The 72,089-nt window shown below is 45.1% G+C and overlaps 1 protein-coding gene across 2 annotated transcripts; it reads right to left on the bottom strand.

Moving 5' to 3' along the window:
* Positions 1–15,157: 15,157 nt before the first annotated feature.
* TLR5 (toll like receptor 5) lies at positions 15,158–47,086 on the bottom strand. Of its 2 annotated transcripts, none has more exons than XM_025400254.1 (4): positions 47,048–47,086; positions 38,585–38,775; positions 36,442–36,607; positions 15,158–17,886 (listed from the first exon to the last, which is right to left on the bottom strand). In XM_025400254.1, the coding sequence occupies exon 4, from the start codon at positions 17,880–17,882 to the stop codon at positions 15,306–15,308; it is 2,577 nt and encodes an 858-aa protein (XP_025256039.1). In that variant the 5' UTR covers positions 17,883–17,886; positions 36,442–36,607; positions 38,585–38,775; positions 47,048–47,086; the 3' UTR covers positions 15,158–15,305. The 2 variants fall into 2 exon arrangements, with proteins under 2 accessions (XP_025256039.1, XP_025256029.1); XM_025400244.1 differs by lacking the exon at positions 47,048–47,086 and adding an exon at positions 38,277–38,370 and having other exon boundaries at positions 38,585–38,659.
* Positions 47,087–72,089: the final 25,003 nt, after the last annotated feature.

The raw sequence follows: 72,089 nt of genomic DNA, 5'->3' as shown, positions 1-72,089 counted from the left end.
GTAGGCCCCAGTGTGTGCTGTTCCCCTCTATGTGTCCATGTGTTCTCATAATTTACCTTCCACTTATAAGTGAGAACATGTGGTATTTGGTTTTCTGTTCCTGCATTAGTTTGCTAAGGATGATGGCCTCTATCTCCATTCATGTTTCTGCAAAGGACATAATCTCCTTTTTTATAGCTGTGAAGTATTCCATAGTGTATACGTACCACATTTCCTTCATCCAATCTGCCCTTGATGAATTTCCCATTTTTTAAGGACACCAGTCATATTGGATTAACCCCTTCCTACTATAGTATAACCTTGTCTTATCTGATTCCACCTGCAGTGATCCTGTGTTAGTCTGTTCTTGCACTGCTATAAAGAAATATCTGAGGGTGGGTAACTTATCAAGGAAAGAAGTTTAATTGGCTCATGGTTCTCTGGGCTGTACAGGAAGCATGGCTATGGCATCTACTCAGCTTCTGGGGAGGCCTCAGGGAGCTTTTACTCAGGGCAGAAGGCAAGCAGAGCAGGCAGGTTTCATGGTCAAAGCAGGAGCAAGAGAGGGAGAAGGAGGGGCCACACACTTTCAGCCCACCTGATCTCATGAGAACTCACTCACTGTCATGAGGACAGCACCATGAGGATGGGGCTGAACCAGTCATGAGAAATCCTCCTCCACGAGCCAGTCACCTCCCACCAGGCCCCACCTTCCACACTGGGGACTACATTTCAACATGAGATTTGGGGGGACAAATATCTAAACTCTATCAGACCCTATCTCCAAATAAAGGAACATTCTGAGACACCAGGGGTAGGACTTCAACAAATAAATTTTGGGGGTCCACAACTCAGCCCACAGCACTCCATAATTCACAAAGCCTTTTCTTTCCTGCAATTGTTTTGCTTGAGTCAATTGGCTGTTGTACCTGTAAGTCCCCTCATGTCTCACACTCACAAAGCAGCTCACGATCTTCCCTGGCTGTGCGGGGAGCACAGGTTTCCACCACCCGTGTGAGATTGAGTGTATTCCCTCCCAGGTCGCAGACTCCCTGATCACAGGGCACAGCTCTCTGCAGAGCACACAGGCTCCCATCAGGGGCCGTGGGAGCGGGCCCAGGCCAGCACGGGTCCTCGAGCTGTCATGTTCTCAGAAGTGCTGAGTATTCTCTCCTTAAGAGCCTGGTTCCCAAGCCATCCATCCTGTCCTGACCTGGTCTCCATGTCACAGCGCTTACTTCTCTCACTTCGGCCTTTGCTGTGCCCTTCAGATGAGCTGCCCTCCATTGTCTTGTTGACTAAGGCGTTGGCTCTTGCTCATGGTTGCCTTGGCCACCTTGGGGAATGTCTCTAAGGTTTGGGCTGACCCTGAATCATCCTGCCCCTGCCACTCTCCTGGGGGGACACTCCCACTCCAAGCCCCAGCTTCCTGGGAGAGGCTGAAAATGCTATTCACAGGGTGCTGACTCCCCTCAAGGGGCTGGAGCCATCCTCAGAGAGAGTGCTGGATTGTCCCAGGTAAACTTGGCATTACCACCAACCCCTGGCCCTCCCTCAGAGCCAAAGTCCCTTCTGCAGAGAGAAGCAAAGCCAGGAATACTTCCCTGAACTCTGTCCCTGTCTGGTTCCTGGTTCGAGTTTGCAAATGAGAAGCACCCTTGAGATTAGGACAGAGGCAGGGGAAAGGTCTTTGTTCTTCAGGGGTAGTTACAGCCAGATCTGTAAGTGAAACTAGGCCTCACAAAACCTAAAAAGTTAGCACCAGGTGGCCCTAGATAGGGTCCCACCCTGCCTCGATAGGGTCCCACCCTGATAGGGTCCCACCCTGCCAATTCCGGGAAACAACCTCATGAGGTCCCACCCTGCCAATTCCAGGGGTCTCACCCTGCCTCAAAGTTCCCGGAATCAACAACTCCAGGAAAGAACCTCATAAGGTCCTGCTCTAACCAATTAAACCAAGACCCCTTGCTCAGGCTATAGCTAGACCCAATCATTTTACGCCTTAAGCTTTGTTTGAATTTCGCGCCATAAGCTGTGTTTGAACTTGTGTTTGCCTATATAAACAGCCTGTAACAAGCAGTCGGGGTCCCAGGGCCAACTTAGAGCTTGGGACCCTAGCGCGCTAGCAATAAATAACTCTCTGCTGTGAACCTCGTGTCGGTGATCCTTCGCGGCGACCCCTGCCCAGGAGGGAATCGAGAGTTCGGTTCCAACATAAGGAGTTGAGATTTGGGAACAAACATGCTTGCTGCTGCCAACAATCGTGGGACGTGTACATCTCTTTGAGTGTTTTGGGATGAGGTCTTTAGTGTCAACTTTCCTGACCTCCCCTTCCCCAGGTCTTGCAATATTTCAGTATACCCTTACTTCTCTAAATTAAAACTTTGAACACCTGGAGTATATACAGTGGCTTCTGTTTTCTTGATTGAATCCTGTCTGAGACAGGGAGAAGGAGCAAACCTCCAATGAGAGGCAATGTCTTATGGATCCTGTGGTGTTTTGTTAGGACGCAGTGACAGTGCTTCAGCAGTGAGGAGAGAACAAGGTAAATTCCAGCAAACAGAGCAGCCTCTCCGGGAGAGCCACCCTGAGGAGAAGAAAAGGGGCATTTCAGGGGTGGAGGAAGGTTAAGCAAAGAATCAGCAAAACTCAGATTGGAATCACTAGCTAGGCAAGTTGCTTCATCTTTCAAGTCGGAGTCTCAGTTTCCTGATCTGTGAAATGGGGAGGTGACCACTCTTTACATTATCTAATTATGTGAATTCAGTGAGATGATTTAGGTAAATTCTCTAGAATGGAGCCTGGAAGCAGAAGGTGCCCAATTAATGCTTCTTTTTTTCTTTCTTCTTGGCAGAGACAATCCATTTGCTTAACAAAGATGCTGCCGTCAGCTACCACAGAGGGCTAGGGTACTCCTTTGCTTTCAGCTGGAGAGAACAGCTTCTTACTCTTTCTTCCCATTAAGGAAGAAGAGGGATGAGGGAGGGTGGAGAACAATATTTTCAGTGCTGTGAGTTCCCTTCTGCTGGTGTATAGTCTAAGGCTGGAACAGCTCCTTAAGGCCATACATTTAGTTTCCCTCAATTTAAACATAAAGAGCTAAAACTAGAAATCCTCTAGAAGAAAACATTTTTATGATCTTGGTGTAGGCAAATGTTCCCTAGGCAGGATACAAGAACACAAACCATAAAATAAATAGATAAATTGGACTTCATCAAAATTTAAAAGCTTTACTGATTGTTAATAAAATGAAAAGGCAAACCACAGAGTGTGAGAAAATAATAGTGATACATATATCTGATAAAGACTTGTATCTGAATACATAAAGCCTGCCTACAAATAAATACTAAAAGACAAGCAACTCAGTTAAAATGAGCACAAATCTTGACCAGGCACTCCATAAAAGAAGATACAAGAATGGCTAGTAAGCATGTGAACAGGTACTCAGCATGTTAGTCATTAGGGAAATGCAAATGAAACTACTATGAGCTACTACTTCACACCCAATAGGATGGCTAAAATGCAAAACACTGACCATATCAAGTGTTGACAAGGATATGGAGCAACTGGAACCCCATACATAGCTGGGAGAAGTATAAAACGTTACCATTATTTTAGAAAACAGCTTGGTGGTTTCTTTTACAGGTGATATGGTTTGGCTGTGTCCCCATCTAAATCTCATCTTGAATTCCCATGTGTTGTGGGAGGCACCCAGTGAAAGGTAATTGAATCATGGGGGCGGTTCTTTCCCATGCTGTTCTCACAATGGCAAATGAGTCTCATGAGATCTGATGGTATTATAAAGGGGAGTTTCCCTGAAAAGCTCTTTTCTCTTGTCTGCCACCATCTAAGATGTGGCTTTCACCTTCTGCCATGATTGTGAGGCCTCCCCAGCCATGTGGAACTGTGAGTCCAATAAACCTTTCTTTTGTAAATTGCCCAGTCTGGGTATGTCTTTATCAGCAGTGTGAAAATGGACTAATACAGTAAATTAATATCAGTAAACTGGGGTGCTACTGAACAGATACCCAAAAATGTGGAAGCAACTTTGGAACTGGGTAACAGGCAGGCGTTGGAAGAGTTTGGAGGGCTCAGAAGAAGACAGGAAAATGTACAAAAGTTTGGAACTTCCTAGAGACTTGTTGAATGGCTTTGCCCAAAATGCTAATAGCGATATGGACAATTAAGTCCAGGCTGAAGTGGTCCCAGATGGAAATGAGAAACTTGTTGGGAACTGGAGCAAAGGTGACTCTTTTTATGTTTTAGCAAAGAGACTGGTGGCATTTTGTCCCTTCCCTAGAGATATGTGGAACTTTGAACTTGAGAAAGATGATTTAGGGTATCTGGCAGAAGAAATTTCTAACCAGCAAAGCATTCAAGAGGTGATTTGGGTGCTGTTAAAGGCATTCAGTTTTATAAGGGAAGCAGAGCATACAAGTTCAGAAAATTTGCAGCTTGATAATGAGATAGGAAAGAAAATCCCATTTTCTGAGGAGAAATTCAAGCTGGCTGCAGAAATTTACATAAGTAATGAGAAACCAAATGTTAATCCCCAAGACAATGGGAAAAATGCCTCCAGGACATGTCAGAGGGCTTCACAGCAGCCCCTCCCATCACAGACTTAGAGGCCTAGAAGGAAAAAGTGGTTTCAAGGGGCAGGCCCAGGTTCCCCATGCTGTGTGCAGCCTAGGGACTTGGTCCCAGCTGCTCCAGCTGTAGCTGAAAGGGGCCAACGTAGAGCTCAGGCTGTGGTTTCAGAAGGTGCAAGCCTCAAGCCTTGGCAGCTTCCACATGGTGTTGAGCCTGCGAGTGCACTGAAGTCAAGAATTGAGGTTTTGGGAACCTCTGCCTAGATTTCAGAGGATGTGTGGAAACACCTGGACGTCCAGGCAGAAGTTTGCTGCAGGGGCAGGGCTCTCAGGGGGAACCTCTGCTAGGGCAGTGCAGAAGGGAAATGTGGGGTCAGAGTCCCCACAGAGAGTCCCTACTGAGGTACTACCTAGTGAAGCTGTGAGAAGAGGGCCACTGTCTTCCAGACCCCAGAATGGTAGATCCGCTGACAGCTTGCACTGTGTGTCTGGAAAAGCTGCAGACACTCAATGCCAGCCCATGCAAGCAGCTGGGAGAGAGGCTATACACTGCAAAGCCACAGGGGTGGAGCTGCCCAATGTGGGGAAAAGGAAGAGAGAGATCAGCCTGTTACTGTGTCTATATAGAAAGAAGTAGACATAAGAGATTCCATTTTGTTCTGTATTTGAGATGCTGTTAATCTGTGACCCTACCCCCAACCTTGTCCTTGCAAGAGACATGTGTTGCGGTGACTCAAGGTTTAATGGATTTTGGGCTGTGCAGGATGTGTCTTTGTTAAACAAATGCCTGAAGGTAGCTTGCTGGTTAAAAGTTATCACCATTCTCTTAATTTCAACTACCCAGAGACACGTACACGGCCAAAGGTCGCAGGGACCTCTGCCTAGGAAAGCTAGGTATTGTCCAAGGTTTATCCCCATGTGATAGGATGAAACAATGTTGCTAAAAGGTTTATCTCAAGGCACAAGATTTTCCTTTGAACTTATTCATATCACAGAGGTTTTTGTTCTTATGTCTTACTGCTAATTTCCTCCCTAAAAATGATCCTATTGTCCTGCCACTCCCCTGTCTTTAAGATGGTAAAGATAATTATCAATAAATACTAAGGGAACTCAGAGACCGGTGCCGGCGTGGGTCCTCTGTAAGCTGAGCGCCGGTCCCCTGGGCCCCCGCTTTTCTTTCTCTATACTTTGTCTCTGTGTCTTATTTCTTTTCTCAAGTCTCTCGTTCCACCTTACGAGAAACACCCACAGGTGTGGAGGGGCAGGCCACCCCTTCACCCAAGACCATGGGAACCTACCTATTGCATCAGCGTGATCTGGATGTGAGACATGGAATCAAAGGACATAATTTGGGAGCTTTAAGATTTGACTGCCCTGCTGGATTTCAGACTTGCATGGGTCCTGTAACCCCTTCATTTTGGCCAATTTCTCCCATTTGAAATGGCTGTATTTACCCAAGGCCTGTACCCCCACTGTATCTAGGAAGTAACTAACTTGCTTTTGATTTTACAGGCTCATAGGCAGAAGGGACTTGCCTGGTCTCAGATGAGACATTGCACTGTGGACTTTTGAGTTAATGCTAAAATGAGTTAAGACTCTGGGGGACTATTGGGAAGGCATGATTGTCTTTGAAATGTGAAGACATGAAATTTGGGAGGGGCCAGGGGCAGAATGATATGGTTTGGCTGTGTCCCCACCCAAATGTCACCTTGAATTCCCATATGTTGTGGGAGGGACCTAGTGAAAGGTAATTGAATCATGGGGGCACGTCTTTCCTGTGCTATTCTCGTGATAGCAAATGAGTCTCATGAGATCTAATGGTGTAGTAAGGGGGAGTTTCCCTGTACAAGCTCTCTTCTTTTGTCTGCTGCCATGTGAGATGTGCCTTTCACCTTCCACCATGATTGTGAGGCTTCTCCAGCCACATGGAACTGTAAGTCCAACAAACCTCTTTCTTTTTTTTTTTTTTTTTGAGATGAAGTCTTGCTCTGTTGCCCAGGCTGGAGTGCAGTGACACAATGTCGGCTCACTGCAACCTCTGCCTCCTGGGTTCAAGTAGTCCTCCTGCCTCAGCCCCCCTAGTAGATGGGATTACAGGCACATGCCACCATGCCTGGCTAATTTTTGTATTTTTAGTAGAGACGGGGTTTTGCCACGTTGGCCAGGCTGCTCTCAAACTCCTGACCTCAGGTGATCCACATGCCTCAGCCTCCCAAAGTGCTGGATTACAGGTTGGAACCACTGTGCCCAGGCTATAAACCTCTTTCTTTTGTAAACTGCCGGGTCTTGGGTATGCCTTTATCAACAGCATGAAAACAGACTAATACAACAGGAGAACATACACCTACCTTATGACCTGGCAATTTCACTCCTACATGTTTATCCAAGAGAAAGGAAAACATGTCCACAAAAATATTTGTAAATGAATGGACATAGTAGCTTTATTTCTAATAGCTAAAAACTGGGAACAATCCAGGTGTCCCTCAATAGGAGACTGGATAAATAAATTGTAACATATCCACACTGCAATAAAAAGGAAGCTCACTGATATTATAATATCCTGGAAGCATCTCAAAAAATTATGTTACATAAAGGAAGACAGATGCAAAGGTTGATCGAATGATTCAATCAATGAAGTTCTAGAGCAGCCAAAATCAGTCTATGTTGATAGATTACAACAGTGGTTGTCTGAGTTGGGGCAGGGGTAAGGATTGGCAGGAAAGGGAAGGAGGGAACTTTCTGGAGCAAAGGAAACATTCTATATGCTGATGGAGGTAATGGTTACATGGGTGTAGACACTGAAATATACATTTGGACTTTATCCATTTTATTGTATGTTTAAGAAAAACCCAGTTTACTGATTTTCTTCTCAGATTTCCAGAGGTATTGCCTTGACCTCCAAAGAGATTAGATTCACCCCAGGGACAAGGAACTGTGTCCAGACCAGTGGAACTAGAAGCAGACCTGTGGAACCCAGAGAAACCTAGATGGTCAACTTTTCCACAGCATAGTTTCTGTCTCTGCACTACCAGGTGTTAATGTGCATTTATTTTGTGCTAGGAACTGTGCTAATTAGTTCCATATACCTTTTAATCCTGGGGGAAACAACAACAACAAACCAAACCCTGAAGCTCCAAGGGGTGAAACAACACACAGCTAAGACTGCAACTCCGCATTCTCATTCCAAGCCCAGAAGAAGCCGGCTGGGGAACTCCTCACCCGAGGTTCACGTTGGGGTTGTCCCTTGCTAGCCAGGAACTCCCCACACCAGCTTCTCCTTTATTTCACACCTAAGCCTGAGTGTCTTCCTTACATAACCAGTGGTGATCCCTAGTTCACACTCCAAAAAGCTTCTTTTGTTTTCACAGGGACCAGTGCATGGAAACTACCGGTGACTTACTTTTGCAAATCCTTCCAGGCTTGGCACAACCTGCAGGCTTGGAAGATCCTGGCACTATAACACAGCTGCAGCTGGGGAAAGCCCTGGGAGCTCATTAATGGCCAAGGTCACTGGAAAAACCATGAAGGTGACCTCAAGTGTTAGGCCCCTAGGGCTAGGGCTAACGGCAGACGCAGGCCAGCGCAGCAGAAAAATGCCCCAGTCTCCACTCTGCCAAAGCACCTGCTTCCTGAAGGGTGGCTGGGGCCCGATGAGACATGATGTCATTGATTTTTATCGCAACCTTCCTGGGGAGGAGACAGGAAAACAGGGACCTGAGGAGGTGAACAGCCTGAGCTGGGAAAAGAAACACAATTTCCAGTTCGTTGGATCAGACCCCTGAGTTTCAGGAATAAAGCCACCTTGTCAGACTCTCCTGGACTGTGGTGTCTAAGAGGACCATGGAAGCCTTAGTGAGTTCTTTCCATGGAATTTTCTGTGAAATAAAAATGTTTAATTTCTTAAAAGTCTATCTAAATGGAAGTTATTGTGGCCATGAAGAAATCAAATATTTAATTGCTAAGTAAAAGAGATTAAAAGTGCCTTTAATCTTAAGAAAAATAAAATTGGGCAAAACATTATACATAAAATATATTATATATGTGTGTGTATATCATTTGTATGCATATTCACCTGTTGAAATAATTTTTTTTGTTGGTGGCTTAATTTTAGAATTTTGGCTAATTATTTCTAGATTCTCCGTCTTCTGCCAAGGGCAGGAGTTACTGTCTCAGTTTTATGTAAGAACATATTTATTTTTGTTTTTGTCTGTTTTAAGTATTATTAATGAAATGCATGCACAGAGTTAAACTTTAAATAATATCAAATACTCGTAATAAAAGCTTGCAGTTCCCTGACTCCTCCAATCTCCCTAAGCCCTCCAGAATAATCACTTGTGTTTTTCATTTGGTGGGAGCAGAGCATGGAAACACATTTAGATCGGAGGCCATCCCTGACAAAAATAAGGTATCTTGGGAAGAATGTCCCAGAAGCTCTACATGAATTAGTCTGCTACATGTTTCTATTCCTTTAACCAACAAATCTGCCTAATTCATATCCCAGCACTCTGCGAGGCTGAGGTGGGTGGATCACCTAAAGTCAGGAGTTCAAGACCAGCTTGGCCAACATGGTGAAACCCTGTCTCTACTAAAAATACAAAAATTATCTGGGCCTGGTGGCACACATCTGTAATCCTAGCTCCTTGGGAGGCTGAGGCAGGGGAATTGCTCCAACCCAGGAGGGAGAGGTTGCAGTGAGCCAAGATTGTGACATTGCACTCCAGCCTGGGTGACAGAGTGAGACTCCATCTCAAAAAAAAAAAAAAAAAAAAAAAGGAAAAAATTGTTTTTTAAATGGAAAACTAGTATCTCACAGAAAAGTGAACAAATTCATCAGTGCAGATAAGATGTATTATCAAAAGTCTTGCTGTCACCCAGGTCAGGCCATAAAACATATCTAGCATCCTCGAAGCCCCCTCCAGCGCTACCCGCTCCTCCCCAGAGGTGACTACTGTCCTCATTATCACCACAGATGAGTTCTGCCTTGTTAAAATTTCTCAAATTGCAACCACTTGGTGTCTCATCATTATGCCTTGCTTCTTTGACTTAACATTTTTTTCCAGATTCACTTATGTTGTTACATGTAGCTATAATTGGCTAATTGTCATTTCTGTAAGGCTTTCAATTACCAGAATTTATTGATCCATTTTGTGGTTGACGGACATGTGGATTGTTTCCAATGTTGGCTACTACAAATAATGCTACCACCAACGTTTTTGTACGTGTGTTTTAGTGCATAAGTGCATGGATTTCTAGTGTGTATATACTTGTGAGTAGAATTTCAGCACCACAGGACATGTGTGGTTCAACTTTAGTAGACGACTAACTGTTCTTTAAAGTAGCAGTCTCCGACTGGGCACAGCTCACACCTGTAATCCCAGCACTTTGGGAGCCCAGGCAGGCAGATCGCTTGAGGTCAGGAGTACAAGACCAGTCTGACCAACATGGCGAAACCCCATCTCTACTAAAAAGACAAAAAAATTAGCTGAGTGTAGTGGCACGCACCTGTAATCCCAGCTACTTGGGAGGCTGAGGCAGGAGAATTGCTTAAACCTGGGAGGTGGATGTTACAGTGAGCTGAGATTGTGCCACTGCACTCCAGCCTGTGTGACAGAGTGAGACTTTCTCTCAAAAAAAAAAAAATAATAATAAAATAAAAAATAAAAGTAGCAGTCGTCAACCTTTTTGGCACCAGGGACCAGTTTCATAGAAAACAATTTTTCCACCCACTGGTGGGGGATAGGGGCGGGTTGGTTTCAGAATGATTCAAGCCCATTACATTTATTGTGCACTATATTTCTATTATTATTACATTGTAATATATAATGAAATAATTATACAGCTCACCACAATGTAGAATCAGTGGGAGCCCTGAGCTTGTTCTCCTGCAACTAGATGGTCCCATCTGGGGGTGATGGAAGACAATGACGACCATCAGGCATTAGATTCTCATAAGGGTCAAACAACCTAGATCCCTCGTACACAAAGTTCAAGCTCCTATGAGAATCTAATGCCGCGGCTGATCTGACAGGAGGCGGAGCTCAGGCAGTAATGCAAGCGATGAGGAGTGGCTGCAAACACAGACGAAGTTTCACTCGCTTGCCTGCTACTCATCTCCAGCTATATGACCCGCTTCCTATCAGGCCACAGACCGGTACAGGTCTGTGGCCCTGGGGGTTGGGGAACCCTGCTTTATAGTGTGCCAATTTACATTCTCACCAATCACGCAGGGAAGTTTCAATTGCTTCACAGCCTTGCCAATACTTGGTACTGTCAGTCTTCTTAATGTTAGCCATTCTGGTGGGTGGGTAGTGGGATTGTGATGTGGTTTCAATTTGTACATCTCTGATGACTAAAGGAGGCTGAATATCTTTTCATTTCTTTATTGGACATTGGATATCCTTTTGTGAAATTCTTAAGTGTCATGTCCATTTTTCTTTTCTGTGGTCTTTTTCTTATTGATTTGTAGAAGTTCTTTTAGATTTTGGCTTGAGTCCTTTTTGGATACGTGTATTACATATATCTCTCTCCATGCTAAAGTTTCCCTTTTCATTCACTGATAGTCTTTCTTTGGTGAATAGATGGTCTTAATTGCAATGTAGTCATCTTTCTTGATTTCCTTCTTCTCTTGCCTCTTGGCCCCATTTACTACCTTGTAGCTTTCCAGTGTCTTTAAATAGATTCTAAAAAATAGTTTCTCCAGCTTTTCTAGATGCTCCAAATGGAATAATTGGGCAGAACTTCCTCAGGCAATCATCATTAATTTGTCTGGTTCTTTCTTCTGGCATTTTCATACTTCAAAATACATATATTTGGAATGCTATTTCTTGATTTAATATTGTAGACTTTTTAAAATCAATTTTATATTGTGGTACATGAGCATTTAACTGTCTTAAACTTTTACTCCACAGTCTCTTGTCCTCTTAATGTGGTTCTTTCATGATTTAAAACTTCAAACCACATTTGCTCTACATAATATCAAGACTCTCTAAAACATTCTTCACTGCAAGTGCATGTGGTTGGCAAGGGATTTTCAGAGTCAGTTGTATTTGGCATGAGTGGAATTCTCTTTGAAGTTTTCAGCAGCCCTAGTCAATATTCTAGATCTTTCCAGAATAGTCACAGTTTCAACTACAGAAAGCTCTAGCCGTTCTGAGATTAAACTGTGGTAGTTTCTCACTATTTTGGAGTGACCCCAGAGGTCCATGCTATGTGGAATTTATCTATTTCCTGAGGCATGGCTTTGAACCACTGTCCCGTGGAAGACAGGGCAGTCACTTAGCAACCAGCGTCTCAGCAGACTCCCCAGGGCCCACTTCCCAACGTGGCTCCCTCTGTTGGGCCTTCCTTTTGTCAGGCACGCAGCAAGTCTTGTGACGTGACAAATACTTGGGAAAATGGCCTCAAAAATAATTCCAACTGCTGGGCCTGACCATGGAAAAGAAGACAAATTAAAATAATTTTAGTAAGTTTTGGATCTTTGCCAGAAAAGGGAAGTTTTGAAATAGAGTGGTGTGTTGAATCCAACAGTGGCTAGGATGTAGAAGTGAACAGGTCCCCCATACACTCTATACAAAGACCACAAAAGATGCCTTTTAAATGTGTTTCATTAGGAAAATTACCTGTAATTTGTGTTTTTAAATAAGAAGATTAGAAAAGGCTGTGGGATAGACTTCTTTCCTATGTTGAGAGTTATCTGTGTTTCAGCTTGTTCTTCCTGTAAATATACCTGCACTTGTCATTTTACATGTCCCAGGTTTGGTTTGGAAAATAGAGTCATAGCGATGGTCACCCAAACCAAGGGAGGTCCCTGTTGTAGCACTACCTCCAACCCCTAGCCAGACTAGGAAACCCCTTTCCCTAGGAGTTTCTTACAAGGTGTTCTGACCAGGAGATTTCTTCAGTGTCCTGGGTGCCCCTTCCGCACTCCCTAGAGCTGGGGGAAAACCATGGCTGAGCAGCAGGTGGGACGGGAGAGCATGAACCGAGGCAGAGTGGTCTTTCCAGTCTTCCTGATTTGCAGTTATACCTGTTACTGGCACAGTATACTTTCGTTTGGTTTTACTGTATTTCTTTCTCTCTTTTTCTTTTTCTTTTCCTTTTTTTTTTTTTTTTGAGTTAGGATCACTCTGTCACCCAGGAGTGCAATAGTGCCATCTTGGCTCACTGCAATCTCCACCTCTTGGGTTCGAGGAATTCTCCTGCCTCAGCCTCCCGAGTAGCTGGGATTACAGGTGTGCACCACCACGCCCAGCTAATTTTTGTATTTTTACTAGAGATGGGTTTTCACCATGTTGGGCAGGCTGGTCTCAAACTCCTGACCTCAAGTGATTGGCCCACCTTGGCCTCCCAAAGTGCTGGGATTACAGGCATGAGCCACCAGTGCCTGGCCCTGTTTTACTGTATTTCTTAGCACAAGGTTCCAGGAGACCTTATTCACTGCAAATTCATGTGGGTTCTGTTTTCCTCCCCACCCCTTCAGCTCTCCATTCTAGCCCCACTCACAGCTGCTTATCCAGGCTGCCACTGTCCCACTACCCAGGAGCCCTGTGCCACACCTGGCCATTTGAAATGGTGTTCAGGGGTGTCTGACAGCCTATGGTCTCCTGCCCTCTTCAGCTCACCACTCAGCACCTCCATGGATATCTTGCTCTTTCAGGCCCTCATCCTCCCTGTGCCTCCTGTGGAAAGTCTAATAACAGCAGGTGTTGACATGAGGAAGGCTGGGCTTCCCAATATACTTCATTCATCCACAAGACATTTATTAAGCACATACTGTGGGCCAGGCACCATAATGGGCCTGTGTACACAGATGAACAAGACAAGGTCCTGACTGCAGTGTCTCACAAACTTAAGCCATTCACACACATACACAAACACACTGGCGCAACACAATGTCATGTATCTGTGACAGAAAATCTGTCACTGGGGTCATGAGGGATGGGCAGTCGTGCTAATCAAGGAAATTCACCAGGCAGACAAGTGGTAGGATGGGAAGAAGAAATTCCACGGGGAGGAAGAAGCATGGGCAGATGTGTAGGTGGGAAACCCATGAATGGTCCCAAAACCATAAGTGATCTGCTATAGTCAGTGAGGGCAGGACACAGAAGACAAGGTCTGTCCTCAGGGAACTTATCCTCTAGAGGGGCGGGCGGCCAGGCAGGCTCAGAACAAAGCAGACAGGAAGTGATAGTAAGAGCTACTTTTAAAAGACCAGATAAAGTGTCAAGAGTTTTCACAAAAGGGAGACAGGACTTTGGGTTGGAGGGATCCCAGGGAGCTTCATGGGCTGGATTTTGAGCATGTAGGATGGATGTGCAGAGATGGGAGAAGAATCCAGAGGAAAGAGGAAGAGTGGGGCCTGCATGATGTGCATGAAAATAATGCCATCACTGGATGCAGGGCAAGCTCGGTCTCATTGATTATAAGTGGCCGAAAGAAGTTGGGATGAGAATTGTGTGTGTGTGTGTGTGTGTGTGTGTATTGTAGGAGTCAGGATTGAGGGGCCCAGTGAGGGGAAGAAGGTGACAGTCTGGAGAGCTGAGGAGGTGACCTGGAGTTATGCTGGACTTGGAGGAGGCAGTGTGTGAAGCTATGGGGTAATTTTGGCACAGTTTCCTTGCTTTAAGTGTTCTTAATCCTTTTGCAAAAACACATTTCTATATTAATAAACACGAAAAAAAGGAACAGAATGGAAAATACACATAGATTTCATTGAAGATAAAAAAGTACAACTTCATTGAAATTGCGACTGCCCCCAGAAGGCCTTCAGTGTGTGTGTGCTCTTGTGGTCATTAGGGCAACAAAGGAAAAGATCTGAGAGGCCCTGACATCCTTGGCCAATTTAATTTTCACAGGAATTCTATGACATAGATGCTGTTATGTGAGAAAATGTAGGCCCAGCAAGGGCATACCATGGCCAAGTTACACAGCTAATACACAGCTGACTCAGAACTCAACCCAGGATCTGTGTGCAAAGTCCGTGTTTTTCATGCAACAGCCTGAGCGGCTGATCAATGAGGTGTGCTAGGAAATAAAGCTGAAAAGGTAGGTTGGTGGTAAATCACGGAAGGTCTTGAAGGCCAGGCTGAAATAAAGGCTGCATGTGAAAGAAAGTTCTTGGCTCACTGGGCAAGACCTGGAGAAGCTGAAGGTAAGAACATGAAGTGCGGTACAGCCACAAGAGAGGGAGTGACTCTCATTCATCCCAGCTTCTTTGGGGCCACCTCTTATCTACAAGACAAAGCGTGACTTGCACTCAACAGTGGCATTGTTTCTGTGGCAAAAGAAGGAAATGTGCCTCTGCTTCTGTTTGTTTTCCACTTAATGTTGTTTTGCAGAACACAGAGAACCCAGAATCATGGACCATCTCATTTTTGACTGAATGCTAGAGAAAGCACGTCAGCCATCTGCAGCTTCTCCCAAGGTGTCCTTCCCATGATTAGGGATACATTCCATAATCAACACAGCAGGACAGAACAGTATTATTGGATCTGAAAGAAAACCAATGGAGACTGGGAATCTCTAAGGGCAGCTGCAATTTTCTAGATCTATTATTTTCTATTTAGAGGTTAGTGAGACAGAACATGGTGTTGATATGAAAATCGAGAGATTTATGTTGTTTTCATAGTAGCAAAAAGAAAAGAAATCTCCGGAGAGGACCCCAAAATGGTAACTTGGTGCAAATACAAAGTGAAGAGTTATTTGTGGCTTGAGATAGGTTGGAAATTGCTCCTTTGATTAGGAGATGGTTGCTACAGTTCGCAACGGAATGTTACTGTCTTTCTTCTTTTCTTTTTCTTTCTTTAGTATCTGTTGAGAGAGTTTATGAAGAAACCAGCCAACATCCTGGAGATCCTCAGGCCACCTCAAGTACTGCTGTTTCCGTACAAAGCCTCTAATGGATTGATGTTTCATCAACTGGTACTGGGACAAGGACCCAACCACCACCATGATGAGAGCACTGTTAAGGTCAGATAAGCACCTGCCCTGGGCATAACTGAAGGCTTCAAGGCACCAACCATCTCTAAGGAAGTGTCTGCTCACAAGACAAACAATCTTTCTACTGTTCCAGATGGCGTCCTGGATATTGGCAATGTGGTTTTCTCCCGGGACAAAGTCTCTTTCTTCAAAGCACAGGTTAAATCTGTTTTGGTCACTGTATTGAGTGTCCAGGTGTTTGAGCAAAGCATTCTGCACCCATGCGAAGTCTTTGCTGCTGAAGCACAAATAGGCATCATATTTGTATGTATCAGGTTCTGTGCCCTGGGGATGGTACCTGAACACCAGTCTCTGGGCTGTCTTATAACAGATAAAACAGAAGCCCCGGAACTTCGTGACTATGAGGATGGTCATGAGGAACAGAGTCAGAGTGACAGTGCATACAATGAAAAGGGAGAACTTTAGGGACTTTAAGACTTCCTCTTCATCACAAGCTTCCGTGGAAAGAGAGAAGAGGGAAACCCCAGAGAGCGAGTCAGGGTACACACAATGTATGTCTGCAGGAGGCCCAGCTATAGTGACATTGGTGTGATTAAGCCAATGGATAAAAGTGCTAAGTGCACATTCACAAATGAACTTGTTATGAGTTATATCCAAGACACGAAGTGATACAAATAAATCAGGATCGGGAGCTAGGAGCTGATTCCCAGATATGTCAAGGATCTCTAAATTAGCAGGTAAATCATTGTGAGAAAGAACTGTCAGCCTGTTGGAGTTGAGGCTTAGTCCCTTTAATGCAGTCAGATGTTTAAATACTCCTGGTGGAAGGGAATTAAGATAGTTATTATTCAAATACAGAACTTGAAGATTAGAAAGTCCCTCAAAAACATCCCAACAGAGCTCAGTTTCCCAGGCAAGTTGCAACATATTTTCTCCAAGGAAAAGCTGTTCTAAGCTGGGATTCTCTGAAGGGGTTTGATCTCCACTACAAGAGGATAAGCGGTTTTGATTTAAAATGAGAATCTGGAGATGAGGTACCCGTAGGAGAAAGTAGAGAATATCTAGATTTTCTAGCCTGTTTTCTGATAAGTGGATGAAGTTGGCTGTAAGGTTGATCTCTGACAAAGTCACTAGTTTATTGCCACTCAAGAAGATATTAGGTATGCTTGGAATAAAATGAATGGTTGTAAGAGCATTGTCTCGGAGATCCAAGGTCTGTAAGTTTTCCAAGAATTTGAATGTTTGGTCTTGAATTATTCCAATGTGATTCTTTTGCAAATCAATGTAGGCTACCTTAGGTAGTCCATAGAAATTCGAACTGTAAAGTTCCCCCAGAAGGTTATACGACAAATTGAGAACTTGGAGGTTGTCAAGTCCGTAAAATGCTTCAACCGCAATCTTATTTATCTTGTTGTAGGCAAGGTTCAGAACCTGCAAATCCTGGAGTGTCTCAAAGACTCGGGAGTTCAGGGAGAAGATAAACCCATGTGAAAGGTCCAGGTGTCTCACTGAACTTCTGGCCAGGCCAGCAAATGTGTTCTGGTCAGGATCTTTGATGTTATGGAAGCCAAACCCGGCACCCATGATGTGGTGGGCAAGAATCAAAGAGAAGGCCTGGCTTTTGCTGATGGCATTGCTAAAGTTTCCTGTGATATCCACTGTCCAGCCATTTCCAGAAACATCTAGTGTCTCCAGCACCATGTTTCTGAACGGGTTCATACATTTTCCCCAGTCCACTGAGACTCTGCTATACAAGTTATTAGCTGCGAGGCTGAAAAAGGAGAGCATTTTCCCTTGGAGGGGCTCGAGCTCATGTTCACATACAAGAAATATTTGGTTGGAGGAAAAATCTATGGACTTCAAGGAATTCAGCTTCCCAAATGAAGGATGAAGGTAAAGGCTACGAATCTGATTTTTGGATAGATCCAAGCGAGTTAAAGACTTTAAATTTCTGAAATAACCATCTTTCAATACAGCATCGGCGAGACCACAGAAATACAGTCTAAGTTCAAACAGATGGAACAGTCCCTGAAAAGCATCTGGATGCAAGAAGTATATCTGACTACTTCCCAGGTCCAAGATTCTAAGGTTGGGCAGGTTTCTGAAGGCCTCCTTGTCAATAGTCAAGGGGGTATACTGGTTCCCGAGCTCCAGCAGCTGCAGCTGTTCCAGAAAGGGGAAGGATGAAACAGTGACTGTCCGGATATAGTTGAAGCTCAGCAGGAGCCTCTCAGTGGTGTTGAGGACCTGGGGGACCTGGGTGAGGTTGCAGAAACGATAAAAGGCTATTCGGCCATCAAAGGAGCAGGAAGGAAATCCAAACACAGGACTGGCCACAAGTACCACTCCTAGGAGAAGGTCCAGGTGGTCTCCCATGATCCTATGGAGAAGAAGGGAGAATGAAAACACAGGCATTTAAGCTCGAGGTATTGCACTGGGGTCTTCAGATCCTGGGGGTATTCTCTATGATGTTCCTGTTCCCTTTGACCCCTTCATTCCTCTGACTCCACAAACGTGGCTGCTGGCAGATACAGACAAAGCTATTCTTACTCTCTTTCTGTTTTTTTGAGACAGGGTCTTGCTCTGTCGCCCAGGCTGGAGGGCAATGGCACCATCACAGCTCACTGCCACCTCCGCCTCCCGGGTTTAAACTATCCTCCCATCTCAGCCACCTGATTAGCTGGAACTACAGGCATGTGCCACTGTACCTGGCTAATTTTTGTATTTTTAGTAGAAATGGGGTTTCACCACATTGCCCAGGCTGGTCTCCAACTTGTGGGCTCAAGTGACCTGCCCGCCTCAACCTCCTGAAGTGCTGGGATTACAGGTATGAGTCACCACACCTGGCCTATTTTTGCTCTCTTTCTATCAAACACTTATGTTGAATTCTCTATATACTAGGCACTATTCTAGGTACTTAAAAAACATTTCACTTAATCTTTTAAAAAAATTTATTTATTATTCTAAATCAAAATTTAAAAATTGAGATGGGGGTATCGCTTTGTTGCCCAGGCTGGTCTTGAACTCCTGAGCTGAAGTGATCCTCCCACCTCGGCCTCCCAACGTGCTGCAATTACAGGCATGAGCCACTGCACCCTGCCTGCACTTAATCCTTATAATAATTCTACGTTTGTTCATTCATTCGTTTTTTTCATTCATGATTTGCTGAGGGGAGTTGGAGAAAACAGCAGGAAGAGACACAGTGTTGCTTCATTTTAGCCAGGCAACCCTTCCTAGCCCACAGAAAGCTTGGCTGATGAGTGGAAAATAAATTCATTGTTTTTCTCCCTTAACTTGTCTAGGCTACTGGCCCATCTCCGTTTGTCTGACCTTACTCCATCCACAGTCCATCCCATCATGCAGAAATCGGGCACTTTCTGGCATCCCTACAAAGAGTCAGATGTGATGGGCTTAATAAAAATGTGATAAGTGCCTAGTGCTCGCCTGACAGCTGTGTGAGTGTGTGAGTGTACAACAATAAACAGAGACCGGCCCACTTGCTTAAGTCCTGTGGGGGAGCTGACTGTCTGTCTGGGTGGGTCGAGTGTTTTCTTCACGGGTGCAGCAGAAATGGTGCTCAATAAATGTGTCTGGCTTATGTTCCAAGTATTGTGCTGGGTGCTGTGAAGAGAAAACACACAAGAACCCCACCCACAGAGAGCTTGGTGTCTGTTATTTGCATAGCACCTCCATCTTTGGTGCCTGCTATGCATTCCATTTGCTCTAAATGTAACGAAAGGCCTCTGTTGGAAGGTAAAGGAAAAGTTACATAGCTCAGAGGGCAGGTGAATGAGAGGAAAAATAAATGAAAGAAACAGGAAGAAGGCAATGGTTTATAAAGAGCATGAATCCCATGATCCCATGAGACAACATCACTGGCAAAGGTGTCAACACCAGGAGAGATTAAGCCTGGAGCAGTCACGGTGCTGGAGGTAGGCTATCTCTAACGAGGCTGTGCTTTGTGCTGGGGCTGATGTATGGTGGGGTTTCCACAGAAACTGTGAGGCCGTGGCACACAAGCTACAGCAAATCAGAAGTAGGCATCGATGCCTGGGTTGACTCAAAGTATCAAACTCAGGCATCTGATAATTGTTAGGAAAAACTTGGTGAGAATGTTTATCACCACTCTGAATTTCTCCCTCATCTTAGTAAATGGCTTCACCATATCCATCCAGAGACTCAGGGTGACAACATAGCAGAGTCACCCTCATTCTTTTAAACATCACCCCCATATCTAATCCATCGGCAAGTCCTGTTGGTGCCACCTCCCAAGCCTATCCACTGCCCTACTGTAAGCCACCGCCATCTCTTTGTGTGGGTCAGACTGGAGACTCCTCACTGGCTCTCTTATTTCTGGTCTTGCTTTCATTTTCCAGCCAGCAGCCAGCATGATCTTTTAAAACCGTAATCTAGTTGATATCATTCCTCTTTGTACAGGGCCCTTCCCTTCCCTCCCGCTGTACTTGGAATAAAACCCTACGAGGACTTACATGATTCAGCTCTTGACTGTCTTGTCAACATTATCTTGAATAGTTTTTCTCCTCAATAACTCACTAAAAAAAATTTGCTGAGTACCTATTATGTGTCAGGCACTGTTTTATTTATCATTTATTTATTTGAGACAGGGTCTCACTCTGTCACCCAGGCTGGAGTGCAGTGGTGCTATCTCAGCTCACTGCAACCTCGCCTCCCGAGTTCAAGTGATCCTCCCACCTCAGCCTCCTGAGTAGATTGGATTGGAAGTGTGTGCCACCATGCCCAGCTAATTTTTGTATTTTCAGTAGAGATGGGGTTTCAGCATGTTGGCCAGGCTGTTCTTCAACTCCTGACCTCAAGTGATCCGCCAGCCTCAGCCTCCCAAAGTGCTGGGATTACAGGCATGAGCCAGCACACCAAGCCTCAGGCATTGTTTTAGGAGCTGGCGATACAGCTGTGAACAAAATGGACCAAGCCTGCCCTCATGGAGCTTACATTCTGGTGGATGGAAGAGGTGATAGACAACAAAAGGAAGAGGAAATAGGTACTGACAGGTGGAGGTAAATGCAATGGAGGAAAGTAAAGTGGGAAAAAGGAGATGGGGGTGCCAGGGCTGGGGTGGTGGCTGCTGTTTATAGAGAGGAGACAGGAAAGGTGTCTCTGATGTAATGAGATTAGGGCAGGGGTCTGAAGGAAGTAAGGAAAAATGTGGAGAGGCCCAGTGTTTGAGGGAGAGGAGTGGCCAGCACCAAGGTCCTAAGGTGGAAGCTCCAGCCATCCTGGAATACACACATGGTCCGTCATTCCAAACTCTTTCCAGTCTCGGGATCTTGGTACGTGCTGCCTCCTCCACGTGAACCCTCTTCTCTCTGCTCTTACTGCGACTGGATCTCACACCAGTGTTTCCTCAGAGCCTTCTCCTGCACACACTATTTGAAATAACTCCCCCGCCCTGTTAATCTTTCAAAAACCATCTTATTTCCATCAAAGCAATGATCACAGCCCTTAATTGTCTTGTCTATTTGGTTGCTTATTTATCATACTTAACATCTCTGTCCCCTGGTAGACTATATTCTCCACACAGCAAACAGTTAGAAAGAAGCATGGTGCTCACACAAAAAAAGGAAAGAGTATGTTGAATATGTTGAATGAACAACACTGCCATCAACAGAAAGATAAAGGGATTGAATCTGTTCAAGGACCTTTGCCTCAGTGCATTTTATCTGTAACACTCTCTAAAAGCAGTGGCTCTTGATGGGGACAGTTGCCTTCTAGGAAGCTGTAAATTTGCAGGCTTGCTTTTTGGTTGTTGCAGTGACAGGAGTGGGTATCCCCTCTGTAATCAGAATGGCATAATAATGTATGTCAATGAAAAGAGCCAAACTGTAAAACATTTGACGAAATTTATTCTGAGTCAAATATGAGGGCCATGGCCCATGACACAGCCTTCAGGAGACCCTGAGAATGTGTGCCCAAGGTGGTCAGGATGCAGCTTGGTTTTATATATTTTTGGGAGACATGAGACATCAGTCAAATACATTTAAGATACACATTGGTCTGGTCCAGAAGCACGAGACAACTTGAGGGGCGGGGGGCAGCTTCCAATTTATAGGTAGATTTAAAATTTTTCTAATTGGCAATTGGTTGAAAGAGTTATCAATAGAGGCCAGGCGTGGTGGCTCACGCCTCTAATCCCAGCACTTTGGGAGGCTGAGGCAGGCAGATCGCTTGAGGTCAGGGTTGGAGACCAGCCTGGCCAAGATGGCGAAACCCCATCTCTACTAAAAATACAAAAATTAGCCAGGCATGGTGGTGTGTGCCTGAAATCCTAGCTACTCAGGAGGCTGAGGCAGGAAAGTTGCTTGAACCCAGGAGGCAGAGGTTGCAGTGAGCTAAGCTTGTGCCATTGCACTCCAGCCTGGGTGACACAGTAAGACTCCATCTCAAAAAAAAAAAAAGAGTTCTCAAAAGGAAAGAATGTCTGGGTTGGGATAAGAGGTTGTGGAGTCCAAAGTCTGATCATGCAGATGAAGCCTCCAGGTAGCCAGCTACACAGAACAGAATGTAAATGCCTCTCATCAGACCTAAGGTCTGTGTTGATGTTAATGTTGGCAGGTATAATGAGGCATTTTCAGCCCCCACTTCCATCATGGCCTAAACTAGACTTTTAGGTTAAATTTTTGAGTGCTCTGACCTAGAAGGAAGTCCATTCAGATGGGCCGGGCACAGTGGCTCTCTCCTGTAATCCCAGCACTTTGGGAGGCTGAGGCAGGCGGATCACCTGAAGTCAGGGGTTTGAGACCAGGAGGCAGAGGTTGCAGTGAGCTGAGCTTGTGCCATTGCACTCCAGCCTGGGTGACACAGAGAGACTCCATCTCAAAAAAAAAAAAAAAAAGAAAGAAAGAAAGAAAGAAAAAAGAAAGTCCATTCAGATGGTTGTGGGGCCTTTGAATTTAATTTTTGGTTTACATGTGCATGACAGTCCTGTACCATGCAGAATCGGCCAGCATCCACACAGCTGTAGGATGTCCTGCGCAAAGTCCCTAAGGGTCAAAAGCTTGCTCAAAATTACCTCAGAACCTAACTTTGTGTTATATGCTAAAAAAATAGTTTTTGCACTGTTTTAATATATACTGAACTTTTCAGGAATGCAACTACTGTGTCAATCTAGGTAATTGTCAATCTAGGAAAGACTGTACCTTGTTTAGTTTGGACCTTTATAAAGTGTTATAAACCAAAAATAAAATTCTAAGCTCCCCAACTGACTGATGAACCCCTCTCTTGGCCAAGAAAAGGGGCCTGAAAAACTAGTTCAGGCCATGAGGAGAAAGGTGAGGGGGTCAGGCACGCCTCATTATACTCTCCTCCCTTTGGAATTCAGGAACAACTGACCAGTATTAACATTAAAACAGAGATCTTCAGACTGATAGAACAGACTCTTTGCAGCAATAAGATACCAACACAATAGGCCTGGCACAGTGGTTCATACCTGTAATCCCAGCACTTTGGGAGGTCAAGGTGGGCAGATCAGCTGAGGTCAGGAGTTCAAGACCAGCTTGGCTGACATGGTAGAACCCCGTCTCTACTAAAAATACAAAAAATTAGCCGGGCAGGGTGGTGGCATCTGTATTTGGGAGGTTGAAGCATGAGAATCACTTGAACCCAGGAGGTACAGGTTGCAGAGATCATGCCACTGCACTCCAGCCTGGGCAACAGAGTGAGACTGTCTCAAAAATAAAATAAAATAAAATAAATAAAATAAAATACACAACAGATAGCAGGACCTGAAATAAATTTAAGTATTTTACCCCAAAATAGAATATTTCTTTGACATATTTTGAAAGGGCCCTGCACAGCTGTCTCTTGTGGGAAAATCTACATCTGTAGAGAATCCCCTTCCCTTTCCAGGTCTTTTCCTGATCCAGGAGAGATTTAATTAAGAATCTGGCACCTTTTTAGTTCTCATGAAAGAGACATTTACCATCTGTTCTCTCTAAAGCCTGCTACCTGGAGGCTTCCTCTGCATAAGAACCTTTCTTCATAACCCCTTGATTCCAGGACTTTAGATAAAAACTTAATTCTTTCAGCAAATTGCCAACCAGAAAGTCTTTTAATCCATCTATGACCCGGAAGCCCCAGGCTTTGAGTTGTCCTGCCTTTCAGACCAAACCAATGCATACCCCACATAGACTGACTGATGTCTCGTGTCTCTCTACAATATATAAAACCAAGTTGTAGCCCCAACACCTTAGACACACGTCCTCAGGACTTCCTGGGGCTGTCACAGGTTGTAGTCCTCACATTTGGCTTGGAATAAACCTCTTGAAATATTTTACAGAATCTGACTCTTTTTTGTTGACAGTGTTACTCAGCATTTCAGAAAATCACTTCATGGTGGCCAGTGCCTCTGTGGAGAGTCAAACAACGTCACACACTGTACCCGTCTGTACCATATGGTGACAGCATTTATATGTGAGCAAATTTACTTTGTCCTCATTTCAAAATGTCAAGTGTAATACAAAAGTTTGAGAAGAGGCAGTGTGTGGAGGTTCACTCCAGTGATCCCAGCAATTGGGGAGGCCAAGGTGGGTAGATCACTTGATCCCAGAAGTTTAAGACCAGCCTGGGCAACATGGCAAAAACCCATATCTACAAAAAAATGCAAAAATTAGTTGGGCATGGTGGTGCATACCTGTAGTCCCAGCTACTCGGGAGGCTGAGGTGAGAGGATAGCTGAGGCCTGGGAGTTTGAGGCTGCAGTAAGCTGTGTTTGTGCCACTGTAGTCCAGCCTGGGCAACAGAGTAAGACCCTGCCTTGGAAAAAAAATGTTTAAGAAGTGTCAGTTGAATATTATCTTACTTCTCTTAAATCCAAGCATCTTCTTTATAAGTAGGTGTGAGTGTTTAACTCATTTCATCTTCTAGTTGCACACAAGCATTCACACACTGAGACATGTACCAATTCATTATAAATTACTCCCCCTTTTATTTCTTTTTTATATCCCAGTTAGGACAGTATATTGATTTCTATAAAATTATGCATGTAGGTGGATTATGTTACATCTATGAATATCATTTCAAAATAATAAAGAGGTCATTTCAAATATTTGTTATAAAACGGAGGCCTGGGTCTGACAGTGCTGCAGTGCCGAGAGGTAAAGCTTGCAGGTCTTTTTCCACGTTCCTTACAGGCACTCTGATGATGAAAGCCAGGAATTCTGTGAATCCTATGTATTCTTTCCACCTACACAGTCTGTGATTGTTTTGTTTTGTTTGAGACAGGGTCTCACTCTGCTGTCCAGGCTGGAGTGCAGTGGTGCAATTACAGCTCACTGCAGCCTCAATTTCCTGGGCTCAAGTGATCCTCCCACCTCAGCCCCCTGAGTAGCTGGGACCACAGGTACATACCACCATGCCAGCTAATGTTTGTACTTTTTTTTGTAGAGACAGGGTTTTGCCATATAGTCCAGACAGGTCTCGAACTCCTGGGCTCAAGCAATCAGCCCACCTCCGCCTCCCAAAGTGCTGGGATTACAGCCATGTGCCTGGCCAGTGTTTGTTTCTTTTGTAGGTGATGAGATTGAGTAATGCAAACGAAGTAGCCACTTTCTGTCTCAGTGAATTTCTTGTGGCTTCAAATGGGCCTCAGAGCTAATGACCTTGTATTTATAGATGAGACACACAGGCGGGAGGCTGCATTTTGGAAAACGGGATAAAAGTTCAAAGTGATCTCAATAGATAAGATGAAGAATTATTGAAAGAAAATAGAAACCAATCAGGGCAGACAAGGGTGTTACAGTTCAGAAGAAACTCCTAAAGGCAAACACCACCCCTCCTGCCTCCAAGGTTTGGGACAGGCTTTCTCAGGTGCCATGTGAGGTGCTCTGCTCTGTCCCTGCCACCCTCAATTACACATTTATCATTGACACTCCATAGTGTCCAATAATATCAAATATGCATCGAGATGATAAACCAACCTAAAAAGGCAGAAGAGAATCTACGAATAGAGGGACAGATGTCACAAGGGACGAGATGAGAGGCAGTTATTGCAGTGGGCTCTAAATCCAGCTCCAGGGTTCCTGGCGTGCAATTGGAAGGCTATGATTCTAGAAACTGATATAATCCTGGGAGGCAGAGATAAGGGTGTGGGTAGGAAGCATGAGCCCTTACTCAGTGGTACCTGGGGTGAAGATTCTGAAGATGTACTTCAGATGAGACAAGAATAGTGGGGGAGAACAGGCCTTGCCACCCAAGGAGGAAAATACATGGTAATGGAAAGACCACATTTGTATTGGGTTCCACATAACCTTTTCCACATCTTATAGTATGAAGTAGATTCTGAAGTGCCCTACAAGGCATGTAAGCATGTTGGCCTCATTGCTCACGCCTAGGATGTTATGGTGGGCTCTCATGCTCAGTCACACTGCCCATCAGTAGACAATATGTTTTTAAACCTTTTGAAGTCTTGGACCCCTTTGAGACTCTGATGATAGCTTTGATTCTTTTTCCTACAAAAATGCACATTTGCATCACAAACAAAATTTTGAACCCAGTTTCAGAGGATTCGCTGACATCCTGAGGCCTGTCCACCTCCATGTCACACTGAGGAGCCTTAGTTTCTGTTAAACAATCACACTTTAGGTTCTAGAACAGGGGATGGAAAACGTTTTCGCTACAGGGCCAGAGGGTAAATATTTTAGGTTTTGCCGTCCAAACACAGACTGTAGTTTGCTGATCTCTATTCTAGAAGAAAAGAGAATAGAAAATTTGATTTCAGAAATGAGGGTTTTAAGTGACTGTAAGATATAAATATGTTCCAATGCTGAACTACCAGTATTTGCAGGAAAGAACAAACTTGAACCCCAAGTTGCTGACAGTTTTGCAGCTGCTATTTTATCCAAACATGAGAAGGAAATTATCATCGGAGAAATCCCTGCGGATATGGGAGTGAGAATGCCAGCTCCGAAGAACAGTTACAGTTTTTAGTTTAAATTATTTGTTTTTATGGATGACTCAACTGCTGGTTCCCAAACACGCCACGAAACCAAATGACCTTGAATTTGTGGTAAAGATGAGTGAAAGACAGCCCTAAACGAAATATGTTCCAGGATACTGAATTTTCAAGTACATAATAGGGAAGCTAAAATGAAAGTAAGTAAGGTGGATAAAGCCAGCTGAACAAATGGATGTGAAAGAACATTATCTGGGCTTATGTTGTATTACAAAGATACCACGCAGACCGATTTCTTTATGAAGTACGGAAAGGCATGAAACAACGACATTTGTGTCTCTGAAGTAGATCTCTGTGGGTTAAACGGCAGGACAGGTGAGCAGAGGAACCAGATGAGCAGGTGAGCAGAGGTGTGCAGCGAGGCAGCTCCTGCAGACAGCCTGGGAGGAAGTACCATCCAAAAAGCAGCCAGAGCTAAAATGGGTGGAAGTAAATCTTGAATGAGCACTGGGATTGGGGAAATCCAATCTAAAGAGGAGAACCAGGCTGTGAAGTTGTTCCAGACCCGATCAAACCTCAGTGAGACGAGAGTTCAAGAACGGCGTCCAAGCGGACCAGGTTGCCGCTGCAAAGGCACCAAGAACAGCGCCCGACCCCAGCGGAGGAGTGCGCCATCTAGTGGCCATAGAGGGAGGAAAGGGAGGGACAGGAACTAAAATTCTCAAGGGGGCAGTGAGCTTCTCAACCACTGTTAAAAGGATGCTAAAAAGCAATGTGTATAATTACTTCTACAGTTAGTTCTTCTATCAGGTGACATACACATTCCTTTTCACAAGTCATTACACTATTCAAAATCACACAATAAAAACCACAGGGCTCATGGGAAAAATGGAGCTAGGGTGTTTCACACTTGAAAACTTATCAGTGGCATGCATATAAAGAAAGGATTGGGCCGGGCGCGGTGGCTCACGCCTGTAATCCCAGCACTTTGGAAGACTGAGGCGGGTGGATCACCTGAGGTCAGGAGTTCGAGACCAGTCTGGACAACATGGTGAAACCCATCTCTACTAAAAATTCAAAAATTAACTGTGTGTGGTGGCGGGCGCCTGTAATTCCAGCTACTTGGGAGGCTGAAGCAGGAGAAGCCCTTGAACTCAGGTGATGGAGGTTGTAGTGAGCCAAAATCATGCCATTGCAGTCCAGCCTGGGCGACAAAACCAAGACTCTGTCTAAAAAAAAAAAAAAAAAAAGAACGAAAGAAAAAGAAAGGACTGGAACCCCCCTTATGGTAGCACAGTTTTAGCCAAGTTAAATGCTTAAAAATGCATAATAAATACAGCACTTGGCTTTGAAAATGACCTGCAGTTTGCTTGTGGAAGTGGGCATTTGAAGGGTTGCAGCTTGTGAGTTATCTTATTTTTATTTTTTGAGATGAAGTCTCGATCTGTCACCCAGGCTGGAATGCAATCCAGCTTACTCCAGCCTCCGCCTCCCAGGCTCAAGTGATTCTCCTGTCTCAGCCTCCTGAGTAGCTGGGATTACAGGTGTGCACCACTATGCCCAGCTAATTTTTGTATTTTTAGTAGAGATGCGTTTCACCATGTTGCCCAGGGTGGTCTCGATCTTCTGACCTCAGGTGATCCACCCACTGTCATGCGTATCCGTGTGAAGAGACCACCAAACAGGCTTTGTGTGAGCAACATGGCTGTTTATTTCACCTGGGTGCAGGCGGGCTGAGTCCAAAAAGAGAGTCCAAAAAGAGACAAGGGTTGGGCCGTTTTATAGGATTTGGGTAGGTAAAGGAAAATTACAGTCAAAGTGGGGGTTACAGGGTGCTCAGTGGGGGAGCTTTTTGAGCCAGGATGAGCCAGGAAAAGGAATTTCACAAGATAATATCATCACTTAAGGCAAGGACCAGCCATTTTCACTTCTTCTGTGGTGGAATGTCATCGGTTAAGGTGAGGCAGGGCATTTGCACTTCTTTTGTGATTCTTCAGTTACTTCAGGCCATCTGGGCATATATACATGCAAGTCACAGGGGATTCGATGGCTTGGCTTGGGCTCAGAGGCCTGACATCCACCTCGGCCTTCCAAATTGCTGGGATTACGGGCGTGAGCCACCGCACCCAGCCAGTGAGTTATTGTGAATGGGGGAAGAAGGGTTATTTGATATCAGAGGGGAAGTTACAGCAACAGATGTGGGTGCATGTGGCTCAAATCACACATGGAGAATGAGGTAGCTGACTAATATTGGAGGTATATTTTGCATATTCTTTTGTGTTTTGGCACAGCTGGGTGCAGTTTTCTGCTTTTACATGCAAGAAATTACACATAAGCAAATGTGAAATTCACATTCTTGAATATGTTACTATTCTCTAGCATATCAATAATCTTCCCAACACATTAATATTGCTCCCTAATACATCAATCATGTTAGAAACAAGTTTACATTCCAAAACAAGCCTTATAGCAGCACTGACTATACTCTAATTCAAGGATTACAGTTCAAATTAAGAGTAGAAAAGATGCAGGTTCTATATATGATTCTACCCCCTGCACCTGCGAGGCAGAGTATGGAGAACCTGTGGGACTGTCTTGAAAATCAGCCCTGGGAATGAGTGCAGACTCAGACCCTAACGAGCTGTCACTCCTCACAGTCTCAGTGTTCTCATGTTTCACTGAAAGACTGAGCAAGATTAGTAGCTCTCAGCGTTGGCTACACATTAGAATCGCCTGGGAGGTCTTCAGACCCAGGAAGCCCAGACTGACCACAGATGCATTAAATGAGCCTCTTTGGGGTTGTTGTTGTTGTTGTTGGTGGTGGTGGTGGTGGTGGTGGTGGTGGGCGGGGGGAAGGGGTGGTGTGCTCTCTCAGGAATCTGTATCCTTAGCCATTGTGTGAATTTTATACACACTCAAATTTGAGGATCACTGATGGAAACCAATGGTTCTCAAAGTTGACTACACACTGGAATTACCAGGGGACTTTAAAAAAATGCAAGTGTGTGGGTCCCATCTGAGAAAGGCTGATTTAGTTGGTGTGAAGTGTGGTTTGGGCATCTGGGGTTGTTCAGAGTTTTCAGATGATTCTACCAGCAGAGTCTGATCCCCTGGTCTTCTGGTTGCAACCCTGACTGCACCTTAGAACCACGTGGGCTGCTTAAAAACAGTACTGACTCAAAAAATGAAACACAGAACTAATCGCCGCATGACCCAGCAATTCCACTTCTGGGTGTACACCCAAAAGAATTGGAAGCAGAAGCTTAACAGATATTTGCACACCAATATTCATAGCAGTATCACAATAACCAAAGGGTGGAAACAACCCAAATGTCCACCAATGAATGAATAAATGAACAAAATCTGTTGTCTATATAATGGGATATTTTTTAGCCTTAAAAAGGAATGGAATTCTGACATATGGTATAAGATGGATGAACTTTGAAGACATTATGCTGAGTAAAATAAGCCAGTCACAAAAGAACAAATATTGCAAGAATCCACTTAGAAGAGATATCTACCCTAGAACTTAAAGTATATATATATATAAAAAAAAGATATCTAGAACAGATAAATTCAAAGAGACAGAAAGCAGAGCAGAAGTTACCAGGGGCTGGGAGGAGGAGAGGATGGGGAGTTAGTGTTTAATGGGCAGAGTTTCAATCTGAGATGATGAAAACGTTCTGGAGACGAACAGAGGTGAATGTACTTAATGTCACTGAACTGTCTGCTTAAAAATTACTAAAATGGACATTTTTTATAAAACGAAAATTATATGTTGATTTTTCCACAATTTAAAAAATTAAATTAAACCCAAAAAACCCACTACAAATACCCAAACCTGACTTCCCAATATTCCAGTTCCACAGCCCTCTGAGGCCTGGAAAGTGCATTTTATATCCGTATCCCAGTTACTTTGATGTTAGTGGTCTCAGGCCATGCTTTGAGAAGTGTTGGTCTAACGGATCGCCTCCAACTCAGAAACCAAGTGATTCTCTTAGATGAAGGAGGGCTGGTAAGAAAATCTGAGGGCTGTTGAGTATTGGGTTTTTATTATTAAGGCTGATTTAACTTGTATCTAGGGCTTTGAGGGGGAAAAACAGAAACAGAACAATCAATGCAGGCTTCAATACCCCTGCCAAGCACTGTTAATTAAGATAATGAGACCAGAGGGAGAAGGGTCAGTATCCCTTTCATTTGAGCTGAATTCATTTAGCTTTAATCCCAGCCATTAGCTGGGCTAGTTCCCTTTCTTGACTTAATTGCCTGGACAGCAGAGCTGCTCACCTACGCCTGGGGAGTTACGGGCCATGGTGTCTCTGCAGCAAACACACAGCCTGCATTTCAGGGGTGCCTCTGCTTCTGGGGCACCACAGCATGCGGATGCCTCCAGCTGTGCCAGGGCTGCTCCTGTGCCAAGTTAATGCTTGATCCCTAACAGATAATTCCAGTCACAGGTTCGCTGGCAGACCTGGGGTTCTGAGCGGAGCTTGGGTTGGCTGTGGTCAGGTGGAAGCTACAGAGGGAATGCTTCTCCTGGTAGGTGCTGGGCCCAAACCTGGAGGGCCATTGGAACAGCAAGCATGGAGGACTCACTGTCTGAGAAAAACACTAATTCATTTCCAAATGGGTGTCTGAGAGAGTTTCTCCAAATTGACACACGTATAAAATTCCTGGACCAATTCCAAATGTGGGTACAGAATGTGGGTTTAGCCTTGGGTAAAGGCTCGAGGGCAGTGGACAAAGTGAACTCTTCCAGGACAAATACATTCTTTAGATGCATAATATAGCATCCCACTGGAATCATGCCCACCAAATGGACATTGTCAAGTCCAAAACATTGCTAGGGCCATAGTCCCGCCAGGCCAGCATTCTGCTTCTGACAACAGTTCCAATAAAACAGACGGGGGATTGCACTGCCATTAACCTCAGCACTTGCTCCCCAGGTGCAACTCTAACTTCCTTCATAAACCACCATGACTTTAAAGCTTTGCTGGAGTGATCGCTTTTTCATTCAGCACTACCTCTTCTTGCACTGTATCTGGAATTTTGGTTTGTCCTAGAGTTACTCCCACTATGTGCCCGTCTCTTCTCAACAGGAGTCCCTGCTGGGGCTCTACAGACTCCAGAGCAGTGGTGCCCACAGTGCAGTCTCGGAACCACCACCACCAGCAGCAGCAGCACCTGGGCTTAGCGAGCAATGCAAATTACTGGGCCTTATCCCAGCCCCACTGAATCAGAAGCTCTGGGGCTCGGACCTGGCAGTGTTTTTAATGCATCTGGGTCATTCTGATGCATACCCATGTCTGAGAACCACGAGGCTAGAGTCTGGAGGGAGGACAGAAATAGACACAAATCCCTATAATACCATATGGTGGGTTACCCTCGCCTGTACGCTCCTCCCCACACAACTGGGAGCTCCCTCCCTTCCCTCATCTTCCCAGTCTTTTGTAGGTACTATTACTGGGTACCATTATTGTAGGTACCATTTTACGGATGAGGAAACTGAAGCCCTGAGAAGTTAAGTAACTTAAGGTCAAACAGCTCTGTCTACTGCATGATAGCCTCTAAACCTAGCATCTCTGGGCATGGCTGCATGTGTTGTTCAGGACCGGACCACGGTCCCGCTCCAGTACATCTCTCAGCCATCATCTGCTGATCTGTGGTCACTTTCCCTCAATCATAAAGGGCTTTGGCCCTGGGTCCCAGTGGCAGGTTAGCCTCTCAGCCTCTCCTCCCCTTCTACCTTCATCTTCATCTGGAGGTCCACCTTACCCCCCGAGTCGTTTATTCCTGACAATGGAACAATGTGGGAGTGAGGCAGAATAGGGTCTGGAAGCAGGGAACCTAAGGCTGTTTCACGCAGACCTCCTAGAACTAAACTGAAAGGAAAACCCAAACTTTCCACGCCTAAGTAACAAAAGGACCAGACGCTACTCCCTTTGTCCTTTTCTGCACAGCAGATGGGAAATTGGTTGTCTGCAACCAATCAGACTGATTGCAGGTGAGTTTTCATTTGCAACTTTGTAACTTCACTCCAGCCTCTGAATGGCTGCTGTTCACAACCAATCAGACTGATTCCCTGCCGAGTCTTCATTTGCATAGAAGACTAACTGTAACTTCTTCCTAGCTACTGATTGGTTGCTTTTTGCAACCAATCAGGTATTTTGCACAGGAGCCTGGCCTTTGTAAATTCACTTCAGCCTCTGGTCAGCTGCTTTCTGCAACCAATCAGCCTGATTGCGGGCCACCACTTCATTTACATAAGGTGAGCATGAAGTGGCCAATGAGAAACCTCTAGCAGGTATTTGGACCCAAGAAGATTCTGCATCCAGGCCCCTGAGCCGCCCGTTGCTTGGCTCTGCTCCCACACTATGGAGTGTACTTTCGTTTTCAATAAATCCCTGCTTTTGTTCTTTTGTTGCTTCACTCTTTCTTTGCTTTGCTAGGCGTTTTGTCCAATTCTTTGTTCAAAACCCCAAGAACCTGGACACCTTGCAGTCACGACCCTCTACCGGTGAAAGGAGGGCCTTCTCTCCGACCCTCCTCACAACCGTCCCCTCCAGCTGTTGTGCGCGCTCACTTCTCCACACCATTCCCTGATGGCCTTGAAAGTGCCCTTGAGCCGTCCCTGCCTTTCATGGTGTCAGCCTCCTCATGCCTCTTCACCATTCCAGGCACTCCGGGCTTTCTCTTCAAACCCTCTTTCGACACCTCCAACTGCTGTGCCTCCTTGCTCTTCTAACCCATCTGCCAGCCTCCTGCATGTCTACACCTGACGGCTGGGCTCCGGTCGCGTGCACGCGCCAGGCACATTGGGGCCCACATAAATGTGCAGTGTTCAACACGCCAATGTGGTCAGCACCACTTCTCCACGTCTCCTCTTTCTCTTCCTCCTGCAGTGATCCCACTCCTTCACCAGGTTGCCCTTGCCCCTAGCCCATCAGGCCCCGTCCCTCAGCAGCGGACCTGCTGCGAGTCTGACAAGAAGGCCCTGCTCAGGACCCGGAGCGCGCTGCTGCCCTCTACCGGTCATCCGTGCGGCCGGACACCATGTCAGGAGCGGCGCCCGCGAGGAGGGCTCTGCCGCAGTCCCGGGGAGCAGCACCCAGCAGCGCCACTGGGAGGGAAAGCTGGGGTCAGGCAGGTGCCCTAGGCAGCTCACACCCAGGCTAACGAGGTGAAGGAGGGAGGGCAGCTCACTCGTGCAAAATGCACTCCACGGCCAGGAACAGGCAGTCCGCTCATGTGAGCAAAATGGAAAGCGAGCTCCTACCTAGGTTTCTCCTCAGACCCATCACACGCCTGAGCAGCAACAGTCATTAGCATCAGGGATTAACACAGCGGGGTATAAGACTGTCGACTGACTACTGTTATCTAAAGAGGACTCAGAGAATCAGCACACGAGGCTTCTGTGCACTGCAGAATGGTTGATTTATTTACTGATGCCGGGTGGTCTCATTAGGGTCTGTTTGCCTCTCTAGGTCTTTATGATTCCGTAATGCAAAGCACATCTATTAAGTGTAGCCTAAATTTCCCTTTCATGTGCACTTTTATGTGCAGCCTTTGTTCCATTAGCAATGGCTGGGGGTTGGGGGGTACCCCGAGAGACTGTCAATGCCCTGCCAAATTCCTAGAGTTGCTAGAAAAGGGTAACCCTGTCAGGATGGAAACAAGCTGAGTTCTCTGTGACTCACCATTCAGAAACACAGGCTGACATACAGGGATCCCCACACCATTCCACAGAGCTGCAGACCACCTACCAAACCTCCTAGAAATTTGTCCACAGTTGCTGTCAAGCTCACTGGTTTGTGGTTTAAAAGCCCACCTGTGTCCCATTTTGTGAATCAGAATTTTGTTCCGGAGGCCAGGTATTGTTTGGTTCTCTTTGGCTCACCGTGTTGCCAGCACCTAGAATGTAGTATGTTGGCAAATATCTGCTGAATGAATGAATTTGCTCACATCCTGCCTGGTGCCTCCTTCCCTCTTCGTGGCCCTGCAGAAAAGGCTGCTAGGTGCAGAGAGCTCCTCTGCCAATTCTCTGGGTTCCTTGGATGGGCTGGTCTGAGAAGGACTTGGGCAGATTCAGAACAGCCACACGTCACTTGCTTGCTTCTTTCTCTCCTACATGGGCCATCACTTCTCTCCTGTCAGGGAGTGGTTATCTGCTAGTAGTACACCATTGCACCATCTGCTTCTGACAGTGAGCTTGTTGCTTCTTCCTTATCTGAACAGAGCTTGAAAAATCATTTTGCATATTTGTAGCATTTCCCCCAAATTCAGAGCATTTAGGGCTATGGCCTTTCTGAGACCCTTCTCACTGGTCAGACACTGCCTCATATTCATCTTTGCTCATGGATCCTCATTTCTGTCTTTAGTGTATATATCCTTAAAATCTAACCAGGAGGGTGAGGTCATTCTGGTTTCCTTAATTCCCAGCTGGAGGAAGCCTCAAGCAGGGCATCAATGCTGTTGGCGGCCAGTTCTGTGAATTTCACATCAGGATGCCTCCAGCATCCATCCCCCTTCTTCCAATTCTACAGCCACTGCTCGGCTGCAAGGCTCCACTGCCTCCTCTCTAGATATGGGAGACACCACCTTGCTAGGCTCCCAGAGTAAGCCTGACCCTGACACACACAGCCCTTGCTATCTGAGGGGGCTTCCTAGGGCATGACTCTGATTAGAAGTCTTCACTGATTCCTCATGCCCATTATCACTCAAACTCTTCAGGATGACCTCAGGGTCCCCACCACAGACTCTAAGCAAATTCTGGAATGGTTGACAGGAGAGGCCCTCGGTGCTTGAACCCTTTCATTTCACAGAGGGGGAAACTCCAGCCACCCTGCCTTCCTGGCTGTATCTACACTGGCGTCCCATCACTGCCTGGTGCTCAACGTCTAACTTGCCATTCTCAGAGTCTGCCTTCCACCTGATCTCTCAGCTTAGGCTGGTCCCAGGGCTTAGAATGCTCGTGCACATCTCATCTGCTCATCCCATTCCAACTGCCCCATTGAAGGCCACCTCAGAGGCCACCTCTGCCATGAGACTTCTACGTGCACTTCTCACACTTCTACGTGCACTAGTTTCTTTTGTTTTGAGGCAAGGTCTCGCTCTGTTACCCAGGCTGGAGTACAGTGGTGCAATCAGGGCTTACTGCAGCCACAACCCCCTGGGCTCAAGTGATGCTTCCTCCTCAGCTTCCCAAGTAGTTGGGACTACAGGCTTGCACCACCATGCCCAGCTAATTTTGTTGTTGTTGTTGTTGTTTTTGCTTTGTAGAGACAGGGTTCCACCATGTTGCCCAGGCTGGTCTCGAACTCCTGGGATCCAGCGATCCACCTGCCTCAGCCTCCCAAGTGTTGGGATTACAGGCATGAGCCACCACGCCCGGCCCACATACACTCTTCATCTCCCTCCCCTGGTATTCTGGGTACATCTCCATCATGGCATGTTTATTACATTATGCCTTCTCCACTAGACTGTAAGTCTTGAGGGGCAGGCACTCAGTTTTATTCACACAGGATCCCCCTGTAGTACTTGGCACAACTTAAGTACCCCAGCAATATTTTTCCCCATTAATATTTTGAAGATAGAACTGGGCATGGTGACTCACGCCTGTAATTCCAGCACTTTGGGAGGCCAAGATGGGAAGATTGCTTGAGCCCAGGAGTTCCATACCACCCTGGGCCACACAGTGAGACCTTGTCTCTACAAAAAATAGAAAAATTAGCCAGGCATGCTGGTGTGCACCTGTGGTCTGAGCTCTTTGGGAGGCTGAGGCAGGAGGATCCGTTGAACCTAAGAGTTTGAGGCTGCAGTGAACTATGATCACACTGCTGTATTCCAGCCTGGTCAACAGAGAGACCCTATCTCAAATATACATACATATGTATGTATATTTGTACATATGTATATAAATGTACAAATATGTATAAATTTGTATATGTATCTCACACACACACACACACAAATACACACATATGATACATTTTTACCAGAAGCACTTACCTCCTTGTCCTAGCAGAAGGGACTTCTAATGTGTTCTTATTCTAGGGGCAGAGGGTCCCCTGGTTGTTTAAAGACTTCAGTTCTTGAGACTATAGGAATCTCATCACAGTGATGGCAGTCAGTATTTTATTTTTTGGTGAATCAGGAGAAAGGGCTTTTTGTTTTCCTAAGGAAGAATAGGAAAGCTAATTAAGAAGAAGAAACCAAAAAAATTACGTAGATATTTTTCTATGCCATACAGCAGTTTTCTTGTGGAAGAATTGCAAACTTTCTGTGTATCTCTACTAAATGGAATTTTAACTGGAAAAGATCAAGACCACTTTGTAAATCAAGGTGTACAGAACACCAAGGTTGAAGGGATCTTGAGAAATCTCTGGCCCAGCCTCTGTTCAGAAGGTGGATGCCTAAGTCATTCAGTTCCTCTGGGACCTAAAAATCTCTTCCATGACATTTCTGGGGTCATTTGGTTTCTAAAGACTCATGAACAAGAATGAGGACAATTCCACCGTCCCTATTGTCCAGTGAGCAGAGAACCTCCAGACAAAATGGTCTGGTGGCTCTCCAGGGACAAATAGAACTAAGGTCACCATCAGAGTGAGACTTCTAAGCAGTACATCTAGGTAAATTATGGCTGTGTTAGAAGACAGTGCACAGTTATTGGATTTCGGGTTTCGGGTGAACAATGTCCTGAAAGTTGAAGAGTTGACTTATACTGCTTTTCATTATTTTATAGATGATTAACGCAGAGAGCTTAAGCACTTGTCTAAGATCTCATATTTATTACATTGTGGAGCTCGGATTTGAATCCAGCTGCAAACTTAGTTGTCACTGTGACATTTAAACAGAATCAAAATTCAATATGCTGCAAAACATCCACAGGGTCTCAAAGCGAGCTCGGAACCTGAAACGGCCCGGGACCTCCTTGAAACGGTGATTCTGATTCATCAGGGCTGTGGCTGCGGGACCTGAGAGTCTGCATTTCTAACATTATCCCCATGCCCATGTGAGCTGCCTCATTCTTCCAGGATGAGGCATGACTAAGATGCTGCACGATTGGTTTTGAGAAGGGGCTATACTAATACATTCACTCCCCCCTCCCCATTTTTCTCAGCGCTGAAGAGTGAAGCATCAGAGAGTGCCTCAAAGAAGATTCATGTGAGGCTTTGAGGAGGAGGGGATGAATGGGTCATATCGCTTTACTAGGAGCTAAGGAAACAGGACAGCTTGGGTGCTACGTCTCTGGTTTCAGGAGAGGCGCTTTCCCTGGAGACCAGCAGAGGGCGCACAAGGGGCAGGGACCGAGGGGGAGGAGCCCGCGGAGCCGCGGGGGAAAGTCGAGCGGGGCGGGGAGGAGCTGCAAGCGGCCCTGAGCTGAGCTCCGCTGGGAAGTTCCTATCGCTTGCGCAACAGAGTGCATTTAGACATTTCAATGACAACTAAGTTTGTAGCTAGATTCAAATCCTAGCTCCACAGTTTAGTAGGTATGTGAGCTTGGGCAAGTGCTGAACCTCTCTGAGCATCAGTTTACTGCCTATAAAATCACAGCAATAATAGTTTCTACCTCCCACTCCCGCCGCCCCCTACCCCGGCAGCAACAGCCTGCTTCCGGTTTGCAAGGATCCTCCAGTGCCCAAACCAGAGGATCCAGTTACCCATGCTTAAGACTCCCAACAGTTCTTGCTTGCTGAAGTAGGCAGCCATCATTTACGCAACTACCCCTCACCAGAAACGCCTTCCCTTTAGAACACCACTGAAGTGGAAAGTGAGAGAGGGAAAGGAAATTTCTCAAGGCACTGCGGTGATTTTGTGTTTCTTTAGCATGAGTGGGAAATTACCGGAAAGCTTCCTCTGTTTTCTTTACTATCTTTAGGTGGTAATTCCCAGCATCAGAAAACAACAAAAACAGCAGCAAGCAAAGGCGCTGATATTCTGAAAATAGTTATGTTGAAAACCCACATGGTTTAGGTACAGAATGGCTTCCCTGTTGTCAGCACATTATAACTCTTTATCACACAATTTTAAAGCATCTGATTGAAAGACATCATTTTGTCTGAGTGATATTAAAAACGAACAACTAGCATAACATTTAAAATCGTCGGGAAAAGGTAGCTCGTCTACAAAGTGAACATTCCTACCTGTCTACCTGTCTCCAGGTTCAGACAGCGCCAATATTCTCAATTAGAAAATTAACATCTGAGGCTCCGACATCCTCCCTGGATGCTACTCAGCTAAATCCTGTGTATTGATGAGCAAAGTCAATTGCCAGGAAAGCTGGGCAACTGTAAGGTCAGGGAGCTGGAGCAGATGAGAGTAGGGAAGTCCAATATAGCATCCCTGAAAGTAATGACACAGACAATCTGCTAAGCGCTGCAAAAATCATTTGGATTGTGATGTAAATTGGAAACAGTTGTGGTGGGGATGGTGCCCGGGGACTAGGAACCCTATTAAACTGATTGGTTAGACACGGAATAGGAATATGAAGAGAGAGTATCAAACACTTGAGAACTGTTCTGAGAGGGATGTGTAGTCTGTGCTGGGCTAGCAAAGGCATCAAGAGAAAGTTTCCCAGGCAGATAAAATCCAATGCACCATGCAGCTGCTGGAGACACCCCCTGATGCAAGGTGAACCCTTAAGAGGCTGAGAGGGAAAGGTGGGGGGCACTCAGGCCAGGATGAAGACGCCCTGAGAGGAAGCGATTTCACTGGTGTTGCCTGAGGGACTGTAAGCAGGGACAGGTGAGGCTGGGGAGCGTACCCCCGCTGGAAGCACAGGTCCCCACCCTGTGCCCAGTGTCCTGGGACCCAAAGGAGGTTTATTGCATGTGGAATCTGCCTGGGCAGGCTGCCCAGGGTGGCTGTGCTCCATTCTGAGTCAGGGCAGGGAGTCAGTTAGTTGATTTGGCTCCAACTTGCTAGTGGTGGTTACTTCCAAGATAAATGAGACCATGGCAAAAGTGCTGGGCTGGGAGGGTAAATCTCAGTTCTAATCCTCCTTCAGCTACAGTCTGGGTATCTGGGTATCCTAGACAAGTCTAACTTTCATTGTCCTCAGTTTCTGCGTATGTATAATGGTGAGTCTGAAATGGAAGCATTTTTACATCCTTGTTAACTCTAAAGTTATCTAAGGAAACTTGCTCAGTATCATCATGACAGCAATCACAGACCAGAGCCAATCCTCCCTGGAGCAGAACATTCCTTCTTCATTCTGGCAAATTTACAAGCCTGTTACACCAGACCTTGAAGACACATAGTGGAAAATGATGTTATTAATGTACCAATGAAAAAAATGCATCCACATATATCCTAGCTTTAAATAGCAAGTTTTTCCCCCCTCAAGAAATTACCCTCAGAGGATCTTGTGTCTGTGGCTAGATATTTTGAGATTAGACAACTTTTTTTTCCCCTCTCCTTGTATTTCTACTTTCCTAGGCTCACCTCCACCTCTGTAGCCAGCTCCCTAGTCATTGGCCCAGGGCAGGTACATGTCAGAACCCTTCCAGGAATAGCTTGCAGGTTCTTCTGGCTTCGATTTCCCAAACAGGGCCTTAGGTTGGGACACAAGGCTTTGCCAAGTTGGGGGAAGAGGGGTGGGGGGTGCTGATGGGTAGAAGCAGAGAGGCATGCTTCTAGAAACAGGAAGACAGGAAGGGAAAAGAAGCCTGTGGGTCCCAGGAAGACAGGACTCTGGCAGGACCCCAGTGTTAGCTATGTGGTCTGGAAGCAGTGGGGACTTGCTAGGCAAGACAGGCACAAGAGTGCATTCAGTGGTAACCCGAGTGGACCAGATGGGGGAGCAGGAGACACCTGCACCCATGCCCCTGGGATCTTGGCAATGCATAAAAGATCTGAAATTGTGACACAGAGACACAACCTGGGGTGGTTTCTATGGATGTCAGCCAGATGAGATGAAGGCTCTAAACCAATATTAGTATCTAGAAAATAGAGGAGAGGTAGTATTTTTTGCACATCTGTGCATACTAGAGATTCATACTCACTACCCTTTTGGTTCACAGGTTGGGAAAGAAAATAAAAGGTAGTCTTGAAACTATCCGAACCTAGTTAAATCGCTGACCAAGATGAGGAGGAATCTCAGACCCGAGAAACTCAGGACTAAAAGTGGCTTTCGATTTTGCCTTTATTATGGTCTTCTGAGTTCAAATCCAGACAGTTTCCCTGACTATAAAATGGGATGGTTATGAAGAGTAAATGAGATGGGACACATAGCTTATATTTTTTGGCCCCTTGCAATACTTTGCATGTGGCAGATTACTTGTTGACTATCAAATTATTTACTATTTTTTAATTTTTTTTTTTTTTTTTTGAGACAGAGTCTCACTCTGTCACCCCAGTTAGAGTGCAGTGGCGTGATCATGGTGCAGCCTCGAACTCCCCCGGGTCAGGTGATCCTCCCACCTCAGCTTCCCAAGTAGCTGGGGCTACAGGCACATGCTACCATGCCCAGCTAATTTTTCTATTTTCTGTAGAAGCAGGTCTTGCCATGTTGCCCAGGCTGGTCTCGAACTCCTGGGATCAAGAGATTTGCCCGTCTCAGCATCCCAAAGTGCTGGGATTACAGGCGTGTGCCACTGTCCCTGGCCTTATTGACTATTAAAGCTAGTTCAACCCACAGTGAACCTGGGTCCAGAGAGATGCCTGGTTTGGTGACTGTGGACAAGCCACGTTGTCAGTAGCATCAGGACTATGAATGTTGTAGTAGTGTCAGGAACATGAACATCAATCTATGGTAAAATACAAACTTATTTATCTTGAATTTAGCATAGTGCTTTAAGTGCATGGACCCTGAAGACAGATATGTTGAGCTTGAATACTGGTTCACCATTTACTCCTCACAGGTACTCAGAAGAGTCTCTAGCTCAGAGTTAAGTGCTATCTATGCATTTGCTGTTATTGCTGGTGTTATTAATTTGTGCACAGTAAAACAGAAAATGCCTGACTAGCACTATTAGGAAGGAAAGTTGTTTGGAGGCGTTTGAGAGAAGCTTATTACAGGCCAGTGAGGTGAGAACAAATCATTTCAGTGTTGCAACACCCTGTCACTGGATTTAGCAATACCATGACTTTGGCAATTCCCCAGAAAGAAAGTTCTATGGGACACTTGCAGGGGAGGGGAAAGCAGGATAGGAAGGTTTAAATGAAATATAACCAATGTGAACAATATAAATATTTATCCATATTCCTTTAGCATAAATGAGCTCCTTCCCTAGTGTGATCAAAGGCAGGCAGATCTCTCTTACCATAAAACAAACAGAACGTCTTCTCTTGAGCAGATCATTCCTTCCTTCTTTCTTTTACGGCCAAATTCCTCAGACAAGAAGTCTAAAAACTCCACCCAACATTTCCACTGCCCAGTAACTCAGTAACTAGCCTGTCTTTAACCTCCTCAGGTCTTTTTTTTTTTTTTTTTTTTTTTTTTAAGACCAGGTCTCATTGCATCACCCAGACTGGAGTGAAGTGGTACGATCGGAGCTCACTGCAGCCTTGAACTCCTGGGTTCAAGTGATCCTCCCACCTCAGCTTCTGGAATAGCTGGAGCTATAGGCATGCGCCACCATGCTCAGATAATTTGTGTGTGTGTGTAGGGGGCTGTCTCACTATGCTGCCCAGACTGGTCTTGAACTCTTGGTTTCAAACAATCCTCCTGCCTTGGCCTCCCAAGGTATTACAGGCATGAACCACTGTACCTAGCCTCTTTTCTTTTTTGAATCTCCTAGTGGTGTGTGTGTGTGTGGTTTGGTGTTTTGTTTTTTGTTTTTTTAGCATTGGGCAGTTTTGGCCACATATTTCTTCTTGAAATATCTCTTCCTTTGGCTTCCTTGATTTTTTCTCTATCTTTCTGTCATTCTATTTTCCAACAGATCCTTTTCTTTTTCCAACTCCCATGGCTTCCAGGTTTCCCCAAGACCTTATTCTCTGCTTTAGGCTTCTTCCCTCAGTGACCACATTTGCTTTCACAAGTTAAACTGTCACCACTAAGCTCCCAAAATCTTTCTCTAGGCCCAACCTCACCTGTACTCAAAGGTGTGTTTCAGTTGACTCTAGAACATTTCCATTTTGTCATCAGACTCAACATGTCTCAAAGTGACTTAATATTTTGAATTTTGAAAATCCTCCAGGAAACAAACACATTTTTGCATAGTACTCAGAGACATATAAGCAGACCTCTCCCCAGGCCAGGGAATCTTACCCCTGTAGGACACCATCTCCACCTGCCTCATAGGTTTTAAGGAACCTTGTCCCTTACTCTTTGATATGGTTTGGCTGTGTCCCCACCCAAATCTCATCTTGAATTGTAGCTCCCATAATTCCCACGTGTTGTGGGAGGAACTCAGTGCGAGGTAATTGAATCATGGAGGCAGGTCTTTCCCGTGCTGTTCTTGTGATAATGAATAAGTCTCAAGAGATTTGATGGTTTTATAAATGGGAGTTCCCCTGCACATGCTGTCTTGGCTGCTGCCATGTAAGATGTGACTTTGCTCCTCCTTGCCTTCCACAATGATTGTGAGGCCTCCCCAACCATGTGGAACTGTGAGTCAATTAAACTTCTTTCCTTTATTAATCATTCAGACTCAGGTATATCTTTATTAGCAGTCTGAGGACAGACTAATACACTCTTTTTATATAACTAATCACCAAATTCTAGTTTTCCCCTTCCAGATGTCTCTAGATTTGTCCTTCTTTTGATATTTTTACCACCCTGTTTCAGCCTGCCATCCAGTACACACTTATTGGACACCATCTCCTAGGAACAACATTAGCTGATGGGGGATATATCAAGGATTAACCCAATCCCTGCCTTCAGGGAGCTAACCAGCAGGGAGATGGTCAAGTAAACAGCAGCCATAAGAGGGTGTGGTAAATGCTGTTAGAGGCTGTGCAGGGTGCTACGGAGCACAGAGAACTTGAAAACCCAGCCTGAGGGGCCTCTGCACATAGAGGATTCAGATCTGGAGTCTTAATGATCAGGACTTAGCTGGGGAGAGCAGTAGGCATTCCTGGTCAAGGCTGCCAAACAGCATGGACAAAGGAGAAGAGACAGCCGAGGCCTGGGGAGCTACCTGGGGCTGGAGTGGCTCAGAAGGTAGATTTGTGGGTTCAAGGTGGGAGCTGGGGGAAGATGAGGCTAAAGAGGATATGCTGGGGGCAGAATTCTACAGTGAAGGCAATAGGGGGTGCTATGAGTTTTGAGCACCACCACTGCATTGCACTCAGACTCCTCAAGGCCTCTGGGAATTGGCTCCATGTAATTTATCTAATCTGAGACTCTCTATAACACATAACCCATGCCTTCTACTCCAAGTTGGTGGGGCACTTCACCGTTACCTATAAGGACTTGAATTTCAATCAAGAATCATTTATCAAATGCCTCTTATGTGCCAGACACCAAATTTGGCTCAGGGGAGCCCTAGGTAAATGAGACACAGCTCTGCTTCAGTGAGTGGGTCAAAGACCCCTTAACTCCTATGGACAATACAGAGCTTCAAAGAGGTCTATGCAAGGACTAATGGAGGACAAAGGAAAAATCCTCCAATTCTGCTCAAAAACTCGGATAGGGGCCTGCCAGGGAAGTCTTCACTGGAGAAGGTGTCATTTGAGCTGCTTCTTAAAAACTGTAGAGGATTGCTCAGCAGAGCATTTTGAGCATAGGAGAGTAGGCATAAAGTGAAGGAGGCACACAAAAAACGCATGGTCAGGCCAGGCGCGGTGGCTCATACCTGTAATCCCAGCACTTTGGGAGGCCAAGGCAGAGGGATCACCTGAGGTCAGGAGTTCAAGACCAGACTGGCCAACATAGTGAAATCCCGTCTCCACTAAAAATACAAAAATTAGCTGGGCATGGTGGTACGTGACTGTAGTCCCAGCTACTCGGGAGGCTGAGGCAGGAGAATTACTTGAACCCAGGAGGCGGAGGTTGCAGTGAGCCAAGATCACACGAATGCACTCCAGCCTGGGTGACAGAGTGAGACTCTATCTCAGAAAAAAAAGAAAGAAAGAAAGAAAAAAAAAGCCATGGTTAGAATGCTATAAGAAGGGCAGTATGACTGGGTGCAGGAAGAGAGTGGCAGGACCCACAGCCAGAATTCCTGGAAGGCAGGAATTTGGATTGGCTCTGGGCAGCAAGTGCCTTTGGTTATTGTGAGTTTCATATATCCTCATGCTTCCTTTCCTGGGCCTGGCCCAGCCCTTGTTGGTCATTCTTAAGTCAAGCTGAACACCAGCGAGGTCTGTGAAGCTCTCTCTTCCTTTCCCAGTCAGTCCACACTAGCTGTCTTCTTTGAGCTAGCAGATGCTGCCACATACTTTCGCACTTAATTGCTCTCTAATTGTTTCACAGGTGCTGGTTTTGTCGTCCCACTTAGACCTAGGAACTTCTGGACAGCAGGGACTGTGCCTCAAACTTGGGTTTGTCCCAGAGACACTATACGCTGAAGACACTATACGCTGTGGCTCACACATTAAAGGACCAAGGCTGGGAATCACTCAAGCTTCGGGAAATCTGATGGAAGCTTTGGATCTGCCTTCTGCATTCTTTCCCACAATGTTAGGAGTGAAACAAACATATCTGGGTGCAGTAACTGGACACTGCAGTGCTGTCTGCTGTCTGAGTCTGTCAGCATACAGAAACAAACAAACAGGAGAGTTTTGCTTTCAACACTCAGCAGAGCCAAACTTCCTGATGCACAGGAATGAACAATGGAGGCACTGTTCTGGAAACACCTTCCTCCAGAGAGGTGCTTCCTCCTCAGGAACAACATCAAAAACCTGGCAGGGCTGATTTTACATTCCGACAATGGCACCTACATGCTTTTTGCTTTGCTCAGAGCTGTAAATGTCCAAAGAGGTGATCCTCTGCCATCATTTTGGAAGGAAGAATCAGTCAGACTGATAATTAGGCCCATATGCACAGACATGGTCATACTGACTGTTGAAATTTAGATTATTTTTGGCCCAGTGCAGTGGCTCACACCTGTAATCCCAGCACTTTGGGAGGCTAAGGCAGGCGGATCACCTGAGGTCAGCAGCTGGAGATCAGCCTGACCAACATGGTGAAACCCCGTTTCTACTAAAAATACAAAAATTAGCCAGGCATGGTGGTAGGCATCTGTAATCCCAGCTACTTGGGAGGCTGAGGCAAGAGAATGCTTGAACCTGGGAGGCAGTGGTTTCTGTGAGCTGAGATTGCGCCACTGCACTCCAGCCTGGGCGGCAGAGCGAGACTCTGTCTCAAAAAAAGAAAAAAAAGTGCGTGTATATATATATATAATTTTTGTACTGCTTGGTAATTAGCTTTAGCCCGGTCCCTCCTCTGGGACCTCCCCTGGAATTTCCTCACAATCCAGTAACTGAATAATTAGCATCTAGCTCCACAGAACTTTTCCCAGGGCTCTGCTCCAGGGCTTCCCTTCTGACTGGCTGTGCATGACACACTGGGAATTGTTTTCTGCCCACAGGAACAAGGATGAAGTGAGTCAAGGAGTCCAAGAGATCTTGGACACACTTTTCAGAATTCAGAGGGGATGGGTAAATGCAGGAGAAAACTGATGAAACCACACAGGCCCTGCAAGAGCCTGACTGCTCCGGCAGGGTAGCTACCCCTAGCATTAGCGGGGAGTCACCAATGCCTCTTTCAGGCACTGAGCAAGAGGGCGGCATTACAGATGTACCTGCCGTCCAAACAGAGCATCTCATTGATTAGGTCACTGCTCAGCAACAGTATCTGAAGGACACTGGAGTTACTCTCCTTGTTGGCAATTCACGGTGCTGGACGGACGTGCTCCTAACACTAGGTAACAACACCGCTCTCCCTCCTCCCGGAGAAAGTCGCAGCCATCGATTCCCACCCAACAGGGCCTCAGCGCCTTCCCAGGGCAGCACCCTCACTCCCGCGACCATCAGTCGCCCAAGCCACAGCATGGTCCCAGACCCACCCTCGCCCCTTAGGACATGGTTTTCCAATTGTGTTTTCACAGGAGCGTGGCCACTGGGCGATGATCTTCACGGGCAGGCTTTTTTTTTTTTTTTTTTTCCCTCTCAACATAAAGGCGGCAATATTTACCACGGAGTCTTGGCCAGGGTGCACTGCCTGGTGCTGTGGGGTGGGGTGTTTAGGGCCTTTTGTTGAGCAGCTCAGTGACTTTCTGGGATTTCTACGGCCCTGCTGGAGGTGGCCCTCTGTCTCCCTTTTCCAAGGAAGAAAGTGAGGACAAGCCACCTGCCTCTTCCACAGGGTAGAGGCGAGAGTGACAGTGAGACAGCACAAGAGGGACCCGCTCTGTTTCAAGGAGAGGATGTGGGTGACTCTGTCACTGCCGAGATCTCCTCGTCTCCAACCTGTCGGGCACAGGGCACCCACATGACACCCTCACGCCGTCCCCGGGCCGACAGACCCCACGTCTCGCGGGTGCCGCGGGGCAGAGAGCGCCGCCTAGTGAGGCGGCGCGAGTTGGACATAGATTGGAAAATAGACCGGGACAGACGGGGGGGAGGGCGGAGAGGCGTCCGACCGCCGCAGGCAGCCGCGTCCCCGCCCCGCGCCGCCTACGACTTAGGGCCCCCGGCCCGTCCCCTGCCGCTGCAGGGCGCTCACCTCTGGGACGCCTCCCCGCGCCGCCCGCGCCTCGTCTGGCTACTCCAGGCCGCAGAAGCTGCGCCAGTGCTGGGGCTCCACAAAGCCCCGCGGCCCCGCCCACAGAAGGGCCCGCCCACCGGCGAGGCCACGCCCCAGCACAGGGAAGGATTTTCTCCCAGGGCTGTGAGAGGCGAGGCCCGGGGAGAAGAGGCGGAGGTTTTGCTTCGGTCTCTGCAGACTCCCACAATGTCCATCGAGATCACACAGGCCAGCATTGCCCCTTCCCATTCTCTCCTCATCGTGCAGAGAAGGAAACTCAGGCCGAAGACCTGAAGTGTTGTCCGAAAGCACAGCCAGGCCAAACAGAAGCACCATCCCATGTTCTCCGACTGCCAATCCGGTGCTTCTTCAGCTAGGCTAAACTTCAGGCTAAAATGTGAAGATCACAGTGACACATTCTTGCCAGCAGAATCTACTGCATATGTTTGGGAGCCGGGGTGTTTGGAAGCTCCGATTTTGTGTGGAGGACCCAAGAGAGAAGACAGACCCTTCCTGTCCTATAAGAACAGTGCTCCTTTTGCCCTAACTTCTCTTTTCCTTTTTCACACCCCCTCTGCCTATGGGGTTTGCTGAAACTTTCAGGAAAAGGAACGTGTCAAAAGAAAGAAATGGACACCCCAGAGGCCCTGCAACCATAGGGTTAAAAGGAGGTAGCCTTATGAGAAAGCGGTGGAGGGACTTTCTGGGGTGATATCTAGTTCAAGGACAGAAATACACTGTCTTGAGTTAAGACTAGTGGTGGGGGAAGCCTGGGGGTGGGGTGCAGACTGCAGGCGGAGGAGCTCCCTGCCACCTGCCACTTGGGGTGTAATCACAGAGCTGCTGACACTCCCCACTCACTGCCTGGAGGAGCTTGGCGGTGGAATCGGGCAAGGCGGGAAAGATAGGTGTAAAACAAAGCCTGGCACTTAATTACAGCACAAAGATCTCATTATAGAGTCTTCTCAGCTCCCCTCCTCGGCTGGCAGCTTGAAGCCTGAGTGACAAATTGCCTAAGTAGGTCTCCAAGGGCTGCATATAGAGGGATGAAACCACTTCCCCGCCCACCCGAACCCTACTGCGGGGGCTGTGGAGAGGGAGGGGGGTGTTCACACTCTGGCATATGCAGGGGGCAGTGGGAAGGTCTGTAAGGGCACCTTGAAAGCAGTAAGAGCTGAAAGCCACGGTGGCCCTAGCTTAACATAAATAACACCTTGCTGGGGCAAGCCCAGCAAGGTTCCCTCTTTTGGTAGTGGAACCGAGGGCAAGGTTGGAGACAGCTTGACGGGTGGCACTGTTTATTCTGCATCATAGGTGGACGCTGCAAGACCAGCAGGGGCCTGGCTTATCATGGAGCTTTGCGAATATGTGGGAGACTGGAGCTTTCCAGGCGGTGTTATGGCCTCCCAGGAGCTTCCAAAGCCCCCCTTCCCAGGGTGGCATCTGGCTTTGGACACTGTTTTCTGTCACTGACCTCCAGGGACTCATGTCACACCTGGAAGAACTTTTAGATTCTGTCTGCCTGGCCATGTCTTCCAACAGCCGAAATCATTGAGGAAGATGACAACTTCTACCTGAACAGCCAGGACAGCTTAGGATCTTCTCACATGCGGCCCTTGAAATGCACTTCCATTATTTTTCTCCAGTATATTCAGGGGAAGGGGCTGGTGATCAAAGCTTTTACTTAGCAGGGACAGAAGGGTTGTCACTTGCTTTTTTCTCCACTGAAACCTAGAGTAGCGCACACATCCTCAGAGTGCTATGTGGTGCTCACAGGCAGAGCCCTGCCAGAGGTTCCTGTCATTCCCATATGTTCAACCTTCAATGTCTTCCCTATGAACTACAAACAAAATTTATATTCTAGGTCAAAACCCCATTGTCTAGCCCCTGACAACTTCTCTAGGTTTGTCTGCTCCCAGTCCCCAACTCCCAGGCTCCAGCCTCAGCAGCTGCCTTCCGCTTGCCTAAGGTCTTCACGCATGCTGTTTCTTCTGCCTGGAATGCTCTTTCTCCATGACTTTGTGTGGCTCACTCCTACCCACCTTTTAGTGTTCCCTCTAATGTAACTTCTTCAAAGAGAACTTCCCTAAGTCTTCTATCTAAATTAGGTCCCTCCCATTATTCTTTCTCTTTATAACCTGTTGTTTTCCTTCACAACTCTCATTTCAATTTATGATTTTACATGGACCTGTTTATTGGTTCAAGGTCAGTCTGTCCTTCATACTTAATAGATTTAATAGACTGTAAGCCTCATGAGGGTAGGGGCCATGTCTAATTTGTTCACTTCAAATCAGTATCTGACAAATGTCTCCTGATAAATATTTATTGATGAATGCATGAATGAATGAATTATATTAGCAATTTTTATCTTAAAGGATAAAATTAGAACCCAATAAACTTGTAAACATAAGCAGTAGTGACTATTTCTATTAAGAAAGGTAGCAACCAAAACAAGTATTTAAGGAAATACAAATACCAAGGTTTATTAGGTACTTCTTAAAACTAACCATCCATTCAGCAAATTGATATTAAGCTTCCATAGCCCTTGTGCTTCTTGCCAGAAATACAAATCTAAATACGATCTGGCTCTCAGGAGCTTGCAGCCTGGGGGAGTGGGGGTGGACATGTAAATAAATGGTTACAGTGTAATTTGATAAATGCTGCAATAATAAATGTATCTAACTCTGCCTGGAAGTGCCTACATCTGGGACTTGGCAAAAAAGAAAAAGATGACTTTGTCACCTGGACAGGACAGAGGGAGGGCATTCTGGGCAGGGGAGGAATAAAGGAATGTGACTCATTTGGGGAACTGCCAGTGGTTTGGTAAATGGAGTGCAGGTTGTGTGAAGGATGGAGGTGGGTAAAGAGATAGGCAATTGCCAGATCACATGTTCGTGCACATGTGTTCTATTGAGGAGTTTGGACTATGCTCTGGCTCCCCATAGCGCTTGGGGATCCACTGCTTGGTGTTAAGCAATGGAGTGGCACCACACCTTCATGTTTAGATACAAGAAGTTATAACCTTAATGGTAGTGTGTAGAATGAATGAAAAAGGGAATGGGATGGTTAGCAGAAAGTAAGCCCAGTTAGGAGGCTACTGCAAATGTCTAAGCAAAGATAATAAGAGTCTAAATTAGAGGAATGGCATTCATTCATTTCTGTTGATATATATTATTTGATGCTTAGTTGTTTGATGATAAATATTTTTTGATGCTTAAAATATATTTTGATGCTTAATATTATACCCTACCCCATGCTAGGTGGTAGGGTATAATATTAGTAGTCAATATTTATTGAGTGCTTACCATATGCCCTGTTCTTTTCTAAGTACTATACATGCATGAACTGATTCAACCCTTACCACAACCCTATGAATCAGTACTATCATCATCCCCCATTTTACCAATGGGGAAACTGAGGGAGAAGAGGTCATGTAACTTCCACTTCCTTAGATAGCTAATAATTGATGGAGTCAAGATTTGAATCAGGTAATTGGGCTCTAAAATTCATGCTGTTAAGCACTATCCCCTACTGATATTGTGGTAATGAACAAGCTGGACAAGGTCCCTGGTCTCATGGAACTTACATTCTGACACTGGAGATGTAGAGGAGAAGACAGAGTGGGGCAAGGTTTAGATCATAGAATCAGAAACACTGGATCCTTATAAGAGAAAGAGCAGTCAGGGCAAATTCACAAGACACTGGCTTTGTGATTGGTGGATAGTTGTGTCAGTCATGGAGTTAGGAAATACAAGTTGGGGTGGTAGCATGGTGGAAGGTGAACTTGGAGGGTTGAGTTCAGTTTGGGGTAAATTGGTGTTGGACTGACTGTGGGATATGGAGGTGGAGCCATCAAGTGAGCAGTTGAAGTCATGTGTCCAGAGCATAGAAAAGATGTTTATATGGAGACAATAGTGGGGGATCAAGACGGGTGGACAGCTGGAGACATAGGTGGAAAACAATAGCCAGAAGACAGGCTTAGTCCAAGAGTTCATAAAGGAAAAGATTGATAAATTCAACTGCCTTAAAATGAAGATCTTGTGTTCATCAAAAGACATATTTAAAAGAATAAAAAGATAGGAAACAAAACCGGAGAAGATGCTTGCAACACATGTAACTGCCACAGCCCAAGCATCCAGATTATCTTCAGAACTCATACAAATCAGAAAGAAAAGTCAAAAGAAAAATGGACAAAAGATTCAGGCAGATACTTCATAAAAGAGGAAATACAAGATGACCCATGAATAGATGAAAAAGTGCCAAACCTCACTAGTAATCTTAGAAATGCAAATTAAAGCTATAATACATCACGTATTACATAAATCATACTGCCAAAAATAAAATGTCTGATAATAAAAAGTGTTGGTGATGATATGGAGCAAACAGAATTCTCACTTGTTGCTAGTGGGAATGTGAATTTGTGGAACCACTTGGGAAAAGTTTGGCATTGTCATGGAAAGTTGAGGATTCACATGCCCTAAGATCTAGAAACTCCATGCCTAGGTGCATAACCTGATATGCATATATCACAATATACATACAGAAATCTGTAAGGCAGCATTGTTTGTTATATCCTTTGTACTAGACAGCTTCTATGATGGCTCCCTAAGATTTCTGCTTCCTGGTATTCATGCCTTTCTGTAATCTTCTCTCCTTAAGTGTGAACTGGACCTAGGGACTTCTTCTAACAAATAGAGCATGACAAAATTGATGGGATATCACTTCTGAGATTAGATTACAAAAGGATGTGACTTCTGCCTTGCTCACACTCTCTCTTGCCCTCTTGCTTGCTTGCTGTCATGAAGCTGGCTGCTACATTGTCAGCTGCCCTATGGAAGGACCCATATGGCAAGGACTCAAGGGAGGCCTCCTGCCAACAACTGGTGTGGGACTGAAGCCATCAGTCTAACAGCCTGTGAGAAAATGGTTCTGGCCAACAACCACTCAATCACTTGAGTGAATTTAGCATTGAATCACCCCCTGCTCAAGCCTTAAGATGAGACCATAGCCCCAGCTAACACCTTGATTACAGTCTTGTGAGAGACCAGAGCCAGAGGACCCAGCCAGGCCATGCCTGGAGTATCAATCTACAGAAACTGTCACATAATACATGGTGTTTTAATCCATTATGTTTTGGCATGATTTGCCACACAGCAATAGATAACTAATACAAATCACCAAACTAGAGATCCCTCAAATGTCCATCAAAAGTAGAATGGATAAGCTGGGTTGGGCTCAGTGTCACAGGCGTGAGCCCAGGAGTTCAAGATTGTAGTGTGCAATGATCACACCTAGGGATAGCCACTTCACTCCAGCCTGGGCAGCATAGTGAGAGCCAAACTCTAAAAAATAAAAAATAAAAATTAAAAATAAAAAAATTTCAAGTAGAATGGATAAATAAATTGCTGATCAATAATGGTCATATAATGGAGCATTAGACATTGGAAAGGCTATCCAGCAACATGGATGAAACATACAAACATATGTTCAGCAAAAGAATGAAGACTCAAAAGAATAGGTAAATGTTACTTTATTTATATAAAATTCAGAAACAGGTGAAGCTAAATTATATTGTTTAGGCACACATAAGTAGGTGATGAAACAATTTTAAAAGATCAAGAAAATGATTATTGCAGAAGTCAGGGTGGCCAAAGGAAGGAAGCATTATGGGGAAAAAGGCCCAGGGGTCTTTTCAGGGTGGGGGAATGTTCTGTTTCTTGGCCTAGGGAATGGTTACATAAGGGTTTGCTTTATGATTGTTCATGACAATGTGCAGTTATATTTGATGCACTTTTATATATGTGTAATATATTTCACATTTGAAAAATTACAAAACAGAGAAAAAAAGAACAAAAGAATGTAGAAAGAAAAAAACAGGAGAAATATCAAAAGAGAGGAACTGGAGTCATTGAATGAATTTCAAGGTGGGAGTGGTCAACGGTGCCAACTCTTCTAGAGTCAAATACCAAAAGGAGTGAAGTTTCCCCATTGGATGCGACAAGTTGCTGGTTTGCAGACATGATTCTGAGATGGCCCTCGAGATTCCCGTCTTTGGCACCCCTCTCCATTTTTATGGGTGGGATCTGTGACTATAATGGGATCATTACTCCCTTGATTAGGTGCTGTTATGTAAGACTCCATTCGAGCAGGCTGTCTAGCAATTCACGGCTGGCCTCAAAGAAGCAAATGGCCATGTTATGAACTATTTACTTCAGGTCCTGGCCATGTGGCCCCCTTCAAAGGCTAAGAGTGACTCTCACCAAGCAGCAATGATCAAATAGGATGTCATTTCTACAGCTGCAAGGAACTGGTTTCTGCCAACAACCCCAAGCTCCACAAGAAATTCAGCCCAGCAAACACCCTGATTTCAACCTGTAAGACTCTGAGCAGAGACCCCAGCTACACTATGCCTGGATTCCTGACCCCTTGTAACTGTGAGATAATAAATGGCTATTGTTTTATGTCAATAAATTTCTTGTATTTTTTTATGCAATAGGAGAAAATAAATATAGCAGGTCATCAGTGACCTAAGGGTAGAGTGGGTGACAGAGATCGTGTGAAGCCTTTAAAATAGGATTATGACATACCTTCCCTAACCCGTTGTCCTTCTGCCTGGATTTAATAAAGCCTCCTTCACTTTGTTACCTGGCACATGTGGCTCAAATCAATCTCGACTTCCACCCTGTGCTGCCGTAGCACCTCATTCATGTCATTGGCTATGCTTTTCACCTTGAATCTAAATTCGATCCTGTTCACTGTCCCTGCCAGGCTGTGAGCTCCAAGAAAGCAGGACTCTTTCCAGAGTTTTCTTTTCTTTTCTTTCCTTCCTTCCTTCCTTTCTTTCTTTCTTTCTTTCTTTCTTTCTTTCTTTCTTTCTTTCTTTCTTTCTTTCTTTCTTTCTTTCTTTCTTTTTTCCTTCCTTCCTTCCTTCCTTCCTTCCTTCCTTCCTTCCTTCCTTCCTTCCTTCCTTCCTTCCTTTCTTTCTCTTTCTTTCTTTCTTTCTTTCTTTCTTTCTTTCTTTCTTTCTTTCTTTCTTTCTTTCTTTCTTTCTTTCTTTCTTTCTTTCTTTCTTTCTTTCTTTCCATCCCTGGCTCTGGGTATGACACATGATGAATGCTCAATAAGTGTTGACCAAAGGAGAGACCAAAAGAAGGGCGAAGACTCCTGGCTCTTCATCATGCCCATGGGAACCATGCTTTGGGGATGTCAGGAGTGGACATTCTTTGTGGCAGCTTCAGGCTTCTGGGGTTCTGTGGTGCCACTGATAAGTCATGTAATTTGAAAGCCCTGGAAGAACCTCTGGGTGACTGTGGTTGTCCCCCCTCCAGGCCCAGTTGGCTGTACTCCATGGAAAAGGAGCCCACAGAGAGGACAGCTGGGATGGCCTTGTCTACCGCTGGCCTCAGATCTGAAGAGTGAATGTTTCTAATAGCCTCTTGGCACGGTTATTTTAGAGCTCTTCAGGACTGTCAATTACTTGAGAGTGTGAAACAGTTGGAGGACTCAGGTATATGACAAAAGCAGTGTAATTCCGGTTTTGTAACTGAATCTCAGAAGAATCCTTTGGCCAATACTCTAGGTTAGGAAAGAAAATAGCTGCTTGGCTTTGCTCACACTCCGCTTAGGTGAATTGCTGTTCATTTTGTTCAGGGCTAGATTTCAACCTTCTGTTATTGTGGAAATATCCGCTGTTGGATGTCAATTGCTTCCTTCTTCTCTTCCTTCTCTTTTCCCATCCTCCACACCTTTTTTCTCTCCTTTTAAAAAAATGTCCTTTCTTTTTTTACCAAAGCAAAGATTTTCACTTCCTGGAAACTGACCTGGTTGCTTCTTTCTGGTGGAGACATATGTGTATATATATAAGATATATATATATATTTATATATATATATAAAAGATAAGGTCTCAAGCCATCCTCACTCTTCACTAAGCCTCCCAAGTAGCTGGGACTGCAGGCAAGCACTACCATGCTCAGCTAATTTTTTTTAATTTTTAGTAGAGACGAGGTCTCGCTATGTTGCCCAGGCTTCTCTTGAACTCCTGAACGCAAGCAATCCCCCTGCGTCAGCCTCCCCAAATACTGGGATTATAGGCTAGGTATGAGCCACTGTTTGCCCTTCCTGGACAATTTTGTTTCCACTCTCCCTACCCCTCCTCCTCCGTAGCCCCCGTCAAGGTGGAGTGCCTTTTACATTGTTCATGAGTGCCCAGCTATTGAAGTGATGCAAGTCCGCCTCTCTGTGAGCCACGTATCTGAAATCACAGTTGCAGGCATAGCTATAGCACTGCCAAGATACAATTACAGAGTTGTGCATTCTTCAGACTTTCTAGTGGGCCAGGGGCTCTGGTCCCAAGGGAGGCGTGTGATGGCAGAGGGTACAGGCACTTTTCTACTAGCAATGCTTCATTGTGCTGCCTGGCAACTCCAATAATCAGAAAGTGAGTGATTCTCTTTTTCGCTTTTTCTCCACTTATGCGACGAGCATGAATTGTTTTCTTCTCTCTCCATTTTCATCTTCTGTCAAGTTGTTGCTGCATTTGAGTGAGGGAACATGTCTCTGAAAAATCATGAAGGGGGCCTGGTGAGACCTATATGTCACACATTTTCTACCAACCCTCATGCTCTCCTCATGGGGTGCTTATAAGGTTAAAACATAGCTCCCTGCAGGGCAATGTCCAAGAACAGAAAACCATATAATTGAAGTGCAGTTATGTTCTGCTGGCATGTTGGAGAGAGGTTCCCCTATTAGATGAGTTACCATCTGTCTCAGGAGCCTTCAGGTGCCTGGGTCTTGGGGGAAATCTGCCTCATGGTTTTGTGCCATCTCCTCCCTGTGGCTGTCAGGAGGAGGGCGGATGGGGTAGAAATGGGCTCCATGACCTCACTTCACTCAGACTTGATGCCCTTTTAAGTAATCAAGTTGCAAAATAACCTCAGGTGGTATTGCGATTTGGGTTCCTCAGAAACCACACTGTAGTAAAAAACGTTTTTGTTTTTAATCCACTTGACCTGGAAAGAGTTTGACCAAGTGGATGGCCATCTCCTCTAAGCTGTCTTCTCCCTTTTTTCCTGACCTTTTTAAATCACTGCTCTTCAGGAAATCCAGAAATACCATTTTCTCTCTGAAATTAGCTCCCCCGCCCACTTCCATGACCTGGAGGTCCCTGTGTGCTTCCAGTCTTAAGGTGGGGCCATGTTGAGGCTGTCTTGAATGACTGCTCACCGCCCACAGTTAATAGATACAAAGGTTTATCCAGACTGTCCTTTGAGCTTTCTCTTGTAGCCAGTTCTTTATTTCTAGTCTCATCCACCGTGCCCTAGTCCAGGTCCTTATCTCTTCATTTGTTCACTTAACACCTGTTTATTGATGCCCTGCTCAATAGTGACCTGAGCTTGAGAGCCTGCTAGACCTGCATTCAAAGCCCATGCTCTTTTACTTACTATCTGTGTGACATTGATGAATTTTTCATTGTCTCTAAACCTCAGTTTTTGATCCGTAAAGTGGAAAGAATAATACTCATATGGTTTGGAAATTTGTCTCCACCCAAATCTCATGCTGAATTGTAATCCACAAATCTAGAGGTGGGGCCTGGTGAAAGATGTTTGGGTCATGGGGGCTGATCTCTCACGGCGTGTTGCTGTCCTCATGATAGTGAGTGAATTCTTCTGAGATCTGGCTGTTGTGAAGTGTGGCACCTCCCTCTCTACTCTCGCTCTTGCTCCTGCTTTCGCCATGTGAGGAACCTGCTCCTGCTTCACCTTCCGCCATGAGTAAAAGCTCTCAGAGGCTTTCCCCAGAAGCTGAGCAGATGCTGGCACTATGTTTGTACAGCTTGCAGAAGTGGGAGCCAATTAAACCTTTTCTCTATAAGTTACCCAGTCTCAAGTATTTCTTTATAGCAGTGCGAGAATGGCCTAATACAGAAAATTGGTGCTAAGGAGTGGGCCATTGCTATAAAAATACCCGAAAAAGTGGAAGCCACTTTGTAACTGGGTAACAGGCCAAGATTGGAAGAGTTTGGAGGTCTCAGAAGAAGAGAGATGAGGGCAAGTTTGGAACTTCTTAGAAACTGGTTAAATGGTTGTGACCAAAATGCTGATAGTGATAAGGACAGGGAAGTCCAGGCTGCTGAGGTCTCAGATGAAATGAGGAACTTATCAGGAAGTAGAGCAGAGGCCGGTGCCATGCTTCCTGTATGGTTGCGGAACTGTGAGCCAATTAAACTTCTTTTCTTTATAAATTACACAGCCTCAGGTATTTCTTTACAGCAATGCAAGAATGGCCTAATACAAACACCTACCTATCAAGCTGTTAACAGGATTAAAATAATGCAATAAATGTGTATTAGTCAGGGTTCTCCAGAGAAACAGAAACAATAGGATAAACAGAGAAATCGAGATAGAGAGACAGATAGTTATACAGATGAGAGAGAATTTATTAGGGGAACTGCCTCACACAATTATGGAGGCTGAGAAGTCCCTACAATATGCTCTCTGCAAGCTGGAGCCCCAGAGAAGCCCAAAGAGCTGAGAACCTGGGGAGGCAACAGTCTAACTCTCAGTCTCAGGCCAAAGGCCTGAGAACCTGGAGGGCTGCGGGTGCAGTTCTTAGAGCCTGATGTCCAAGGGCAGGAGAAGAAGGGCATCCCAGCTCCAGAAGAGAGAAAGCAAGAATTTGCCTTCCTCTGCCTTTTTGTTCTATCCAGGCCCTCAATGGATTGGATGGTGCCTTGTCACACTGGGTGAGGGCAGATCTTCCTCACTTAGCCCGTGGATTCAAATGCCAATCTCATCCAGAAACACCCTCACAGACATACCCGGAAATAATGCTTTGCCAGCTATCTGGGTATCCCTTAACCCAGTTAAGTTGATATGTAAAATGAACCATCACAGTATGTACATTGCTTAGTGGGAGTCTGGCAGGTTATAGGCACTCAATACCCTAGTTGTTGCTTATCGCTAAGGGCAAGCTACTGTGCTAGGCACCAGTGAGAAGTTTAAGGAGACTGACTGTTTATAAGGATGAGATGGACATACACACAGTGAGTGCTATACAGTGCTACAGTTGCAATAGGAGGTGATCCCTGGTGTCACAAAGCCCCCTGGGAAGGGTCAGGAAAAGCCTCAGGGAGGAGGCAACTGCTGGACACGTTCTTGAAAGACAGGAAGCTGAGTCACATTTTCCAGAGTCTGCCATAGTCAGGCCTCATCATCTGTCACCAGCAATCATGCTGACCTCCTAACTGGTCTCCGCAGAACTTCTCTTCCTCCTCTTCAACTCATTCTCCACGAGCAGTCAGAGTGACCTTTTAATGCATAATTCAGATTGTGTCATTCCATTATTAAAACCTCCCAGTGGGCCGGGCGCGGTGGCTCAAGCCTGTAATCCCAGCACTTTGGGAGGCCGAGACGGGCGGATCACGAGGTCAGGAGATCGAGACCATCCTGGCTAACATGGTGAAACCCCGTCTCTACTAAAAAATACAAAAAACTAGCCGGGCGCGGTGGCGGGCGCCTGTAGTCCCAGCTACTCGGAAGGCTGAGGCAGGAGAATGGCGTGAACCCGGGAGGCGGAGCTTGCAGTGAGCAGAGATCCGGCCACTGCACTCCAGCCTGGGCGGCAGAGCGAGACTCCGTCTCAAAAAAAAAAAAAAAAAAAAAAAAAAAAAAAAAAAAAAAACCTCCCAGTGGCTTCTACTTGCACTTGGAATACAATAAGGACTCCTTTGCATGGCCTGAAAGACCATATGTGACTGCCTCCTCCTCAATTCCCATATCCCTCTTATCACTTCTATTCCCTCTTCCCAGCCTGTGTCCCTGCAGTGCCTACTGCCTGGAATGCCTGGGCAACTCCTTCTTATCCTTTAGGCTTCAGCTAAAACCTTAATTCCCTGTGCCCCTTATCTAAAGCAAAACCCTCCTTCGCCAGTGCCCCAATACCTATTTTCTGGTCAGTGTCATATTTATTCCCCTTCACATCCTGTACCATCATCTGTAATTAGCTGTGTAGTCATTGGTTTACTTGTTTAGTGCTTATCTTCCCCACTCAGTCTAAACTCCTCCTTGTTTGTTGTACCTGGCCCATGGTTGGCCCAGGGCTGTTGTTCCATAATCATTTGTTGAATACATCAGTAAGCCGTGGATATCCTGTTGTGGCTAGAAAGCTGACAAGGCTGAAAGGGGGGGACCTTTGGTATTCCAATCATTGGCTTCTCGCCTTGTTCTGGTCAATTCTGGTACTGTCAGAGAACGTTTTCTAAAACCCACTGTCTTCATGCCACTTCACTTTGATAATGTCCCATTAGTCATTGCATCTAAAATTATCCTTGATTTTATTTAAAATTATGTTTTTTTTTCATTTCAAAATTGGAATCTGGTCATTGTAAAAATATTAGAAAATTTAGTAAAGAAAGGAAAGAAAGAAATCACCCCTAGTTTTTCCATCTAGTTATAACCATTGCTTACATTTTATGAGTTTTGTTCCAGGCTATTTGCTATGAACATTTTAAATGCTCTCATCATATGGCAAATACAAAATTCAGTATATTTATTTTTAAGAAATAATTTTTTTCTGATTGTAAAAGTATACATTCAGCCATAGAGTATTACGGAAAATCAAAATGCAAAGGAGAAAAAAATTACACAGATTCAACTGCATTCTTACATTCTGTTTGTACACACACACACACACATACACACACCCCATACTTGGCATTTTACTGTAACCCACAAAACAAATTCAACTTTAGAACATATGAAGGACACCTGAATATTTTATAAAAGATTTTATTGCAAGACATGAAAGAGAATCCACATCACAGCCTATCCATCAGAAACGTATCCACATTCTCCTCACTCTTTTACCCCTAGCTCTGATGGCTGTGAGCACAGATTCATGTGCCAGAATTGCTTGGTTTGATCCCCAAGTTCTGCTACTTACTAGCTGTCAGACTTTGGATGAGCGACTTAACTTCTCTGGGTCTCAGTTTCCTCATTTGTCAAGTGCGGATAATAATGGCATCTACCTTGCAGAATTGTTAGTACTTAAACAATGCTTACGGCAGTGTCTGGCACATAAGGCGTATTAGCTATGGTAATATTATTCTCCTTTTTTGCCTCCCCAATCCTTTCTATGCTTTGGAGCAATTCAACTGCCACCTCATGTTGTATCCCCCACTAGGCAAAACAAAAGCCACATGGTTGGAAAAATCACAACTACCAATTGCACTGTCACCGTTCACCCTAAGGCTCATCAAGATACTTCTAGCAAGAGGAAATATTTCCCGAGAGAGAATTTCTGCTGCTTGGAAAATAAGACTCATGCTTGTCTCACTTTCTCAAGCTCCCTTTATTAACATGCAGGCATTAGTATGTGTATGTATAAATTACATAGTCAAGATCACATAACATATATTCTTTTTAAAGAATAATTAATGGGCCAGGCACAGTGGTTCACGCCTGTAATCCCAGCACTTTGAGAGGCCAAGGCAGGCAGATCGCCTGAGGTCAGGAGTTCAAGACCAGCCTGGCCAACATGCTGAAACCCCATCTCTACTTTATACAAAAAATTAGCCGGGTATGGTGGTGTGCACCTGTAATTCCAGCTTCTCTGGAGGCTGAGGCAAGAGAATTATTTGAACCTGGGAGGTGGAGGTTACAGTGAGCAGAGATCACACCATTGCACTGCAGCCTGGCAACAAGAGCGAAACTCTGTCTCAAAAAAAAAAAAAAAAAAAAAAGGAATAATTAGTATAAGAATGTACACATGTTTTAGATGGAAGATTATATTAACAGAGGCTAATGACATCATAATTGCTTATTGGCATTTTTTTGCTTTTTAAAAATCAAAAACAGCCAGGCGCAGGGGCTCATGCCTGTAATCCCAACACCTTGGGAGGCCGAGGTGGGTGAATCACTTGAGCTCAGGAGTTTGAGAACAGCCTGGGCAACACGGCAAAACCCCATCTTTACAAAAAATACAAAAATTAGCCAGGCATGGTTGCATAGGCCTGTAGTCCCAGCTACTTGGGAGGCTGAGGTGGGAGGATCGCCTAAATCCGGGAAGTGGAGGTTGCAGTGAGCCGTGATGATGCCACTGCACTCCAGCCTGGCAACAGAGGAAGACTCTGTCTCAAATAAATAAATAAATAAACAAAAATAAACAAAAATAAAAATTTTTTACCACTCAAGATGTATAAAAATCACCATTCGAGTTCCTTATTATTATGTGGCCCATTAATGGAAGATCAAAAAAAAGAAAAAAAAGAAAAAAGAAAAAAAAAAGGATGCTGAGTTCAGTAATTCTCCTGGCATAACATTGTACATGTTAATCATTTTCTATTGTTTGCATCTGCTGGAACAGAACAGCAGCAGTCATTGTTCTTGCTGCCTATCAAGGATGACAAGGGATACCATCACAATTACGGGGTGATACATACGGCTCAAAACCATACCTCCTAGTGCTGGAAAAGGCACATTAGCAGAAGAGAAAGTGATGAGATGACGGCATGGTTGCTCACGGTAGACACATAATTGGACTGAGTTACTATGATTGGGATCTAAATCCAGCAAGAAAGGATCCACAAATACTTTCAGATGTGATTTCGCCAGTCTTGTGTTTTAAATTTATCACTTGGTTGAATGGAACATATGTTCATGTAATTTTCTTCTGTAAAAGTTATGTTTTCCATGCCCATATATAAGAATATCTTTATGCTGCCTCCACATATTACAAATAATTTGGCCAGGAATAAAATTATTGAATCCTTACTTTCTTCACTCAAAATGCTCTGAGTGTGACTTTCAAAAAAATATTTAGCATTTCTGAGAAGTCTGCAACATAAAATCTGTTCCTTTGCTTATAATGCAAATAAAAAAATTTTCCTTGCATGAATGCTTATAGTACTTTCTTGCATTCCTTATAATTAGAAGCTATTTTCAAAAGGTTTCCAGAAATGAGTCAAATAATTGATTTTGCCTGAAATCCAGACCATGTTTTTATTCTTACTCAGGCCTATTATCATTTCTACAACATGTTCTTTAATTATGTCAAATTATTTCCTCTGTCTGTTCTAATGCATCCTTTAGGAACATTCATAATTCCTTCTCTTCCATTTCTGTTGCTTGGAAAATAAGATTCATTTTTGTCTCCCTTGCTCATTCACACTCTCCCAAGCTTTCTTGATGTTTGTCTATGTATCTGTCACCTTCTTTCTCATCGTTTTTACCTCTTTGTTCTTTTCTTCTGCTTCCTGGGAGTGCTTCTTGAGTTTGTTTTCTACATGACAGACAGACTGCTCTACTAACAGCAGTGGGTCCCCAAACTTTTGGGTACCAGGGACCGGTTTCATGGGAGAAAATTTTTCCATGGACGAGGGGGCCCGGGGTGGAGTGATTTTGGGATGAAACTGTTCATCAAGATTCTCGTTAGGAGCATGCAAGCTAAATCCCTCGCATGTGCTGTTCCAACAGGGTGCGTGCTCCTATAAGAATCTAAAGCCACCACTGATAAGACAGTGGCTGTAAATACAGGTGAAGCTTCCCTCACCTGCTGCTCACCTGCTGTGTGGCCCGATTCCTAACAGGCCATGGTAGAGGTCCGTGGTCAGAGGGTTGGGGACCGCTGTAGTAGAGCACAGTTCGTTCTGCTCTTTACTAATGCCCTGTGATTTTACCTCAACTTTTCACTGTGAAAAATTGTCAAGCAAAAAAGTTGAGAGAATAAGGATCATCACATAATTTCAATAACTGAGAGTATTTCACCATCTGTTATTCATTTATATATACGGACTTGTTTAAGGGCTAAGCCATTTAAAAATAAGTTTCAAATATTATAACATGTCTCTTTTAAGTACTTCAGTATGTATCTCTTAAAAGTAAGGACACTCTTGTTTTATAACCTCAATACCATGATCACACCTAAGAAACTTAATTCCTTGATATTAAATCCAGACCATACTCAGGTTGCCTCAACTGTCCTCAAAATGTCTTCCTGCCCCCGAGTCTGTATACCATCAAGGTTAATCTGTTGCTTTTTGTTGTTTTGCCTTTTTAGTCTGTTAACCTAGAATGATCTTCCTCACCCCTGCTTTATTCATTTATTAATTTTAGACTCTCCCACATTCTGGATTAGTCTGATTGTTTCCATTTGGTATATTTATTTTGTTGCTCCATCCCTGTATGTGCTATAAAGTAGAAGCTAGGTTTGAAGGTGTGATTAGATTCTGCTTAACATTTTTAGCAAGAATAGTTCATAGTGCTACTTTATTTTTTATCAGTCATCCCGTGTCCTATCATTAAGGCTGCTCAGTTTGATTGTGTGGTTAAGGTAGTAGTGATCAGGGCTTTCTGTTGTCAAGCTCTAATTTCCTTTTGGAAATTAGCAGGTAGGTGATCTGTGGGGTGATATTTGGCACCAATGTGGATTTTAAATCTGTTAGTGCAAGTTTCGCTTCCCTGTAATATTTTCTTATCTTCCTCTTCCTACAATAATACCTGCTGTCTTTTCATCACAGATCATGAAAACCCTATCTTTTAGTATCCTTTAGAGACTGCCAAGTCCTGTACTCAATTTCCCCTTCGGTTTCTGTAAAAAAATCACTTCCAGAGCTGGGGATGCCATCTAGGTCTTCGTGATGATGGTTCCCCTCCCATATTCGATAGGAGGCCTTCATGGGTCCTGTCTTGGGTTTTGGTTACCCCTCTTCCCTGCAGTAGGGACTCCCCAGGCCTGGTGTACATCCACAGATGGGCATGTGGCTCACTGTGGCAATTCTCTCTTTGTCCACTTAGCTACTTGCCAAATTCCCCATCCAGATCCATCTCTGGATAAGCCAGGGAGCAGAGCTTCCAGCCCAATCCCCTCATCTCCCCACCAGAGGCAACTGGACCAATGGCTTCTTCTCCAGCCCCTCTTACCTTGTTCTCTGATACACCAAAGTCAGTCTTCTAAGTTCACTGGCACCAGAGACCTTCCTGGAGGTGCCCCCTCTTTCTCCCTCCTCTCACTGTCTGCCTCACTGGATTTGGAAATGGATGCATAAAGAGAGGTGCCAGTGAGGGGCAAGAGAAGGAGGGAGGGAGGAGAAGGCACAGTCCTTGTTTCCTTCTGTAAGAAGCTGCTCTGTGGTCTGACTGCCTGGTTTTCTGGTCCATACAGATTTTGTGTTTTGGAATCAAGGTCAGGCAGTGGGGAAAGGGATGAGGGTCCTATCTGTGTTGAAGTAGACTTCTTCATGTCTGCTCTGATTGGGCTTCTCTATCCAGTTCTACAAACGTGGCAGCCAGTAACTGGCATCAGAGTGCACAGATTACCTCCATCTGACTCTGAAGGCCCCTGGGATTCCAGCCCTGTTTCTCATCTGCTTTATTTCCACTACACCTAGGCCCTTCCATGCCAGTCAGGGTAAGATGGTCATTGCATTACAAACACCAGGCTCATCCCTCATTCCTGTTGTTGGTGCCTCTCCCCCAGAATCCTTTTTCCTCCACAGATTTAATCCTTAAGAAATCCCTCCCCTTCTCCAGAATGTTTCCTTGGTGTTTACTCTCTCATGGGTCTCTCTTTCTTCTGAATTCATGGAACACGTTTTGTCTGAGCCACACATTTCAGCCCCTGTTCTAGGCCCACTTTGCCTTTTTGCTTCATGGTGTCAGCTCTGTCGCCTAAATTAGCCTGAAACTCCTTGAGGGCAAGGACTGGGCTCTTCTCTTCAAGTCCTCCTGGAACCTCTGGAGCAGGAAGGAGGCTGCAAAGCCAGAAGGATGGAGTGTTTGTGCCTGAGTGCCTGGGAGGGGGAAACAGCAATGATTCACTGAACTTAGGACAGGGTGGGTCCTGCATGCTAATGATGCTCTTTCTGTGACCCACATGCTGTCCCCTACAGCCGCCACTTACATTGTGTTCCTGCTCTCCTGCCCAGCTGCCCAAAACACCCTCCTCAGGCACACAGCTGAGACCCAGGCAAGGCTCTGTTTTCTTCTTTCTTTCTCTCCTTCTCCCTTTCTCTCCTTCTTTCTTTCTTTTCTTTTTCAGGCTCCAACTCCTAGGCTCAAGCAATCCTCCCACCTGAGCCTCCTGAATACCTGGGACTACAGGCACATGCCAGCATGCCCAACTAGTCAAAAATAGTGGGGTTTTTCTCTCTTTTTTTTTTTTTTTTGTTGGTAGAAAGGAGGTCTCACTATGTTGCCCAGGCTGGTCTCAAACTCCTGGCCTCAAGTGATCCTCCCACATTGGTGTCCCAAAGTGCTGGGCTTACAAGTGTGATCCACTGTGTCTGAAGGCTCTATTTATTAAAGTTTTGATTTAATTATCTGAAAAGCAAAAAGAACGATGCCTCCCCGCCCAAAGTTGATGGGAGCATTAAATGAGTAAGGCATGTGGATGTTTTACTCAGTGCCTCACACATACGAGGCTCTTGGAAATATTTGAATCTAAATTGACATTAATATCAACTAATGTATTGTCTGTCCTGGAATTAGCTACATAAACTGCCCTTTGCTTTCTCTTATTTTTGTATCCTGTCTTTTTTCCACCTTTATGCTCCTATTCTTATACTTTCTTCCTCTTTTTTTTTTTTTTGTTATTTCAGATATTCTATATTGCGGAACTGAAATGGCATATATTTTGGCTCCCATGGACTGCTTCTTTGACATTCTGAACAGCTGGAGTCTATAAAATAATTCTAGTGTTTTGGTATTTACTGCTGCTGAGTGCCTTCCTGTCGACAGTCTTCTCCTTTGTCCTCATTCATTCAATCATTTGAGCATTTACTAATTCATTCATTTATTTGGTCATTTACTCACACATTCATCCTTCCGAACACTCATTCACTTATTTTTAGCAACTTTATAAATGAAAATGAATAGCTTGGAGTGTGTGTGTGTGTGTGTGTGTGTATGTGCATACACACATGTATGTGTACATATAAGTACTATAGCCACCCACTGGTTACTATGACAAACTACAGGATAAAGATGGGAAAAGAAGCATGAGGAAGGGAAGCCAGGGCTGCCATGGGCACTCCCACGTGAAAACAACAGACACAGTTACACATTACAAAAATACACTCTTATTATATTAAACTGTGTTCTTAGTTCTGGGGAAGGTGGGGTGTTGCCAGGTAGGAGCAGATGAGAGGTGAGACTGTTGCATCCCTGGGGAAATAATGACACCAGCAGTCTGCTAAATGCAGCAAATAACCGTTTGAGTTGTGACGTAAATTAGAAAAAGTTTGGTGGGAGAGAAAGCCTAGGAGGAGGAAGTCTAAAGCTGTTGTGGTTTACATACAGAAGGTGAGACTGTTAGGAGAGACCGGAAAGCAGCAGAGAACTGTCCTTGGACGGGGGTGGCGAGCCCATGCTAGGGGCAAAAGGCACCCAAAGACTGTCTTCACACAGCCCAAGATTCCAGTCTGCTAAGCTGCTGATTGAGCTTGCCCTGGTGGTGGAGACAGGGAGGTGACACAGCCCCGGAGCTGTAGGTGCCAGGTGACTTCAGGACAGAAGCTGCACATAAGAGAAAGAAAGATAATCTCACTGGAGGCACCTCAGAGAATGAGTGAGCAGAGGTGATGATTTGAAGAAAATTGCCCTCCAGATGTAAGCTCAGCGCATCATTCTTTATTGCACCCTGTTCTAGGGACAGCTTATCCCTGCAGCCATCACGGCTCATCAGCTCTGCATCCACAAACCCACCTGGGTCTCCTTGGGTCCCTTCTTACCTGGATGGACCCAGGACCTGTCCAGTCTCAGCTATCCCACTCCCCAGACCTCTCAGATGTAGGCCACGGGAAGACAATCCCCAGTGTGGATGTGCTATGATCTGAATGTGGCCCCAAATCCATATGTTGGAATCAACAAAGTAATAGTATTAGCATTAGTATTAAGAGGTGGTGCCTTTGGGAGATGATTAGCTCATAAGGGATCTGCCCTAATGAATGAGATTATTGCCTTATAAAAGAGGCTTGAGGGAGACTCTTTTTTTTTTTTTTTTTGCCTTTTCACCATGTGACAGCTCAGCAAAAAGGCACTGTTGATGGGGAACAGCTCCTCACCAAACAGAATCTTTTGGCACCTCTATCTTGGACTTCCCAGCCTCGAGAACTGTGAGCAATAAATTTCATTTGTTTATAAATTACCCAGTTTGTTTTGTTAAGCAGTCTGAAAAACAAAAAAAGAGCCATCTTGAGTTAAGATTCAGAGTGTCCCCCTAACATGTCCAGACCTTCTTTTGTGGGCAGTCCTCACCATGCTCCACTGGAATCCTTGGACTTTCTGTCTTGGGAGGTTCCTCTCTGCCGAAGTCCAGAAGTGTTCCCTGGCCTGTTGGTTGTTGCGACGAGGAGCTCCGTTTTCCCAGGGCCCAGGGCTACCAACTGAGAGTCTCAGAAGTTGCATGCAGGTTCTGAGCCTAGTGGAACCCTAGAAGGTTTTGCTGGTCAGGACTAGCTGGGCTGTGGAGGCTGGCAGTCCTCCAGCTCTCTGTCTTCCTTTCCTTCCATGCCCCCACCTTGTCATTAGGTTGGTGCTCTAAACTTTCATATCTCTCCTTGGGATATAACCCAGGTCATTTGGTACATACATATCCTGAAACTCTTGCTACTCCCAGACTACAAGATAGCAAAGAATTTCTCAAATAAGATGCAAAAACCATGAACTTTAAAGGGGAGAATCAATAAAGGATTTGATGACATTAAAAATCTTCAGTTTCTTATATTTCTATTTCATTATAAATAAGTGAAAACACAACTCAAAGACTGGAAGAATATATTAGCAACATATATTGCTGACACAAGTATGGCATTCACAATATATAAATAATGCCCACAAACCTGTAAGATAAAGACAAATAATGCAATAGAAAAACAGGCAAATAATATGAATATTCAATGGAGAGAAAGCATCAATGGCCATTAACTCATGAAAACTTGCTCAACCTCAGTAGTAATCAGAGAAATGCAACTAAAAACAATGAGCTGCCATTTCATAGTGGCTAGAAGAAAACTGTTTCTTCCCTACTCCTGATGTTTTCCTCAGGAAAGGAGATTTCCCCTGACTCATGACTTCTCCTCTTACTCTTTCTCCTCCTCATGGAGATGGGACAAATCCCTGGTTGGGGGGCTTTTGACTTACATTTTTCTCCTGGGTGGAACTTATCTGAAAAAGATCCTGCATGCAAGGGGTTTGGTCTGTTTCTCCCTCTCCACCTTGACCAGCCTGATCCAGCCACCCAGGCAAGTGTGATTTTGCTCCAGATTCAGTCTTCCCATGAGTGGGCTGTTCCAAGGTTGAGCAAGGCCTTTCTGGCTCTCGCATTAACCCAACTTTATCGCTGGTAAAGGTGATGCTTGGTTCTCCATCTCTTAAGTCTTCTGTCTATTTCCCAATTGGCTCAAAACTTCGGCAAGGAAAGGTATCCTGTTGGTTGGGTTTCCCCAAAGCATACTCACCAATGGACAAAAATGGAAAAAAAATCAAATAATGCCAAGTGTTCTCGAGAAATTAGAGCAAAAAGTCCTTTTAGTGCTGCTGATGCAAGAGTAAACCAATTTACTATTTTGGAGAGTAACTGAGCACTACTGAACTTGAAGATGTGAATTCCCTAGGGTCTGGCATTTCCTCTTTTAGGAAGATACCCTCACCCACATAAACACGAGTGTTCAGTCAGCACTGTTTGCAAAAATGGAAAATTGAAAACATCCTAGATGTCCATCAACAGGCAATATGAATAAATAATTCACGATAAAGTCAGACAGTGGCGTGCCACACAGTTACATTTATTGATAGGAAAAAATTTAAGAAAATATTGAGTGAATAAAAACAAGTTGCCAAAGGAAGCATTTTGTATAAACATTTAAATAACAGTTGAAAATCATATAGGTCCACACTGTATAAAGACACACAGTGAGAGTGGTGCTATGTGGTTTGTATGTGTACTGAAGAGTCATAATCCTCATTCTAAGCCCTGGGGGCCAGGCATGTTTTGATATTTGGAGTTGTTCACATTTCAGAAAAGTCACATGGGGCTGCAGAGAAGAGAACATCGCTAACAGGATATGAGGCAGCTACCTAGGTTCAAATACATCAGTATTTCTTCAGTGAAATCTATGTGCAACCACTTAAAATGAGCCATATAAAGTCCATAAATAACTACATGTCAGTTCAAGTTTTACTGCCAAATGAGTTTGTCACAAATTTATAAAAAAACTGTTTCTTGCAGCTTTTCAGAGTTCAGAATTGTGGATAAGGGAGGATAGATCTGAGTATGGAAACATTCATGGGAATAAAAAACAACTAATTCAGTTATGCTTGCCTTCAGGAAGGGAAGGAGGGGACAGGGATTAGTTGTTCATCCGTAATGACCTACTCCATAGTATTCTGGGGCTGATGACTCAGAATAATGTCCACACAGTGACTGACATTATGAAATACATTTGTAATGTCCTTTTTTAAGGAAGCAAATATGGCAAAAGATGCTGAGATTGGATAAAGCCTCATGTGAGCACATGAGTACATATTATTCTCCTTTTTCTTTTTTTTCTGAGACCGAGTCTTGCTCTGTTGCCCAGGCTGGAGTGCAGTGGTCCAGTCTCGGCTCACTGCAACCTCTGCCTCCTGGTTCAAGTGATTTTCGTGCCTCAGGCTCCTGAGTAGCTGAGATTATAGGCACCCGCCACCACACCTGGCAAATTTTTGTATTTTTAGTAGAGATGGGGTTTTGACATGTTGGCCAGGATGGTCTTGAACTCCTGACCTCAAGTGATTCACTCACTTCAGTCTCTCAAAGTGCTGAGATTATAGGCATGAGCCACTGCGCCTGGCCTTATTATCCTCTACAAAGCTGTATGTTTTAAAATGTATCTTAATAAGAAGTTCTGAATATTCATATCCTCTCCCTTCATTGGGCCCATAGAGATGAACTGAGTTTTCCAGTTACTCAGCTAGTTGGTGGTACAGCTGGGATTCGAACTCTGTTTCTTTGCTTGACTCTTTCCACTAAGAGGATTGCGCTATTAACCTCTCTTAAATAAACAACTCTAAGAATCAGTGAATTAAAGACCAACTATTTTCTCTGAAAAATCTAAAAGCTAAATAACATAAAGAGAAATGAGCACAGATTGAGAAGATGGCAGAGCCAAGAGCCATCAGGGATGCGTGGACACCCTCCCCAAAACCCCAGTGGCAGATAATTTGCAGTGTGCCATCCCCATTTGCTTCTCTCTAGTATCACCTCACTTCATTCCTCTGAGCTTCAGTTAAGTGCGGTCTTTGCTCTCCTCTCCCAGGACAGCGAGTCTCTGAGTCGACCTTTCCAATCTTTAGGAGTTGCCGTAAACTTAAACTCCTGAACTCTTCCATTCGCCAGAGCTGTTCTTGGGGTCACAGAGCTGGGAGGAAAAGCCATGCTGTGGGGAAGCTTGCTTTACCATAGGCCAACATTTTCATCCAGGTGATAGGAGGATAAAATGAACATTCAGGACCTCAAAGGCAGAAGGATAATTCAGTATGTCAAGACTACCTGATGTGCAAGACTCTGAGCCAGGTGCTGTGTGTACATTCTTCTGTGTCATCAGCCCCATAGAATTGTGGAGAAGGTGTCATTATGAATGAGCAATAAGGGGGAACACATGGCTTGTAAAGGGTAGAAAGAAAAGCAGGACTTGCATCTATGGCACCCCAAGGCTCACAGCTTCCTAGCAGACTTCACAACGGCAGCTGGAAGAGTTGAGAAGAGGGATCAAGAGGAGTCACATGTTGGCTGGGTGGGATGGCTCATGCCTGTAATCCTAGCACTTTGGGAGGCTGAAGTGGGTGGATCGCTAGAGCTCAGAGTTCAAGACCAACCTGGGTAATATGGTGAGACATCCCCACTGCCTGCTTCTTTACAAAAAATACAAAAATTAGCTGAGTGTGATGGTGGTGCCTGTAGTCTCAGCTACTCGGGAGGCTGAGGGGGAGGATCACTGGAGCCTGGGAGGTGGAGGTTGCAGTGAGCTGAGATTACGCCACTGCATGCCAGCCTGGGTGACCTGCCAGCCTGAGTGAGACCCTGTCTCAATAAATAAATAAATAAATAAATAAATAAATAAATAAATAAAGTAGTCACACGCATTTGAGCTTTCTCACAGGCAGGGGGACCCAGGTCTTTGTTCTTAGCTCCATCCGGGTGGGTTCTTTCTGCTTCCCAGCCCTCAGCATGTTCTCCTCCCTTCAGCACCCTGAACCAGGGACTCCCTTGGGGAGCGTGATAGGATGAGACTGGAAGACTCAGAATTTGGCAGTGACATTTTGGAGAAGGTAAAAAATAGAAAGGAGGTAAAAGTTCGTAGAAAATGGAGAGATACTGAAAATAGAAGAACTACAATCAGGTGTAACAGAAACCTAAAAAACCGGTTTAGGCTGGGCGCAGTAGCTCACGCCTGTAACCCCAGCACTTTGGGAGGCTGAGGCTGGTGGATCACGAGGTCAGGAGATCGAGACCATCCTGGCTAACACGGTGAAACCCCGTCTCTACTAAAAATACAAAAAATTAGCCGGGTGTGGTGGCGGGCGCTTGTGGTCCCAGCTACTCAGGAGGCTGAGCTTGCAGTGAGTCGAGATCGCGCCACTGCACTCCAGCCTGGGCGACAGAGCAAGACGCCATCTCAAAAAACAAACAAAAACCAAAAACAAACAAAACAAACCCAAAACAACAACAAACAAAACAAAACAAAACAAAAAACAAATTGTGCTTTAGATGAATTAGGAGTTTTATTTTTCTCTTGGTACAAGAATTTCAGAGATGGCCACATGAAGGTATGATTCAAAGACTCACAGATGTCAGGGCCAAGTCCCAGGTCGTTCTTGGCATTTTCTTCATGGTTGTCCTGTGGTCACTTCCAAGCAGGAAGAACGGTCAAGGCCAAAAGGAGGCTCCAGCTAAATCCACCCACCTCTAAGGAGCACTCTGTGAAGTCCTGCCTGGTGATTTCCACTTAGAGCTCACTGGCCAGAGCAGACACGTGGCCACTCCGTCTT

This window comes from Theropithecus gelada, chromosome 1 (genome assembly GCF_003255815.1).
Source record: "Theropithecus gelada isolate Dixy chromosome 1, Tgel_1.0, whole genome shotgun sequence".
Taxonomy (NCBI): domain Eukaryota; kingdom Metazoa; phylum Chordata; class Mammalia; order Primates; family Cercopithecidae; genus Theropithecus; species Theropithecus gelada.
The sequence above is the reverse complement of the archived record's forward strand: the minus strand, read 5'-3'. Positions and strand labels throughout refer to the sequence as shown.

Coding starts and splice junctions, on each gene's coding strand:
- TLR5 (XM_025400254.1), bottom strand. CDS start 17,882: ATGGGAGACCACCTGGACCTTCTCCTAGGAGTGGTACTTGTGGCCAGT.